The 72089-nt window shown below is 36.5% G+C and overlaps 3 protein-coding genes, 2 long non-coding RNA genes and 1 other non-coding gene across 10 annotated transcripts; 2 read left to right on the forward strand and 4 right to left on the reverse strand.

Moving 5' to 3' along the window:
- Positions 1–24849: 24849 nt before the first annotated feature.
- On the reverse strand, positions 24850–27290 carry LOC146937179 (uncharacterized). The gene is made up of 2 exons (XR_015033247.1): positions 26811–27290; positions 24850–25035 (listed from the first exon to the last, which is right to left on the reverse strand). It is a non-coding gene; the product is annotated as an uncharacterized LOC146937179 (long non-coding RNA).
- An 8270-nt stretch (positions 27291–35560) lies between these two features.
- LOC146937180 (uncharacterized) lies at positions 35561–50969 on the forward strand. 3 transcript variants are annotated; one of them, XR_015030863.1, is made up of 4 exons: positions 35561–36451; positions 37158–37247; positions 49121–50651; positions 50743–50969. It is a non-coding gene; the product is annotated as an uncharacterized LOC146937180 (long non-coding RNA). The 3 variants fall into 3 exon arrangements; XR_015030862.1 differs by having other exon boundaries at positions 35573–36451; positions 49121–49179; positions 49943–50969; XR_015030861.1 differs by having other exon boundaries at positions 35577–36451; positions 49121–50969.
- Positions 39751–43673, reverse strand: LOC146937181 (oxaloacetate tautomerase FAHD2, mitochondrial-like). 3 transcript variants are annotated; one of them, XM_085751619.1, is made up of 9 exons: positions 43110–43673; positions 42847–43012; positions 42721–42773; positions 42437–42517; positions 42241–42324; positions 40841–40933; positions 40598–40672; positions 40445–40513; positions 39751–40250 (listed from the first exon to the last, which is right to left on the reverse strand). In XM_085751619.1, the coding sequence occupies exons 2-5, from the start codon at positions 42860–42862 to the stop codon at positions 42244–42246; spliced, it is 231 nt and encodes a 76-aa protein (XP_085607745.1). In that variant the 5' UTR covers positions 42863–43012; positions 43110–43673; the 3' UTR covers positions 39751–40250; positions 40445–40513; positions 40598–40672; positions 40841–40933; positions 42241–42243. The 3 variants fall into 3 exon arrangements, with proteins under 3 accessions (XP_085607745.1, XP_085607744.1, XP_085607743.1); XM_085751618.1 differs by lacking the exons at positions 42241–42324; positions 42437–42517; positions 42721–42773; positions 42847–43012; positions 43110–43673 and having other exon boundaries at positions 39751–40053; positions 40140–40250; positions 40841–40975; XM_085751617.1 differs by lacking the exons at positions 42241–42324; positions 42437–42517; positions 42721–42773; positions 42847–43012; positions 43110–43673 and having other exon boundaries at positions 40841–40975.
- LOC146937182 (uncharacterized) lies at positions 46941–49001 on the reverse strand. The gene has a single exon (XM_085757371.1). It carries the CDS (start codon positions 48999–49001, stop codon positions 46941–46943), a length of 2061 nt encoding a protein of 686 aa, XP_085613497.1.
- A 1690-nt stretch (positions 50970–52659) lies between the features above and the next one.
- On the reverse strand, positions 52660–52766 carry LOC146937183 (small nucleolar RNA R71). The gene has a single exon (XR_015033720.1). It is a non-coding gene; the product is annotated as a small nucleolar RNA R71 (small nucleolar RNA).
- Positions 52767–61573: 8807 nt separating this feature from the next.
- Positions 61574–62290, forward strand: LOC146937184 (uncharacterized). The gene has a single exon (XM_085749352.1). The coding sequence runs from the start codon at positions 61574–61576 to the stop codon at positions 62288–62290; it is 717 nt and encodes a 238-aa protein (XP_085605478.1).
- The last annotated feature ends 9799 nt before the right edge of the window (positions 62291–72089 follow it).

Consider the following 72089-nt stretch of genomic DNA (forward strand, 5'->3'; position numbering starts at 1 on the left):
AGCCATACATCTAAAAATATCTGTGATGCGTGTGCATGTGTCGGTGCTTGTGTCGGTGTACATCATTAGATGTGAAGAAGATTTCCTTCTTAGACTTGGCTGGGTTTTGATGATAACAAATACATATCACAAAAGAAGAAAACCCATGGAGGCTCAAGTTGAAGAATGAAGACAATGAGACTTAGGCTTCATAGTTATATTTTTGTAAGTATGGTCCTTATCTTTGATTTATCATTCTTAACTTATGGAACAACTTACAGTGCTCAGAAAATAATTCCGAACATTTTTCTAAGTCTCCATATGATGCAATGTTAATACTCATGAAAATAAATCACACACTCACAATATTTTTATTTAAATGTGATTTTGCCTTAAATAATTTTTACATGAAAATGTGCATGAAAATGTTTTTAATTAGAAAAGTCATATAACCAATTATGCCACAAATAATTTTGTTTCAACACATTTATCTTTGTAGGCATGATTATGTATACATGCTTTAACGTTCAGCATATTTTTTGAAATTCATTTAGCATGTATACATACTTTAACCTTAAGCACATTTCGACTAGTTTCATTTTTTTTTAAAACGGCTATTTTTTATATTAAAAATGGCAACGGCTAATTTTTTCTTAAATACATTTTTATGAATAGGTGCTATTTGAAATATGTGTCTATTCATTGGTAAAACTTTTTGAAAAATAGCATTGTTTCATAAACATCTTTTTAGCCTCTATAAATTCAATTGAGAATCAAAACAAGTTTAACACAACAACTTTCATTATCTCAATTGACATTTTCAATATCACTTGCTTTCAAACTTTCATTCAAATTGTTTGGAAAACTTTGCCTACACTTTAACATTTATTAAAAAGTTTTCTGAGCACTAAGTCCATTTGTTAATAGTGATATTGATAAAGATATACAGTCATACATTTGTTATTCTTCAATTACTTTGTTGTAAAGTTTCTTGCCATTGTTGGTGAGAATTATTGTTTAAGATAGTAGGGGTGCTATCTTGTGATTGTTGTAAAAGGTTCTTTGATTCGGGAAGATTCAAAGTCCACCAAAAGTGTTTGGTGTTTGTGTTGTAATCAAGAGAGAGGGTTTCTTTCTTGTGTTTATGTTAGAAAGATTGTTAGGGGGTCTTGGGGTGAGATTGCTTGTAACAAAGATTCTAACATAGTGAATTCCTTCGCGGGGTATGAAGGGAGTGGACTGACCCTAAGGTTTAGAGGGGAACCACTATAAAATCTCTTGTGTCTTTTCTTCTTCCCTTGCTCTTTTATTTTTCCGCATTCATACCTTCATTATTTACCGGAAAAATTATCAAGAACACTAATCTCAAAAAAAAATTAACTAATATTCCTAGAAACCTAATTCACCCCCCCTCTTAGGTTACAATCTGAACTTACAATTGGCATCAGAGCAAGAGTAAAGATAGCTTGTTTCTTTGATCCATAAAATGGCTTCCGCTAAACTGTTTTTAGGAGAAGGTCATGATTCAAACCGACCACCATGTTTCACCGGAGATAATTATGATTTCTGGAAAATTAGGATGACAACGTATCTAGAAGCCCAAGGTGAAGAAATTTGGGATGCTGTCAAGAATGGTCCTTATGTTCCCACTACAATTGTAAATGGTGTGACTAGTATCAAACCACAAACATCATGGAATGATGATGATCGTAAAAAGGTGCTATTTGACAAAAAGGCGAAAAACATTCTTCAATCCTCTCTTGGGATGAATGAGTTTTTCAGAATTTCTAAATGAAAAACGGCCAAAGAAATATGGGACACTTTGGAAACAACACATGAAGAAAATGAAGAATGTGCAAACTTGACACTAATGGCGTCTCATCATTCTGATGATGAAGAAAATGAGGTTAGTGATTCTGAATTAAATTATAAATATTCTTATGAAGAATTGCAAAATGCATTTAATGAATTGTATGAAGAATGCATTAATATCTCTAAAACTTGTGCAAAGCAAAAGAAACAAATTGTATCTCTTGAAAGAAAAGCTTTTGATGCACAAGTAGAATTAGAAAAGGTTAAAAGTTTTTCATGTAATAAATGTAAAGAAAATGAAACAAAAATTGTTGAATTAAATCAAGTGATCAAAAATTTTGAAAAAGGTCACAATGGTTTGGAAGAAGTGCTTAGTAAACAAAGATATTCAAACAACAAATCTAGACTTGGTTTTTCTAAATTTGATAAACCAAACACCAGTAAAACAGTTTTTGTTAAAGCAAGCACAAATCCCAACAACATAGAAACCAAGAAAATGCATGTTGTTAATTCTTCCAAGAATGTGAATCAAAGAATTAATTCTAAAAGAAGAAATTATTCTAACAATTCTTTTAAGAAAAATAACTCAAATGTTAAGAATAATTTCTTTAAAGGAAATAATTTTGGTTCACATCATGTTCTTAATTTAACATGTTTTTATTGCAATATAAAAGGGCATACTCCAAATACTTGCTACATAAGAAACTTTGGCGTTCCTTATGGTGAATTTATTTGGGTAAGGAAAGATATTAACCCACAAGGACCCAAAGAAAAATGGGTACCTAGAAAGTACTATTAATTGTTTTGTAGGTACTTGAAGACCATATGTTAATCTTGTCAAATTAAGATTGGTTTTTCAAGATACAAAACCATATGATATGATATGATTAAGATGGTTTGAGAAAGATTGACACTTTGATGATGCTTTTGGAATTTATTTGAACTCTTTATCATGTTCTTATTTATTCATGACTACGGTGAAAGGTACACATATAATTATCTTGGAAATTATGTGCATACATGATAGTTGTTTCTTTGGACTTTGAAAATAAGTTTTATATGAATTGGAAATCATCTTCATGAATGCACGTGCCATTTTATACATACAAAATTTTAAGATTTAAAATTTTGGTAGTTAAAAGGTAATGCATTTAGAGAAACTATTATGTATTATATTAGTCAAAAAATGTACAATGATTTATTGGAGGAAGTAAACTCGTATGTTTGGTCGCTAAAAATTTTGTAACTAAATTGATATGTTCCATTTATAAAGCGTGTGAGTATGTTGCTTTGTTATAAAAGTAGTGACTATAAATTGTCATATATCACAAGTGCATGCTTTAAAGATAATATTGTTGTTAAGTGCAAGGACATAATATATTTAGTGTTAATGATTTCATGTCATATGTGCAAAAATCTATGTGAAAGATTAAATATTCATTGTGAAGAAGATCAATTATTTTTACATAAAACTTATTATTTCCCTAAATTTCGACCCTTTGGATTTTACCCTTTTTCTTCTTTTTGATGATGTCAAAAGGGGGAGAAAGTGTATGTTTGTGTTTTGTGTTTAAATTATTTCAGGTTATCCAATTGCAAAACAAAGGGGGAGAAATACAAGATAGGGGGAGTTTCGTTGAGCAAACATTGTCAAAAAGATATGGTTTGTCATCATCAAAAAGGGGGAGATTGTGAAGAAGATTTCCTTCTTAGACTTGGCTGGGTTTTGATGATAACAAATACATATCACAAAAGAAGAAAAACCATGGAGGCTCAAGTTGAAGAATGAAGACAATGAGACTTAGGCTTCATAGTTATATTTTTGTAAGTATGGTCCTTATCTTTGATTTATCATTCTTAACTTATGGAACAACTTACAGTGCTCAGAAAATAATTCCGAACATTTTTCTAAGTCTCCATATGATGCAATGTTAATACTCATGAAAATAAATCACACACTCACAATATTTTTATTTAAATGTGATTTTGCCTTAAATAATTTTTACATGAAAATGTGCATGAAAATGTTTTTAATTAGAAAAGTCATATAACCAATTATGCCACAAATAATTTTGTTTCAACACATTTATCTTTGTAGGCATGATTATGTATACATGCTTTAACGTTCAGCATATTTTTTGAAATTCATTTAGCATGTATACATACTTTAACCTTAAGCACATTTCGACTAGTTTCATTTTTTTTTAAAACGGCTATTTTTTATATTAAAAATGGCAACGGCTAATTTTTTCTTAAATACATTTTTATGAATAGGTGCTATTTGAAATATGTGTCTATTCATTGGTAAAACTTTTTGAAAAATAGCATTGTTTCATAAACATCTTTTTAGCCTCTATAAATTCAATTGAGAATCAAAACAAGTTTAACACAACAACTTTCATTATCTCAATTGACATTTTCAATATCACTTGCTTTCAAACTTTCATTCAAATTGTTTGGAAAACTTTGCCTACACTTTAACATTTATTAAAAAGTTTTCTGAGCACTAAGTCCATTTGTTAATAGTGATATTGATAAAGATATACAGTCATACATTTGTTATTCTTCAATTACTTTGTTGTAAAGTTTCTTGCCATTGTTGGTGAGAATTATTGTTTAAGATAGTAGGGGTGCTATCTTGTGATTGTTGTAAAAGGTTCTTTGATTCGGGAAGATTCAAAGTCCACCAAAAGTGTTTGGTGTTTGTGTTGTAATCAAGAGAGAGGGTTTCTTTCTTGTGTTTATGTTAGAAAGATTGTTAGGGGGTCTTGGGGTGAGATTGCTTGTAACAAAGATTCTAACATAGTGAATTCCTTCGCGGGGTATGAAGGGAGTGGACTGACCCTAAGGTTTAGAGGGGAACCACTATAAAATCTCTTGTGTCTTTTCTTCTTCCCTTGCTCTTTTATTTTTCCGCATTCATACCTTCATTATTTACCGGAAAAATTATCAAGAACACTAATCTCAAAAAAAAATTAACTAATATTCCTAGAAACCTAATTCACCCCCCCTCTTAGGTTACAATCTGAACTTACATTAGAGTCCATTGTCCTTTACATCATTGGCCTAGATACATTCTATGGTCTTGCAAGAATTTAAATTGCATAAAAGTAAAGTACAAAAAATTCCTAAGTGTTACATTCTTACTCTTGGTAAAAATTAATGTGCAAGAAATTAAAGTGCAAGAAATAAGAGATGAAAATATGATGCGAGATGCTTATGAAACAATGAACAAAGGGTTGGTAATAATAGGCATTGAATAGTAGAAGAAAATGGCAAGAAAATAAAGCATATCAACATGGTAAAAACAACAAGAAGTAGCAAAAATGCACTTAATAAAACACCAAAATTCCAAGGCAAATGCAAGACCTATAACTCTCACACTTTGACACTTTTCAAGGATTTTAAGTTCAGCCCCAATGTGAGTGTTACAAGGAAATTATGTGCCAAGGGATCATAATATACTACTAAGCCAATTTTGCACTAAATCACACATTAACATAACAAGTAACTAGCTAACTAAGCAACCAATTATCACATATCCAAAAACAGCACCACATACTTCAATTTAAACACTAAACAAGGTCTCCAAAATACTCAACAATTAACCACTATTATAAGCAAGAGAATTGGAAGCAAACCCTACACCAAAAGTTCTTCAAAATTGCACCAAAACAACACAAATCACAAACAATTATTCATGCATTTTTCTATCCATTTTTAGCATACAAAATTCACATAAAACAAAACTAAATCATCAATACAATCACAATAAGGACTCACTAAAATTTTCACAAGTTTTTAACAATATTTTATCAAGAATTGGAAAGAAATGAATTAACAACAAACAAATATTTTTTCACATATTTTTAGGATCCAAATTAATCATGAACTAATACAAAAAACAATTAGAATTAACAAGAAAAGCCTTGCAAATTTTTAGAACATTTTTGTACGAAAATTGACCAAACAGGGGGTGTAAACAGCAAAAAATATCAAGAATACACAAGGAAAAGGGGGGTGTGCACAGCAGAAAGCCATGCAGGCAAGGCAGTTGGGCCTCAGGTGGCCACTGGATCGGGTTGGTGGGGCAGGCATGGGTTGAACCATGGGTTGAACTGGTTCAAGAGTGTATATAAGCAAGAAAACCGGTTCAACCCTCATTCTAAACCTCTCTTTCTCTCTCTAGGTCACAAATGCTCTCTCCCTCTCTCTAGAGAAACCTGAACGGAGAAGATGAAGGAGGAGGTGGCCGGAGTTCTTCCGGCGCGGTGGCTTGCCACAGCACCGCCGCGCCGTCGTGATTTTTTTTACCCTTTTTGAAAACTTTTTATATCAAAACACTCCTCTCCTCCTCCTCTATTCAAATCTTCCCTTAGAATTTCGATACCAGCTCAAATAAACCCTAGATCTAAAAGAACTTCATCACCAAATATGAACACAACGTTATAAATCGAAGGAAAGAGTGTGTAGAAATGCGTTACCTCTGTTAAATTCGGAGATTGAGATGATAAACTTCGAATCTGTCTCGATCTAGTTGAGCTTGCAGCGCCTTCTTCTTCTTGTTCACGAATTCGGTTCTGGCAAGATGTGTTGAAGCTTGCTAGATTCAGGCTTGCTGATTGATTCAATTCTGTTGAGTCTTGAGTCTGTTTGATATGGTGCGAATCTGAGACGGTTGTTTGTGGATTCGGCGTTGATGAAATTGGCTTGATCTTGATGAAGCTGTTTCGAATCTTTACTGGATTTGATTCAATTTTGTAGAATGCTTCTTGATTGATTCTGTTATTGTGTTTTCTGGAGATGAATGTGATGATGATTTTGATGAATGTTCATCATGTTCTTCACCAATTTCAGGGTTTTGATCGGTTTGGGAAGAGAGAGAGAGATTGATTTCTGTTTCTGAAATGTTGTTGATGTGGCGTTGAATCAATGGGTGCCTTGACTTTGACCAATGACTAGGCTATTTATAGCTGACATGTGTGGACCTGGACCAGTAAGATAATGACACGTGGACTTGGACTCATAACAAACTTTTGTGGACTGATCTGTAATTAACCAAAAATAAAGGGCTAAAATGCAAAAAAAATAGCAAAATGACTAAAAATGTAATTAGAATAAAATTGGTAAAAAAATGTAATTTGAAAATAATGAAACGATTAAAAATGACAAAACGGACTAAAACGAACCAATTACTTAAATGAGGTACTTTAAAGTAACCTTTCTCTATCGAAATTTCGTGTGAAAAGACCAAAATGCCCCTAGGGACTAAAACGACACAAAACGACTCAGATGCAATTTTAAAATGGGTTTTTGACATGGAATTAAAGCAAGAGTTTATGCAAGCAAAATTAAAAGACTCAGAGACAAATTTTAGAAATTAAACAGGGTTTTAACATATGAAAAGACTAAAATGCCCCTAGGGGCTAAACTGACTCAAAATGACTTCAAATGCAATTTTTGAAATGGATTTTGACATAGAATTGAAATAAAGACTTATTCAAACCAACAGAAAAGACTCAAACAATTTTTTAAGGACTAAAATGAATTTGGATGCAGGAAATGACTAAAATACCCTTTTTCATGAATTTTGCAAATAACATTGAAATAAGATGCAGAGAAAGATGCAATTGATCAGAGATAATTTCAAATGACTTGGAATGTAAGAAAAAAATATTTTGAATGACTTGAAATGCAAGAAAAGAAGAGTTGAGCTAGTATTTTTAGGTCCAAAATTAGGGTATAACAACTGCCCCTATTTAAGTTTCTTTGTCCGGAAAGTCAAAAGACGGAGTCTTTGATTTGACGAGACGAAGATACTTAAATATTAACATTTGCACTGTTTTTGGACATAAAAATACGCTTTTAGATTTTCAAAAATATGAATGCCATGCAACATTTCGATTATGAGTATGTCATATCACTGGGGGATTTAGGTAGTCATTGACAGGGTAGACAAACCAGGGGACAAAGATAGGTACAAGCTGCTCTTTGGATCGAACTTGCCACTTGACCAAGAGATACAAACAATAGATGGATACAAGCTGTTCTTTGGATCGAACTTGCCACTTGACCAAGAAATACAAACAAGAGATGGGTACAAGCTGTTCTTTGGATCGAACTTGCCACTTGACCAAGAAATACAAATAAGAGATGGGTACAAGCTGTTCTTTGGATCGAACTTGCCACTTGACCAAGAAATACAAACAAGAGATGGGTACAAGCTGTTCTTTGGATCGAACTTGCCATTTGACCTGGAGGCATAGACAAAAGGGTGATACAAGCTGTTCTTTGGATCGAACTTGCGGCTTGATCAATTATCACAACATGTAAGTTGGTGCAAACTGTTCTTTGGATCGAACTTGTCGTTTGACTGATAACAAAACATAAGCAGGGTACAAACTGTTCTTCGGATCGAACTTGTCGTTTGATCGGAAACGTAGGCATATAAACGGGTACAAGCTGTTCTTTGGACCGAACTAGCCACTTGACCGATAACAAGATATGAATTGGAAGTTTGATTTGGAAAGATACAAATTGAGAGTAAGTTGATATTGATTTGATTTGAAAATAGACATGACCATTATTGTTGGCCCAGAAGCAGATTGAGAGTGAGACATTGAATTGAATTGGATTGAAAGTTGACATTGAAGGAGACATTGAAAATTGAAAATAATCAGAGACATAGACATTGAATTGGAGAGTTGAAATTGAGTTGAGTTGGAGATTGAAATTGAATTGAATTGAATTAAATTGGAAATTGAGATTGAATTGAATTGAGACTGAGTTAAATTGACATTGAGATTGGATTGACGATTGGGATTGGATTGAATTTGACAGTTGAAATTGAATTGAATTGAAATTGAGATTGGATTGAAATTGATAGTTGAAATTAAATTGAATTGAAATTGAGATTGGATTGAAATTGGCAGTTGAAATTGAATTGAATTGAAATTGAAATTGGATTGAAATTGGAGATTGAATTGAATTGGACATTTGAAAATGAATTGAATTGAATTTGAGATTGGGTTGAAATTGGAAATGGATTGAAAGTTGAGACTGGATTGAATTTGACAGTGAAGGTTGGAAATGCAACATGTATGTATGGTATAACAAGATTATTGAATGTATGAGCACGTAAAGATGCATGATTATGCATGTATGAATGCTTGAAATGCATGATTGGTTCGTAGTTTGACAGAGAAGTTTCACAGAGACAGACGAAACACTGGAAGATTGGGCACGTAGTGGCTCGTGCTATAACATGTTCACATGGAAATCCTCTTTGGAGAGACCGTCGTTGAAAGACGTATCAAAACCATGGCTGAGGGCAATAAAACTTGTAGAGGAGAGACCCCTGGAAGATTCTTGGATACAGGTCGCCGTTGTTAGGCGTGTCAGTGCTGGGTAAACATTGGACGTTCGCATCTGTGGTCAATGCTTTTCAATATTCCATTCTTTCATTCTTTCATTTTCAATCCAATTTTTGCCTGAACCGCCCTTTTGGGTTTTCGATTCACTGGGGAATAAAGTTCTTTTCATTGCCCCATTTTTGCCTGAATTGCCTTCATAGGTTGTCAATCAGCGGGGTGCTCATTTTTGCCTAAGTCGCCCTTTCGGGTTTTCAACTTAGCGAGCTTTTCATTTGTATTTTTTTTTTTAAATTTCCATTCTGTTTTTTCATTCTTTCCATTGACCACAGATCGTCCTGGGGAGTAACCTGCTCGTAACATGTATTGAAATAGACATTGACACTCATTTATTCATGCATGTTTCATTGAAATGTACCCTATTGCTCAGGTTTGCTTTCAAAAATAGACAGGAAAAGTTTTTCAATTTTTCAAAAATGTTTGTTTCATACCTTGACATTATCAAATAGAAAGAAAATATTTTGTATATAGCATTGAAAGTAGAAAGAAAAATAGAATTTCAAACAATAGCACAGGCTCAAATTGGTGTAGAAGAGTGAAAGTCAGCCAAAGGCATAACTTCACGGATTTACAAACCTTGGAAAATGGTAATTTTATTGGTTGGTGGTACATTGAACACGATGACCGCTACATTTCATAGAAATTTTGAATTCACAAGTACAGAAGCTTCTGATGAAGACGATCATTGACAGTTGCAGATGCCCCAAGGGGTGAGGGTGATTTGCCAGATATAGTTACTTGTCTTTTATTGTCAACCTCTTTTTTGCATGAACCGCCCTTTCGGGTTTTCGGCTCATCGAGGCGCTCATTCTTGCCTGAGTTGCGTACAATCTCAGTGAGCTTTTTCATATTCATTTTTTTTGTCCCTAACTTTTGCCTGGATCGCCCTTTCGGGTTTTCGATCCACCGGGAAGCGCATTCTTGCCTAGGCTGCCCTTTCGGGTTTTCGACCTACCACGCTGTTCTTTTCTTTTTAGACAAAGTATTTCTTGACTATATCGGCATTAACAGGATTTGGGAGTTCAACCCCATCCATGTGTGTAAGAATCAAAGCACCACCAGAGAAAGCCTTCTTGACAACATAGGGACCTTCATAGTTAGGTGTCCATTTGCCCCTTGGGTCGGGTTGCTGGCTTATCCTTCTTTTCAATACAAGTTCGCCTTCCTTGAACTCTCGAGGTCGGACTTTCTTGTCAAAAGCGTTCTTCATTCGCACTTGATACAACTGTCCATGAGCCATAACATCCATACGTTTCTCTTCAATCAGATTCAATTGATCGTACCGACTTTGACACCATTCAGCCTCAGTTAATTTTGCTTCCATGATCACTCGAAGAGACGGAATCTCCACTTCCAGAGGGAGAACTGCTTCCATGCCATATACCAAAGAGAAAGGGGTTGCCCCGGTTGAACTGCGCACCGTAGTACGGTAACCATGCAAGGCAAAAGGTAGCATCTCATGCCAGTCCTTGTAAGTAGTGACCATCTTCTAAACTATCTTCTTAATGTTCTTGTTAGCGGCCTCAACTGCACCATTCATCTGAGGTTTATAAGGAGAAGTAACTTCTTTCTTATTCTTTCTTGACTTACATACATATCTTGGAGACTTACATAATTACATAACATAAATCATATAGGATCCTTGACCCTCATACCAACATCTCATTTCCTCGTTCTAAGAACAATAAACTTGAATCTTCAAAACATCATATTCGGTTACGATCACATATTGTTACCTTCTCCTGCATAACACTTTTTCTTTTAATACCGGTTACACACTTTAATAATTCAATCTTTACTTTGAGTCACAAAAGGAACCTTTCAACTCCTACATGTATTTCTCTTGTCATAGCACATACTCTTACATGCATCTTTCTTATCATAGTACATATTCTTCATTGGTTGTGTCTCTAGCCTTTCTTATCATACTTAAATGTAAACACATCCATTATACCTTTGTCATATCCTTCACTGACTGTATAGGTCTCATTACTTATTCAATATTTTGAGAACTCCTCGCTTGCTCCATAATGCTTCTTAAGAAGACTCTTATTATCAAGTTTCCTGTTCCATGGTTACTGTTAACAACTTATACCAATTAACTTTCGTTGCGCTACTCTGATTCCCACCAGTTGGCCTTAACCATACTCTAATCCATTGAGACGACTGAACTTCACATTCTTTTTCCCATATGAGCATCATCTTCTTGAGCCTTTCTCAAAACCTTTCATGAGGCAACCATTTCCATAAACATGCACCTCACATTACCTTGCAAGATTGAATCTCACGGTAAACTTGTCACATTACCATATTATTTTACTTGGGAATAGACCTTACTTTCTCACTGGTTGAGTTCATCTCATGACATATACTTACTATACATAAACTTGTTTCTGAGAAATCTCAAATCTTCATAGTAGATTCATCATAAATTATACATGCCTTTCTTGATCTTGCTTTATTGCATCCTTATATTCTCGCATACTATGTTTTGCGTAATCAACTAATGCTTGCTCGTTAATTTCTTTCTCAAAGAAATTTCACAAATTAGCACACGGGGTATTGGCCATTAACGATTCCTCTTTATATAAAAACGTAATAAATCTGGCCCTATTTGTTACTCTAAAACCACGGAATAAGTTGACAACACAACTGTGTCATCCAACCTTAGTCCGGTGAGTTTAGCCCACTCTACATGAGTCGTAACAACCGGTACCTGCAAAAATTTCTTTTTAAATCCGAGAATGCCATCTCCAATCACCCATATGCATGTATTCATTTTCAAAATTTTGGGCAAACTTTAGAATTCACCATCATAACGAGCCTTAGCAAGTCAATCAAGCAAAAACCTAGGTCCGAGGGGTACTCATAACTTCATAAAATCCGTGAAACTCATGTCTTCATATAAATCTTTACCATTTACTTTCCATCTCATGACTTTGCATTCACTTTACCCGTTCCATAAGCCGAAACCTTAAAACTCTTGACCCAAGCTCTTCGCTAGCTCTTGCCACATGTCATTAACTCCCAATGTTACTTCAAATCGGATTGTTCCCGTTAATACTTGTCCATGCATTTTCTTCCTTAGAAATCATAGGGGGTGATGTGCATTCGATACTTGATGTTATAAAGAGTGTTTGTTGCATAAAAGATTGTGAAAACAACCCCCAATAGCTACTACTGACCCTAGAGACGAAATGACAATTTTCGGAAAAACTGAAAAGTTTCGCCCCAGGTTCGCTATTAGCGAAATTCTCTGGAGTAATTTCGCTATTAGCGAAATTTTCGCTATTGGCGTATTTTCTTCAACTCAGTTTTCTAAAAATCGTATTTTACATAAAAAATCTTACTTCCCCAAGTACTCTAGTGCACATAATTCCTTCCAATCATCTTAAAAACATTTCTATAACTTTTGCATGGCAAGCATTAACATTAATCGATTCAATTCACAGCACATTAGAAACTAATATCTTGTTCATCATAACTCTGCACCACTTTAACTTCTTACTTAATACCTCATGCATATACATTTGTGATTTCCTTCTAAATACCGGAACTTCTATACTCTTGATCCTGACTGTAATACCCCGTCCATTTATGTTGCGAGTAATATCAGTTAACGAAAGAAAGTGCGCATTTGAGCTTAGGGGCGTAATTGGAATTTGAGCTTTAGGGGTATTTAAGGACAAAAGGTCCCAAAATATTCATTTTCATTTGAACTTTCTCTCTCTAGGTTTCCAACCATAATTCCCTCTCCCTTCTCTCTAAAATTTCGGTCCCAATCTTCCCTCAAAATCATCCACTCTTTGTGTTAATTCCTTGAGGCAAGCATCATGGAAAGGGATAAGAAGTTCTTGATGGAAAACACCTAAAGATTGTAGAAGCAAGCTCCCTCTTTTGATTCTTGTCTACCTAGGGTTTGGTCTAAGCTTTGAAACACTAGAATCTTATTTCTTTTGGGCAAGGTGAGTTCTTAGTTAGAAAACCTTCCTTTGGTTTGAGCTTCCTTAGTGTGTAAGCTATGATTTGCACTAGATGTGTTTATGAACTTTAAAGCTAATTCATGATGATTATTTGTTAAGTTTGCCATGAAATATGTTATTTATTGCTTTAGTATGTTGCTGGATGTTTTGGTGCATTGCAGGAAGCATTAGGATGCGTTTTGGGTCAAAAATTGCAACTTTGGTACCACAGACCCGAAGAACTATGCTATTAGCGAAATTCTACGCTAATAGCGTAATTCCCCAGAAAAGCCACGCTCCAGGGGCGCTATTAGCGCAGCCTTCTGGAATGCCCAACTTACTTTTGGCCTGTTGGCCCTTCCTCGGGTCGGTGGTGCGTTCCGAAGCATTTCTTTCATCGTTTTACAACCTTATAACCCCAAAACGGCATCTAGGCAATGCATCTAACACGTAACGATTCTCGAATTAAAAATCATGGCAATCATAACATAATCATTAAGAATTTCTTGTGAACGAATCACTTGAATGTGAAAGGGAAAGTAATAGTTTATCAAGGGAAGAAACATCGAGACTCGACATAGTTTGTCGAGAATAGAATAGCATCATTTAGACGATGAATGATAGATTGTGATACGATTTGATATCTTTTCACTAAGAATGTTTAACAACATAACTATGACGTGTCTCCTGTGATCACAGTAGGTTGGTTTCAAGAGGTTTCCATTAGGTGAAACGGGATTAGCCGCAAGGGACCCACACGTCATTTAGGGAGTTCCGTTGGCTTACCTTAGATAGGTTTCCATCGGGTAGATAGGGTTTGCGCTCGGGTTTACTCCACCCTGGGGCATTCCATAAAATGAATCCAGATATTGCTATTGTTCAACGCTAACTCTTAATTCAATTATTGTTGACTATGAGATGACGTTAGATACGTTTAAGCTTCAGACTAGAATAGTTAAAGATAGTTTTGTCGATGACGATTTTAGGTTTTCGCCTAATCGTACGACTTAGTAATGTGACATATGCAAAGACCTCGATGCTTAGAGAGTATCTTGGAATAGCGGTCTTAGATTTACCCCTTAACCGCGATGTTATACTTAGAGATATTGAGCCTATAACAAGTAAGTTGAACCTACGACGGGTCTAGCATGCACTACCGTCTAGGAAAGCAACCCATACACGTATAATCAACAGTCAGGTTGTAAAGTAGACACGTGGTAACGATAGGCTTTCCCCGAGGTTATCACTAGCTAGGGTTAGATAGAACTCACTGAGGCATTATGTCTCATTCCTCTCCTTATTTGCTCAGGTTCTCGGGTTTCTCGCAGTAAAGGTAAAGAAAAGATGCAGGAATAGCGTGCTTGCAAGGACTTCCTTTTTGGTGTTAAAGTAGTTGATGCATATGTATAATTATTAGCACATGTAGTATTGTGGTTGTATAATTAGACTTGTACGACAAACTTCTATGAAGAATAATGTATCATAAGACTTTGGTTGTTGAACTTGTGTCTTGATGTTAAGTTGTATTGTAAAATTAATGTATCCAATATCAGTTTTAACGCACTTTTGATTATTCTAGACACTATCAAAGTGGGCGTTATAATTTGGTATCAGAGCAGGTCGTTCCAGATCGTGCCTTGGGTCATTAATATTACAATCCAAGAAGTCGTTCTTTCGAGTTTAGGATATTGTCCTCATTGTTATATTTGGTTGAAATTGATCACTTTGACTTAAATATGGCAGTTAGAGCGAAAATGTCCGGAGCGCGAAGAGGACGAGGCCGGCCAAAGGTTAATCAAAATGATGAGGAGAATGAGAATCCTAGTGCTCAGATGTGGGCACAGTTGATGCAGCAGAATCAGCAGATGATGCAAATGATGCAACAACAGATCCAACAGAACGCTCAATCCCATCAGCAGTGGGCTGCAGCTATGCAACAAGGTCCAGGAGTTCATCAACAGCATCCTCCACCTCCAGTTGTGGGGAACACAGCTTTCCGAGAGTACAATCGGAACCATCCTCCAGAGTTCGATGGTAGCGGTGAACCACCAGAGGCTAAGAAGTGGATTAAGCATATGGAAAAGATTTTCCTTATGGCTAACTGTACCGAGGAAGATAAGGTGATCTTTGCAAATAACCAATTCCGAGGTGCAGCCCAGGATTGGTGGGAAACTGCTCGGCGTAGGATGGAGGCTAATGGGCTAGAATTGAATTGGGAGAATTTTAAGCAAGTGATGAAAGAGAAGTACCTTCCTTTGACATTCAAGGTCAGAAAAGAGCAAGAATTTCTTCACTTGAAACAGGGTAACATGTTCGTGGCGGATTTTACCAAGAAGTTCGAGGAGTTGTCTCATTACTCAACTCACAATGAGTATGCGGGTAATGAAATGTGGAAGGTTAATCATTATAAGCATGCTTTGAGGGGCGAGTTGTATGCGGTGGTCAGTCAACAGAGATTGACAAACTTTGATGAAATGGTACATAATAGTTCGGAAGCGGAAAGTGGTTTTGACAAAGCTGTTAGAGAAGGTACCACTGCTTTCGATAGAAGAAGAGGTAGCTTTGTTGATAGACATCATGAGAAGTTGAAGCCAAAGGGGTCTCCTCAGAGGGGTAAACAGTCGGGTTCTTTCAGATCCTATCCAACTTGTAAGAAATGTGGAAAAGCTCATACGGGGGAATGTAAGCTGGGTGACAACTCTTGTTATGCTTGTGGCCAGACGGGACATTACATGGCAAATTGTCCAAATAGAGGAGACAAAAGCAAAGGAGCAAGCACTACAATGACTAGAGGCAGGGTGTACTCACTAGATGGAAAGAAGGCTCAGGAAAATGAAGATTTGATTGGCGGTATGTGTTTTCTTAGTCAGAATCCCATTAGAGTTTTGTTTGATTGTGGTGCCTCACGTTCCTTTATTTCTTTTCAATGTGTGGAAACTCTTCAATTGTCCGTTTCATTACTAAATCCCCCTATGATGGTGACTACGGCCACCGATGGAGGAGTTGTAGCTAATTATGTTTGTGAGAATTGTCCTATCACCGTGTCTAGCAAGACTTATTATATAGATTTAGTATGTCTTCCGATGAAACAACTTGATGTGATTTTGGGAATGGATTGGCTGTCAGCGAATCATGTGTATATAGGGTGCGCAGAAAAGAGTATCTATATGCCAACTAGTGATACGGTGGAAGGAGTAGCCTTGTCAGAATTGATTAAGCACACATATCAGATGGCTCAGTTTATCTGTGCTCAAGATAAGAGATTTTATGTTATGCTCACTGTGACTCCAGAAACAGATTTAAGCCCTAGCGACATTCCAATTGTCAGTGAGTATTTGGATGTTTTTCCGGCAGATATCACAAGTTTACCTCCTGAAAGAGAAATTGAGTTTTCAATTGATTTGATTCCAGGAGCAGAGCCAGTATCAGTAGCGCCTTATAGAATGTCCCCCCTAGAACTCAAAGAATTGAAAACTCAGTTAGAGGAGCTTATTCAGAAGCATTTCATCAGGCCTAGTGTGTCTCCTTGGGGTGCACCTGTATTGTTAGTCAAGAAGAAGGATGGCAGCATGAGGTTGTGTATTGATTATCGCCAGCTGAATAAGGTGACCATAAAGAACAAGTATCCTTTACCAAGGATTGATGACTTGTTAGATCAACTCAAGGGAGCGTCAGTGTTCTCGAAAATTGATCTCAGATCGGGTTACCATCAGATTCGTATCAAGTCTTCAGATGTATCAAAGACGGCTTTCAGAACACGATATGGCCGCTATGAATTTTTAGTCATGCCATTCGGTGTAACTAATGCTCCAGCAGTTTTCATGGACTATATGAATCGGATTTTTCAGCCCTATCTAGATTAGTTTGTCATTATTTTCATTGATGACATTTTGGTTTATTCCAAGACCCCACAGGAACATGCTCAACATTTGAGAATAGTGATGGACATTCTTCAGGAGAAGCAATTGTATGCAAAGTTCAGTAAATGTGAGTTTTGGCTAACGGAAGTCAGATTTCTGGGTCATGTTATTTCTCAGGGAGGTGTAGCAGTGGATCAGTCGAAAGTAGAGGCCATTCAGAATTGGACTAGACCAAAGAATGTGTCAGAAGTTCGAAGCTTTCTGAGACTAGCTGGTTATTATCGCCGTTTCATTATGAAATTTTCCCAGATTGCTTTACCCTTAACCCGACTCACCAGGAAGGATGTACCTTTTGTATGGGATGAAGAATGTGAGAAGAGTTTCAAGACTCTGAAGAAGAAGTTAACACAAGCACCAGTCTTGACCATTCCAGACCCGGAGAAGAGATATGTTGTGTTTTGTGATGCATCGTCTAAAAGACTTGGAGGAGTACTCATGAAAGAAAACAATGTGATAGCTTATGCATCTAGGCAGCTCAAGACTCATGAAGAGAACTATCCCACCCATGATCTAGAATTGGCAGCCATAGTGTTTGTTTTGAAGATTTGGAGACATTATTTGTATGGAGCACAGTTTGAGTTGTTTAGTGATCACAAAAGCTTGAAGTACTTGTTCGATCAGAGAGATCTGGATATGAGGCAGAGGCGTTGGATGGAGTACCTAAAAGACTTCGATTTTGATTTGAAATATCATCCAGGAAAAGCCAATGTTGTAGCGGATGCATTGAGTCGTAAGGCCTTGGTTCAAGCCGAAGTTAAAATGCATGTTTGTAAATTGCACGAGAAGATCAGAGACCTTAATCTTGAGGCCACAGAGGATGTTGATGGTATTTGGTTACACAAGTTAGAAATTACCTGTGACTTGCGGTCGAGAATTATACAAGTTCAGGAGACGGATGGTGAGTTACGAAGGAGAATTGGTCATCCAGAATTCTCTATAGCTTCAGATGGAGCGATTTTATTCGAAGGAAGAATTTGTGTACCGAATGATGCAGAACTCAAAAGGATGATTTTAGAAGAAGCACACAAGAGTAGTTTCTCAATTCATCCTGGTGCTACCAAGATGTATCGCGATTTAAGGAGAGATTATTGGTGGCCTGGTATGAAATTAGATATTGCTGACTTTGTAGCAAGGTGCCTGGTGTGCCAACAAGTTAAGATTGAACATCAGAGACCAGCGGGTTTGCTACAACCGTTAGAAATTCCTCAATGGAAGTGGGAGCAGATATCTATTGATTTTGTGGGAGGTTTACCTCGTACTCAGAAGGGACATTACTCCATTTGGGTAATCATGGATAGATTAACCAAATCGGCTCATTTCTTACCCGTTAAGTCTACCTACAAAACCTCTCAGTATGCAGAATTTTTCATTTCAAAAATAGTTAAGTTACACGGTGTTCCAGTGAGTATCGTGTCGGATAGAGATCCCATCTTCACCTCACACTTCTGGAAGGCTTTCCAAAGGGCTTTAGGGACTCGCTTGAAGCTGAGTACGTCTCATCATCCACAGACTGATGGTCAAACAGAGAGAACTATCCAGACCTTAGAAGATATGTTACGCGCTTGCATATTGGAAGATGGTGGAAGTTGGAGTCATCACTTACCTTTGATAGAGTTTTCTTACAACAATAGCTACCACTCTAGTATTGGGATGGCACCTTATGAAGCTTTGTATGGTAGGAAGTGTAGAACTCCTTTATGTAGGGCTGAGGTAGGAGATAAGAGTATTCTTGGACCAGAAATCATTCGAGAGACAACCTTGAAGATTAAATCGATTCAGGAAAAGATGAGGATCGCTCAAAGTCGTCAAAAGAGTTATGCGGACAATCGACGAAGGCCTTTAGAGTTCAATGAAGGTGATCATGTACTCTTAAAAGTTACTCCCAAATTGGGCTTGAGGGGTACTTTCAAGATTAAGAAATTGTGTCCTAGGTATGTAGGACCGTTTTTGATACTCAAGCGTATCGGACCAGTGGCTTATCAATTAGCTCTACCTCCAGCTATGTCAGGTATACAAGATGTGTTTCACGTGTCCCAACTGAAGAAGTATGTACCGGATCCTTTCCAACCAGTTGAATTGGATTCTATAGAGTTGAAATCAGATTTGACATTTCAGCCGGAACCAGACATGATAGTAGATCGTGATGTCAAATCCCTCAGAAACAAAGAGATTCCTATAGTGAAAGTAGTATGGAAAGGTTCACCGGATGGTGAAGCTACGTGGGAACTAGAATCGGAAATGTTGAAGCAGTATCCGCATTTGTTTTCAGGTAAATTCTAAATTTCGAGGACGAAATTTTTTAAGGGGGGTAGAGTGTAATACCCCGTCCATTTATGTTGCGAGTAATATCAGTTAACGAAAGAAAGTGCGCGTCTGAGCTTAGGGGCGTAATTGGAATTTGAGCTTTAAGGGTATTTAAGGACAAAAGGTCCCAAAATATTCATTTTCATTTGAACTTTCTCTCTCTAGGTTTCCAACCATAATTCCCTCTCCCTTCTCTCTAAAATTTCGGTCCCAATCTTCCCTCAAAATCATCCACTCTTTGTGTTAATTCCTTGAGGCAAGCATCATGGAAAGGGATAAGAAGTTCTTGATGGAAAACACCTAAAGATTGTAGAAGCAAGCTCCCTCTTTTGATTCTTGTCTACCTAGGGTTTGGTCTAAGCTTTGAAACACTAGAATCTTATTTCTTTTGGGCAAGGTGAGTTCTTAGTTAGAAAACCTTCCTTTGGTTTGAGCTTCCTTAGTGTGTAAGCTATGATTTGTGCTAGATGTGTTTATGAACTTTAAAGCTAATTCATGATGATTATTTGTTAAGTTTGCCATGAAATATGTTATTTATTGCTTTAGTATGTTGCTGGATGTTTTGGTGCATTGCAGGAAGCATTAGGATGCGTTTTGGGTCAAAAATTGCAATTTTGGTACCACAGACCCGAAGAACTACGCTATTAGCGAAATTCTACGCTAATAGCGTAATTCCCCAGAAAAGCCATGCGCCAGGGGCACTATTAGCGCAGCCTTCTGGAATGCCCAACTTACTTTTGGCATGTTGGCCCTTCCTCAGGTTGGTGGTGCGTTCCGAAGCATTTCTTTCATCGTTTTACAACCTTATACCCCAAAACGGCATCTAGGCAATGCATCTAACACGTAACGATTCTCGAATTAAAAATCATGGCAATCATAACATAATCATTAAGAATTTCTTGTGAACGAGTCACTTAAATGTGAAAGGGAAAGTAATAGTTTATCAAGGGAAGAAACATAGAGACTCGACATAGTTTGTCGAGAATAGAATAGCATCATTTAGACGATGAATGATAGATTGTGATACGATTAGATATCTTTTCACTAAGAATGTTTAACAACATAACTGTGACGTGTCTCTTGTGATCACACTAGGTTGGTTTCAAGAGGTTTCCATTAGGTGAAACGGGATTAGCCGCAATGGACCCACACGTCATTTAGGGAGTTCCGTTGGCTTACCTTAGATAGGTTTCCATCGGGTAGATAGGGTTTGCGCTCGGGTTTACTCCACCACGGGGCTTTCCATAAAATGAATCCAGATATTTCTATTGTTCAACGCTAACTCTTAATTCAATTATTGTTGACTATGAGATGACGTTAGATACGTTTAAGCTTCAGACTAGAATAGTTAAAGATAGTTTTGTCGATGACGATTTTAGGTTTTCCCCTAATCGTACGACTTAGTAATGTGACATATGCAAAGACCTCGATGCTTAGAGAGTATCTTGGAATAGCGGTCTTAGATTTACCCCTTAACCGCGATGTTATACTTAGAGATATTGAGCCTATAACAAGTAAGTTGAACCTACAACGGGTCTAGCATGCACTACCGTCTAGGAAAGCAACCCACACACGTATAATCAACCGTCAGGTTGTAAAGTAGACACGTGGTAACCATAGGCTTTCCCCGAGGTTATCACTAGCTAGGGTTAGATAGAACTCACTGAGGCATTATGTCACATTCCTCTCCTTATTTGCTCAGGTTCTCAGGTTTCTTGCAGTAAAGGTAAAGAAAAGATGGAGGAATAGCGTGCCTGCAAGGACTTCCTTTTTGGTGTTAAAGTAGTTGATGCATATGTATAATTATTAGCACATGTAGTATTGTGGTTGTATAATTAGACTTGTACGACAAACTTCTATGAAGAATAATGTATCATAAGACTTTGGTTGTTGAACTTGTGTCTTGATGTTAAGTTGTATTGTAAAATTAATGTATCCAATATCAGTTTTAACGCACTTTTGATTATTCTAGACACTATCAAAGTGGGCGTTACACTGACTCATTCTGGACTCTTAACACACTAATTCCCAAAGCTACCTTAAACCGTATCGGTTTCATTGATAGTTGCCCATGCCTTTTTCCTTGAAAATACTAGGGTATGATATGCATTCATTACTTGATGTCATAAAAGATTTTCATCACATAAAAGATTATTGTGAAGACATATCCCCAATAGTCATTGCAAACCATAGGAACGAACTGGTAGGTTTCATAAAAAAAGGGAAGTTTCGTTCCAGGTTCGCTATTGGTGAGCATCTCCAACTCTATTTTTCAGAAAACATTCTTCACATGAAATTTATATTATCAAGTATAAAATTCACATCATTATCTTCTATCATCGTGAAATATTCTATAACATATGCATGGCAACATCAACCTTTTTCGACACAATTCTTGGCACGTCGGAAATCAATGCCTTAATCCTGATAACATAAATCTTTCTCTTAAATCCTTATCTTATAATCTTTTTCTGACATTCCAGAATATCATAAACCCATTCCAACAACAACTCTTACCGAACTTTCGGGCATACTTATATATATATATATATATATATATATATATATATATATATCCAACTTCTTCACTTACGGGTACATGAAGTATCACTATCATCTTACCCAACGTTGTCGGAACATCCTGTCTTAACATTGCCTTACATTCCCGGAGGATTCACACTTATACTTGCTTAGTTCAACGGCCACTTACTGGCACAATCAACCCCTTATTAATACTCACTCCGAGTTCTTACTTCTGAGTTCACACTTTCCAGTGCATCTTCATCACATACTTCATTCCTCCTGGGTCCTATTCAGCTCTCAGGCATCCATTCTAATCGTTGAATGCTAAATTGAGTTGATCAGGCTCAACTAACATCAACAACTAGAACATTTACCCGGAACCCAATGGTCCCACTACCTTAGTTGTAACTTAATGACCCAAGGCACGGTCTGAATCCACCTGCTCTAATACCAAATGTAACACCCATACCAGACGTATCTAGAAAGTCTAGCACGTGCATTAAATTTAGTACTGGATACATTAAAATATACAACATTAAAAATTTTGAATGAATATTATTTACATCAAGTCCCGTTCGTATAAAAATAATACAATACATCTCATCCATACATAAAGATACATCCTTGATGTTCATCACGTCCTGCCAGTTGATTATACATGTGTGGGGACTTGCATACTTAGACGGTAGTGCATGCTAGAGCCGTCATAATCTTATCTTAACTTGTTATAGGCTTCACTTCCTATACGTGTCATGGCGATCGAGGGGAACTTAAGACCGCATTGCCAGGAATACACTACGTATCGAGGCCTAAGCATAACATAATCATGGCACGATTCTAAATCGGACGATTAGGGGAAACCTAAGATCGTCATCGGTATCATAATCTTTAATTGTCCTATACATAACTTTCCCTTATCTTATAGCATCTAATGATCTTGCTCTTAAACATACTTGTACCTGAATTCATAACATAATCATATTCAGATCATGCATAAACATATCTAAGTTCATTCATTATGTTAGCGTTGAACATACAAACATTATCTTGATTCATTTTACGGAGAGCCCCGGGTGGAGTAACCCCGAGAACAATCCCATACATGACCGATGTACGTACATCGGACTCCCTCGGTGTCGTGCGGGTCCCTTGCGGCTTGAACCGTTCCCCTTAGGTCGAGAAGCTCCCGTATCCCCCTGACGTGGATAACAAGAGACACGAGCACCGCCATGCGGTTATAAACTTAGTCTTATCGTTTGTATAGGTTAAACCTAATCATACTTGCTTGTTACCTCGGAACCTTAATCGAACCGATTAGCGGTAATTCATACTTGTTCATGCTTGTACATACTTATTCATGCTGGAGAGATTAACTATCCTATCCACAACTTAACATACTTGCTAAATCATCTAGCTCATGTGCGAAGATAACATACTTCGCGTCTTATCAATCTAGGAATTATTGCTAAACATACTAGTTCTCGACAACTATGTCGAGGCTCTAGTTTATTCCCTTTCTTAATGTTTTCTACCCGAATAATCGGCTTAAACTCTCTTGATTCACTCTTGCCATTCTTGTTAAGTTTGCCATGATTTTCTTTTCAAGAATCGTTTGATGTTATGTGCATTGCCTAGATGTTGTTTTGGGGTTATAAAGTTGTAAAACGTTGAAAGAAAAGCTTCGGAATGCACCACGGACCCTGAACTGGGCCAACAGGCCAAAGCAAGTTGGCCAAGTCCAGAAAGCTGCGCTAATAGCTCAGCTGGGGCGTGGTTCATCCTGAAGAATTTTGCTATTAGCATAGATTTCGCTAATAGCGTGGTTCTTCGGGTCTGAGGTACAAAATTTCCAGTTTTGACCCAAAACTTGTCCAGTTTGATCCTGCAATGCACCATAAACATCCAGCACATATATTGACTTTAATTAAAATATTTCATGGCAAACTAACATCGAATCAACAAGAATTGCTCAAAAGAACATTAGAGTTCTAAATCCCTCATAAACATAAATCAATCCTTTCTAACATGAATTTACACAACCAAAGGTAGGTAAACAATCTATGGAACTCACCTAATCATGTTCTTGCAACTTCTCAAGCATCAAGCATCAAACCCTAGCTTTCCCTTCATTCTTGATCTTTAGCTTTTTCCACCAAACCATGCTTCAATCCTTTCCTCCACTTGTTTCTTGCTTGCTAGCCACCAATTGCATGATTTTGGAAGACTTTGATGCCTAGAGGAAGGAAGAATGGGGGCGGCCTTAGAGAGAAGGAGGAGAGAAATCCTTTCTCTCAAAACCTAGAGAGAGAAAGTGTTGGTAAAAATGAAGGAAAATGGCCCTTGTGGCCTTATATAGTCACTTGCAACGTTTTACCACTTTGCCCTTCGCCTTAGTCGTGTTTACCTGACACTGACACATAAATCCATGCTTGACTGATATTACTCATTAATATCTTCCGTCGTACTTAACATTCTTTTCATACTCGCTTTCCATGAACATCAGTCCTCTGATACATTTAACAGGTAGAATTTCCATTATCTGACGAGCGGGATGTTACAGAGCACATATAACACACATAAATAAATAATAAAATAAATCTATCAAAAAATTGGTTGTTACATGGTTCACACTAGGTTGGCTCAGGGGGTTTCCACTAGAGGAAACGAGGTTAGCCTTAAGGATCCCGCACACCACTGAGGGAGTACCGTTGGTTATACCTTAGATAGGTTTCCATCGGTTAGATAGGGATTGCGTTCGGGTTTACTCCGCCCGGGGCTTTCCGTAAAATGAACTCAGATATTATTTGTTTGTTAAACGCTAACCTAATGAATTTGACTATGCATAATGTAACACCCATACCAGACGTATCTAGAAAGTCTAGCACGTGCGTTAATTTTAGTACCGGATACATTAAAATATACAACAATTAAAAACTTCGAATGAATAATATTTACATCAAGTTACGTTCGTATAAATTATAATACAACACAACTCATCCATACATAAAAATACATCCTTGATGTTCATAATGTCCTGCAGCTTTACGAACGAACCTTTGAAGTAATATCCATCCGGCTCCGAACATGCATAATCATCCTGCTTATCTGAAACAAATAAGGATTGGGATGAGACATAATGTCTCAGTGAGTTCCCCTAAATCCTAGGCTATAGGCAACCTCAAGGGGACACCTACGGTCACCACGTGTCTACATTACAACCTAACGGTTGATTATACGTGTGTGGGGACTTGCATACTTAGACGGTTGTGCATACTAGAGCCGTCATAGATTCATCTTACTTGTTATAGGCTTACTATCATACGTGTCATGGCGGTCAAGGGATCCTAGAACCGCATTGCCAATACAAGCTAAGTATCGAGGCCTAAACATAAAATAATCATGACACGATTCTAAACCGGACGATTAGGGGAAATCCTAAGAACGTCGTCGGTATCATATCCTTTACTAGTTCTATACATATCTTGCTCTCGTCTAATAGCATTTCATGCTCCTGTTCTTGCTCTTAAACATAATCATACATAGGCTCGATCATGAGCATAAACATAACATAAACATAATCAGAATAAACATAATCGTATCTAAGTTCATTCATTAGGTTAGCGTTGAACAAACATATTATCTTGATTCATTTTACGGATAGTCCCGGGTGGAGTAACCCCGAAATCAATCCCATACATGACCGATGTACGTACATCGGACTCCCTCGGTGTCGTGCGGGTCCCTTGTGGCTTAAACCGTTCCCCTTAGGTCGAGAACCTCCCGTATCCCCCTGGCGTGGATAACAAGAGACACGAGCACCTACGTCTTGTTTACTCAGTGACATGCGGGTCCCTTACGGCTTAAATCGTTCTCATTATGAGAACCCCTTGTATCCCCCTGATGTGGATAGCAAGAGACATGTCACCTACACATATTAATCATGGTCTTGTCGTGCATATAAGTTAAACATATACATACTTGAGTATTTACCTCGGAACCTTAATCGAACCGATTAGTGGTAAACTCTTACTTGTTCATATTCATACCTAATCATGGTGGAGAGACTAACTAGTCAAACTACGGCTTACGTACTTACTAAACCATACTAGCTCTTGTGCGAAAAGATTACACTTCGCGTCTTATCATTCTAGGGATTCTTGCTATATTCTAGTTCTCGACTAGCTAAGCCGAGGCTCTACATACATTCCCTTCCTTAGTTCATTGCTATCCCGTCACACTTAAACTCTCTTGAGTCATCTTTGTGACCCATGTTAAATTGCCATGATTATCGGTTCAAGTTCTATGGATGATTGGTACATTTTTCTATTAATTCCGAGGACCCAAAATGCCATAGCCCAAGTAACAAACCATTTAGAAATTCAAAGATTTAACCAAGTCAAGATGGTTCCAGTTGTAAAATAAGTGAAAACAGTAAAAATATACGTCAACACGATCGCATCGGACCCCCACACGACTGGCCCCAAGCACCCGAGCACAAAACAACTCAAAAGTTGCCCTGTCAGGGGCGCCTGGCGCCAGAGAGTGGGCGCCTAGCGCTGGCCTCTCTGACTTTGGGCGCCTAGCGCCCTTGGTCAGGCGCAGCGCTGCGAACCTGCGTGTTTCGGCTGCGGGTTCGTGGCATTTTCGACCCAAAACTCCCATTTTTGATCCCCTAAATGCACCAACTCATTCCAAACATTGTTAACAAGTTTATGTACTCAAAATAGCTTACCAAAACATATATAAAATCATGTTCCATGGCAATTTATCATGTGATCACAAGTCATGGCTTTAGGTTCAATAAAATGTCATAAAAGCTAAACTAGCACAAACATGAATATCCAACCCCAAAGGTGGGTTATTCTACCTATAGAACTCACCTAGACAAGTTATTGTGATAGCTCCAAGCCTCTAGCTCAAGCAATCTCCCATCCTAGCTCTTGGCCTTGATTCTTCAACATCCATAACCTTAGATCATCACCCCAACCTCAAATCATCCTCTTTGAGCATGAAGGAATCATCTCATGCACAATTTTATGCTTCCCCTTCCAATTCAACCCAAAACCCTAACTTCTTGAGATTCTCTTAGTGGGAAGGAGGAGTAGTGATAACATCTCAACCCAAGCTTCCAAGCACCACAAAATCTTGAGGAACACTTATACAACATGTCTCTTGATTTGGCAGAAGTTTTGAGAAGAATTGTGGAAGAGAAGAAGAAGGAGGTGGCGTGGGATTTAGAGAGAAGGAGGAGAAAATTTCTCAAAGAAAACCTAGAGAGAGAAAGAACAATTGATAATGAATAATTTTGGGCCAAATCCACTTAAATACCCCTTTTTGCGTGAAAGTACCATATCGCCCTTGCCTTAAACGTGTTTAGCTTGACTCTGGTACATAGTCCATACTTTACTAACATCACTCAAAAATATCATCCATTGTACATAACATACTTCACCATAATTGTTTTCTATGACTATTAGTCCTCTGATACGTTTGTCAGATAAAGTTCCTTAAGCTGATGAGTGGGATGTTACACATAATTATTAGACATGTTTATGTTATGTCATAGAGCCTTGGCGTAGATCGTCAAGAACTAGTATGATAGCAAGATAGAATATGTTGTTAGACACAACGTAGTTATGCATAAAGCAAGTATAGAGGAAGTTATGTCGATGACGATCTTAGGTTTCCCCTAATCGTCCGGTTTAGAATCGTGTCATGATTATGTTATGCTTAGGGCTTGATACGTAGAGCGTATTCTTGGCAATGCGGTTTTAGACTCCCCTTAACCGCCATGACACATATAAGAAGTGAAGCCTGTAACGCCCTCCTTTTTATTTAATTATTTTAATTAGTTTTAGAATATATTTATAGGATTGGTATGATTTACATGATTTATGTGATATTTTGTTATGTTATATGTTGGTATTTACTAGCATAATATAATTGTTATTTGGTGTAGAAATATATTTTTTATTTGTTATAGATATATTTGTTATTTGGTGTAGAAATATATTTGTTATTTGTTATAGATATATTTGTTATTTGGTGTAGAAATATATTTGTTATTTGTTAGAGATATATTTGTTATTGGTGTATTATTATTATTAAGTGGGGGAGAGATATATTTAATTTAGAAATAAATAAGATTATGAGGAATAGAGTAGTTTTGAGGTGTAAGAGAAATAAGAAGGGGGTTAGAATAGAAAGAAGAATAAGTTGTTGGGCCAAAAGATTTAGGAAGAGCGTTTAGTATTATAAATAGAGAAGCTTAGGTTAGAAAGAGTTTACCGGAAACCGCTTTTTGGAAAAGAGGAGAACAAGAAAGAAGAGAAGAGGAGAGAAAAGTCAAGAGAAGAGGAGAATACCTTAGGAAAGAAGAACGCTGCCGCTGATTCAGGAATTAATCTAAGGTGAGGGTGAGACTATCTTGCATTAATATTAAGTTGTTAAATCATTAGATTGCATCTAACAAGTTGGGGAAAGTTTGTGAGAATTTGAGAATTAGGGTTTTGAGAGAGATTTGATGATTAGATGATGAAAACTTATTGAATTGATGTAGAAATTGTATACAGTCCTTAGATAACCCATAGGATGATTATTGGATGTAGTTTTGAGGTTAAAACCATGGAATTGGATGAGATGTTGATGAATTTAAGAATTAGGGTTTAATAATTGTAATAGGTTGTTAATAGATTTGAGAACCCTTTGAATTTGCATACAGTAAGTTGATGAATAATTAGTGTTCTAATGATAGGGCAATCATATGGTAATGATTAGGGTCAAGTTTGGAGAGTATTGGATCGAATAAGAAGTGGAAAAGATTTCCCCAAAGCGAAATCGCAGCTGAACTGCGATTTTGCTGTCAATGTGCAAAACACGTTTTTATTGTCTCAGTTTGACAAGTTTAAGTTCCGAACTGGGTTTAGGTGTGAACACAAAAGTTGTAGGTATGGATGTTAGCTTTCTAATGCCGTTGGTCTCACGTCAATAGGATTTATAGAACTTGAGTTATGGTCAAATTACTGCACGTAGGTCACAGTGAATTTTTATGGACTTTCAGCACAACTTTTCCGAATTTAAAATAAAAACTGGTATTGATATGTAATGAATTGGTCTTAGGAGTAAACATGAAATTTTTAGATAATTTTGTTAGCTTTCTAGTGGCTTTGGTTTGATGTGAAAATGATGTTTGGTCTGTGAGTTTTGATGAAAATACTACAGGGAGGTCTTAGCAAAATTGTACGGTGACAGCATTCTCTGTTTCATGTTTTTGCGTTTTGTTCATATGTTTATGTTTTGAATTGATCTTTGTTGTAAACATGAAAGTTGTTGATATTTGTGATATCTTTCCAATAGTTTTGGTTTGACATGAAAATATGTTGTGGATAATTTATTATGTTTTTACAAAGATACATAGTGAATTAATGTTGATGTTTAAATACGATGTTATATGAAGTTGTTTATGATTGATGAATATGATGTTTAAGATGTTGTTTATTATCATTTGATATTGTTATATTATGATATGACATGAATTATTTATGTGATCCATATGTTATCAAGATGTTAAGACGTTAAGATGATAAGAGTTGTTAAGTCGTCCAGTCGTTATAAAGTCATCAAGTTATTAAGATGTTATGTTGTCAAGATATCAAGATGTTAGGATGTCATAGATGTCCATGAAGTTGTTTAAGTTGTAGGAAGTTGAGTCCATTGCATACTCATTAAAGTTGGGGGCTTTAGGCCCGGCAGCCTTGTGCTCATTAAAGTTGGGGGCTTTAGGCCCGGCAGCCTTTGTGCTCAAACTACGTTGGGGGCTTTAAGCCCGGCAGCTTTATGCTCACATGTTGAAGAGCCTAATTACGCTCATTTATGTTGTTGAATGGTACCACATGCATTTGCATATCAAGAAGTTTTAAGATGATTTAAGATGTGAAGTTGTCGAGTTGTCAAGTTGTTAAGTTGTCAAGATGCTAAGATGATTTGAGATGTTAAGAGTTACATAGTCGAGTTGAGTCGCATTGTCGAGTTAAGTGAGGTTTGATTATGAAGTTTGATTGTGATTTGATGATTATGATTTAATGATGATGTTTGTTTATGAAGTTGATTATGAACTTGATTATGAAGTTGCTTTCGATAAATGCTATGTTTTGATAATGATACTTATGTGAATTATACGATGATGCTTACGATTATATTTGGTGTTAGATATTGATGCTTATGATCATGATTTAAGATAAGATATTTTATGAATAATAATTGAGATTACTTGATGAAGTATATGACTAATGTAGGAAGGATAATGACACTAGTTAAGAAAGTTTAAGTTATTAGATATGATTAATGAATTATAAGATGTTTAAGTTGTTGAATGTACTTTATATGATTTATATGCTTAATATTATTGTTTGAGAAATCCTGCTTGGAAATGTTGCTCATCGTATGGGTAACTTGCAGGTAACCAGGATTAGTTGCGGTCGTGAGTGGACTCCTCACAAGTGTGTCTTAGGTGCTCTGATACGTAACGGGATGGGATTATGTCTTTACTTTCTGTTCCTTACGTATTACTTTATGAATCTTTCAAGAATTGATGTTGAACTAAGTTTTATGAAATTTTATATTGAGGCCCTTGTGCCAAAGATTATTTAAGTTATCAAACTATTCCGCTGCGAAGTTTTAAAGATTATGTTGTTATATTTTTTAAGGATAAATTATTATTCCATTTACGTTTTTTAAGAAATGTGACATTCCGTTTTATGATGAAAAACTCTGATTTTATTTAAGAAATTTTTACGTTGGGAAAACGGGGTGTTACAAAGCCTATAACAAGTTAAGAAGAATCTCATGACGGCCCTAGTATGCACGACCGTTTAAGTATGCAAGTCTCCACACACGTATAACCATCCGGCATGTTGTAAAGTAGACGCGTGGTGACCGTAGGTTTCCCCCGAGGTTACCCATGGCCTAGGATTAGGTGGAATTCACTGAGACATTATGTCTCATCCCAATCCTTATTTGTTTCAGATATCAGGATGGATTAGCAAGCTAGTAGCCGAATGGACGATGCAACAGGTGTTCGTTCGTACCCGCATATGGATATGCAAGGACGCATTTATTATTTATAGAAAAGTTGAGTTGTAATCTTATTGTACGAACGCACGTTGTTGTTAAGATAATCATTTGAAGTTTTGATGTTGTAAATTTTTAATGTATCCAGTACTAAAGATAACGCTCATGCTAAACTTTCTAGATACGTCTAGTATGAGTGTTACAGTTAAGTATTACTCTTTATGGTGGCTGAAAGCAAAAAATGTTGCTTCTGTATTCGGTGATCACTTATGGTGGACGAGCCCTTTGTCGTGTTTAGGAATAGGCTAGTTTACTTTTTGTATATTTTTTTTTAACTTTTTATGATTGCTTGTAAATTTTTAGTGGTCTTTTTAGTACACCTTGTGCTGAGGAGACTACTACAACAGAGTTAATATAATTCATTTTGCTTGTTCAAAAAAAATGTAAATTAAATATATGATTCATATTTTATAGCATAAAAAAATGATTTTGACATTGAATAATTTAGAGTTTATTTTCTAGAGATTTTATGAAAAAGCATAATCAATTTTGTGTTTGTTTATCGTAATAACAATCACTTCTTTTAAAAAATAATTCTTTGCATACAACTACATAAAATGATTATTTTGGCACAAAATTATCTTCTTCTTTTGATACTTATTTTCTCCCCTCTAAAAAAATATATTTATTGAAAAGTTACTCTATTCTCTTTTCTGTTGAAGTTGAAGTTGTTTTTAGATGTTTTGGTGATCCCGATTTTTTCAAAAACTATAACTAACAAATACAATGATCATTAAAGTGATTTTTTTTTTTAAATTATAACAAACGTTGTACGCCCTGTTTGTTATGGATTAGAATAAACTAAATTTTGACATTAAATAATTTAGAGATTGTTTTTATAGATTTTATAAAAAAAATACGAATATATTTTGTGTTTGTTTATTCTAATAAAATAATTTTATAAAAAATAATTTAGGTTGTTTAGATACAACCATATAAAATGAATTTTTTTGTTATAAAATCACATCAATCTTTTTAAAGCTAATTCTTTCATCCAAATAGGATTTTCTGTTACAAACTAGACATAATGATAAATATATGTTGAGGTGTCAAAAAATTAAGATGAGACAAAATTGTATTTTTGGTAATTATTAATTTTCATAATTACAACGTCTTCAAAACAAACTTTCATAATTAGAGAATAGATAGATTTTATTTTTGTTATTTCTCAATGCAAACAACATTACAAATGTAATTTGACACATAACTCATACTGTCATACCCCAATTTTTGACCTAAGGATCCTACATTCATATACCGACACGTGCCCTTCGATCCTGATCGGTCTTTGATTTTAAGCGAAAATTTGGCAAAGAGGTATTTTAAAATACCTCATTTTTGGTTCGAGTCAGACCCTCTTCTCTTTTTAATTTTATTGTTAATTTTGATTTCAATTTCAATCTTTTATTTTTTAAACCATCTAATTTCAATCTTTAATTATGTTTTAATTTTTATTTATTTAATTATCCCTTTTTTTAAGATAAGTCCAAGTCTTCATAACTTTTTTTATTATTATTATTTTATTTTCACTTTCATTTTATTTGTTCTTATTATTTGATAAAAATCCAAAAGTCAGTCCAAGTTCAAGCTCACACCCTGCCTCATCCAACCGCAATCCTCATCTGCAACAAACAACAATTACGTTTCCTCCACCCCAAGCTGCTGATTTTGCTTCTTCCATTTAACAAACCCTAAGCTTAATCCAACACTATATATACCACATGCATAACACAAGTTAAGGGGGCCAAAATTCATCAACGCACAAACTGGCCAAAATTCACCATTCAAAACCTGCAAACGCTCAATTCATCACAAACCTACAAAAGAACACAACAACATCGAAAACCAGTAACAAAAACTCATCTCAGCACCAATTCGAGAACCTCATAACATTAACCAATATCCTCGACATCCTGTTCCACAACACTATCGACCAACATCACAAAAACCATACAATTTGAATCGCACAACACACAAACGCACAACCAACAACCGTACAACACAAGACCATTACCGGTCTCAAATCCATTCACAAACCGACACAACAATCGGACTCGACACACACACAAGGCAGCAAGAACACAACCGCCATCAAAGTAACCCAAACCTCTCAAATCCGAACCGTCAAACACCTGAATCAAAGCCATACACCACTCATCTCAAACCGGCCTCAAGTCGCAAATCCATTACTCTGAACTGGTCGCCGCTACTCTAAACCACATACAACACACACACAACCGAACTCAGATGCAACTGGCCATCAAATCAAACCGTCACGAATTCAGGCAAATCTCCGACCTCAAGCCGTCAACCACGAAGGGAAACATCACGAAATCGCACAGCAAGGCTAGACGTCACACAACCGTTTCTGATTCATACCAACAGTCCCAATTGCAGCACGAATCAACACGAAAGAAGAAACAAAGGTATAATCGTTTTCTTTTCGTTTAGATCATATTGTTGTTATTTGGAGATTTTGGGTTTGAAAACGAATAGAGGATAGGAAGTCGAGTATAAAAGCTAAAAGAACCAAGAAAAGGAGGATTTAAGCATTCCGGCGTGGTGGCGCCGCCACTCCGGCGGCCAACCACCGCACCGGTATTTGGGTTGTGTTTGTATTGTTTTTGTTTCTTTTCACGTGAGAGAACAGAGAAGAAATGAGTGAGGAGAGAGAAGAGAAAAGAGAAAATGAGAGTTTTCACTCTTACAGCCTTTATATAGGCTCTGTCAATCCAATGCGCGCATCACTACCGTTATACTACACAACCTCACGCCCTTAGCCTTTCGATTGAAATCCAACGCCTTGTCTTGCTGCATCCCCGATCAGATCATGGCCTCTGATTAAATCAAGGGCCGAGCTCAAACCCATTTCCTTCCTGCAAGCCTATACCACGCGCCCTATACTCCTTAAGGCCCAATTTCTTTTTTTTACTATTCTTTACACCCCCTTTTAATCCCTACACCCCCTGTCTTGCATAATATCATTTTATTCTTATTTCTTCATGCATTTTAATTTCGTCTTGCATTTTTAATTTCTTAAATTAGGTTTCATATGCATTATTCATTTATTTATTTATTTGTGTTTATTTTATTTTATATCATTCATTATCTATTACGTAAAATTTAGATTGCATATTAGGTTTAGATGCAAATAATTCATGCGTTTTTTTAGTTTAGTTTTAGCATTTGCACATTTTAATTTAGTTTCTTTTATTTATTAGAATGTAATTAGGCTTTAATGTAATTTAATTTATTTTATGCATGGAACTTAGAATGTAAATATAGGCTTAATGTAATTTATTTATTTTCTCGCAGACCATAGAATGTATTAATAGGTTTTTTTGTAATAGCTTAGGTGCATATGTGCGTGCGTGTGTGTATGCCTTTTATCTTGTTTCTAGTCTAGGTCAACGGTCTTTGTGGTGACCCAACGTCACCACAAAGTACCTACGCTTTTATTTTTCTGCTCCGTTAGTTTAATTTCATTCCAATTATTTGAAAACGACAAAAACATGCAAATAACCAAAAATCACAAAAATATTTTCTTAAATAAACCTTGATCCTATATCAAGTGACGTCTTTTTATTTTCTTTTCTTAATCAAATATCAATCAATTTAACTTTATTTTGAGTCTATTTTCTTTAATATTAAAAAAACACAAACAAATGCTCATTTGCCACTTTGGCTTTCTTTCATTCTAAAACCTTTTTTCAAAACTAATATAAAACACTCAACCAATCAAACATCAATTTCTACCACGAACTACGTGCTTTTGATCCCTCACGGGTACGTATGCAAAGGACATTTGTCTTTCCAAATCAATAAAAAATGTAAATAAATAAGTTTTTTTTTCCTTTATCACTTTAATTCTCTTTTTCAAAAGCAAGCAAGTTTATAGCACATTATTTAAATAAAATCAAGAGGTTCCCTGATGAGTCTATATTTAGTCTATTTTTATGCATTATTTAGTTTCGTTTTAATTAGATTTAGTTTTATTTTATTTAAATATTATTTCCTTTTTAAGCTAGTTTACTACAAATTGCATATTTTATATTTTAGGAACGAATATATGATGGAAGGTGTCTTGGAGCAAAAGAAAGGAGTCTGGAGCTGATTTGGAGCAAAAATACGAAAGATTCGGAACAAAAATATAAAGCCCCCAAGTCAGAAGCTTGGCACGGCCCGTGCCAATATGTGGCACGGCCGTGCCACCTCACAGAAGGCCTTTTGCTGCTTTTTCTTCGGGCCCAAGTTACTCTGTTGTAGTTTTACTGATTAGCCCTTATAGTTGCTTAGATTTTAAGTCAATTGTAAAGCTATAAATAGAGTAGCACTCCATCATAAACAATCATCTTTTGTTCTTGGAATAAAAGTTCACTTTTATATTATAGTTCTTTTACTTTATTGCTTTCTCTCTTCTTCCCCCATGTCTACAATGAACGTTAGTGAGTAGACTCTTCTTTATCTTGGGATTGTTGGATAAGTCTAATCCTTTATATCTAATCCTAGCAAACATGCAAACCCTAATTGCATAACCTTAAACCTAAAAATTTGGCTCCAAAACAGTGTTGACCGTTGGATCTCTATCTTTGGGCACAACTATCATATCAACCTTTGATCTTATCTGAATGCTAGCTTGCACATCACAACAATCAGTTCAAATTTGAAATTTGAATTTGAATCCCACATTGGAAAACCTTGACAATTATTATCACACTGCTCAATACAGGAATTATTATACACATTTGATCAATAATTTGTACGTGAACTTTCTCTTCCCACATTGGAAAACCTTCAACGAGCCTTTTTCTCTTCCCTGAAATCCATCACTCTGACCTAAGCCCTCTCTCTCCCTTTTCTCACTTCACCCATATCTCTTTTCTCTATTTCTCACAAATCAGAAATTGGCCACAACAATCTCACCATCTCCTCTTCACACTCCACCCAAAAAAACTCCCTTATCAACATCGACACTCCTTTTATGAATACCACCATCGACCAAACTCTGCCACCGGAATCTAGCGGATCACCGCCATTTCATCTCCGCCGCAGCCATCTCTGATTCCGACCAACCACTTTCGCACACTACCATCCACCGAAAACCTCTCGGCCGCAGCCATCTCTGTCCCTCCTTCTTTTGTGTTTGATTTGTCGTGTATCTCTCCTTTCACCAGGTTCTCTGGATTCGTCATCGTTACGCCTTCGTCCTCTATCGCACATCCGTGTTTGGTTAAGGATTGTTTGGGCTCTGTGTTAGTTTACTGGATTTCTTCGAACGCAAAATCTGATAGATCGAAGACGGCGGCAAAACGGTGATTGTTTGATGTAGAAGCCCAATTGTTGGACGTGGGATACGAATATAGTGTTCATTGAGTTCTCAAAGGATTTACATGTAAGAAATTGTTTTTAACCCCCTTTTTAATTATGTGATTTAAGAACATTGTTTGAATTTGAATATGATGTCTCTAACTAGGGATTGAAGATGCTACTATATATATTTGATCCTAAATCCACATCTATGATGATATTGTTATGTAACTTTGATCTTTACATAGATTTTACAAGTATGTATTATAATGTTAATAAATTGATTGATACTTAGTCATGTGTATTTTTTCTTTTCAAACACACCAATGTATGGATTGATGCTAACCTTTAACGACTTTGCTTTCCTCTTTACTCATTGTGTTTATAAATTGAAAATATGAATGCCAAGTATATTTATTTTTTCTCACAAGGCATTGAGATTTGTTGTTTTCTTTATCTTTAGCCATATGCCTTTGTTTCTCTGTTGCAAATCTAATCATTTTACATTTCTTATGTGTTACAAAATGAGCTTGAAGATGAATTGGGAACATTGAATTCCCTTGCATTTTGATTCTTTTTAGGGTTTGGTGTTCTCTGTTAAGGTAGAGTTTTAGAATCAAGCGTTGTTTGACATGAAGTTATTTTTGTTGTCAAAGTCGACTTACTTGATGCCACTGTGTTTTCTATTATGTTACTTTATCAGATTTTATGATTACTTATTTCCTTTTAATGTTACTTCTTATTCTCATAATTTTTCTACGATTGTTGATCTTTCCTTTTCATTGTTTTAGCCCTCCTAAAGCAACAAGGTATCCTAGATTTTGAATCCCTTTTTGGATTGTTGACAACTTGCTCGCGATGGTGGGGCAGTGCTCACAGTGGTATGAGGATCTCTTTGTACTATAATGTGTTTTTCTTCTTTGTTTGATTTTTGTTCCAATGTTGAAAATAAACAAATTTCTGGTGGATATTTTAGTTTGAAGCTTATATTGGTTGAAAATTGAAACAAAATGTGTTGACTCATTGGGAGAGACTTTGAATAGTTTGTTTTTTTTTTATATTTATGCTTATCGTCTCAATTTGAAGATCCTTTTTTTTTATTTTTAATTTTACTTATATTATAAAGAGTTTCTTTCAAATTTTTACATGTATAACTGTGTGATGAATCATTTAGAACATGGAATAGCCTTAGATAGCATACATTGCAACTTTGGTTTTTTTATTGATAGTATAGTATGAAATGCAGTTCTAACTCAATTGTATTATTTTCTGAAAGGATTCTTCATAAAAACTTTAGGCATCACTACTACAGAAATGACATTTCACATCAGTTGAAATTGACATTTCACATCGGGTGGCAACCGATGTAACTAAAGGTGATGTTGTATGTCATTCACTTTTCACATCGGGCAATGAACCGTTGTGATATGTCAAAAACCACATCGGGCGGACAGCCACTGATGTGATATGAGATTCAATAGTGTGAAAAGATAGGATTTCACATCGGCTGTACAAAGTAGCCGATGTCACATAGGTGTTATTCACATCGGCAATAATCTGCACCGATGTGAGTTTTAATGTGCTAAAACACCTTTTACATCAGGTGAATTCGCACCGATGTGAATTACAACATTTTTTTTTTTAAATGTTTTGAATTTTCTGCTTATTAGCCTGGTACAGTACCAAATAAAATTTGCCTTTTTTCTTTGAATTTTCTGCACACATATCCAAATTACAACCCAAAAAAAATGGATTAAAAAGGATATCTTAATTACCACGTTTGCAAAACACACATATCCAAATAAAATCAAGGAAAACAAAATAAAATCAAAATAAACTTCCTGTTTGAAAGTAGTTAAAATATAACTAAACATGACATGACAATAAATACATAGAAGCCAACAAAAACAGGACAAGAATTGCCTTGAGTCATACATTCAGCAAGTCAGCCTAATCATCATTAAGTAAATATCAAACCAGTTGTATCCAATTTTAACAAATCTGGATCTCAATTTCGATGATTCAATTTATATCAGCCTAAGAATTTACCTCCAATCAAAATAAAATTGCATGAAATTTGACTCATTTCTAGATGAAAATACTATTACTCATCAGCTAAAGATATTTTTCTAACAAGACACTAGCAGAACTTCATTTTTCTATCTAATAAAACAATTAAACTTTATTCAAAAGGATGCAGGGACCAAATGTTCTGATTCTCAGAGGACTGATCCGAAAATACATTAACACAAGGCACTATAATTCAAGGCATTGTACTCCGGTTGTTCAAAATTGATAAATAAAACATACGTCTCAGAAATTAGGCTAATTTCTAGAACTTTTTCTATGAAAAAAATTTCTAAACAAGATAAATGCCAGAATTGTGCACCTTTCTTAACAGCCAAAAACATTCAGTTCAGTATAGTAAATTCTAAAAAATCAGCTATTTATCACATTAAATTGAAACTACAACAATCATGAGCACTAAGCCGCTTCATGTGAAGACAATGCCTTACCACTGCTGAAAAGAGCAAATGGAATTTGTGTTGTACAACATAGGATGATGCTTTTCATACACTAAGTCAAGCAGGTGTAGACCCCACATGACTTTTCTTTCTAAAGTTGTGGAAAATTGCTACAACTTTTCACCAATCATTGTTGACTCTTTCATAAACTATGTTACTAAGATATGATTGTCATTAATTAATTAAGAACGACATCTCACAGTTTACATTTTATGAGATAACTATTAAGACATTTCTAAGGATAACTACTGTCACAAACTACATCTGAATTCTTTACCACAATGAAAATATATCCTCTAGAGACTGAGTTCCCTATCCACACAAAGGACAGGCACAACTAGCTAGCATTGTTGAACCAGTCCCATACCATGCGACCTTAGCTAATTAAGGACAAGTCCGATAAAGATTACTTCAAGAGCCAAGTTTTTGATTAATTCGTTATCTTTGATTTGGTTGTTTAACATAAATATAACACTGTCCAGGAAGCATCTCCATTGTTTAGGAAGACAATCCTATATATATTATGCCATGGCAAAGCACAAGCCAAACAAATCATATTCTCAAAACTCAATATTTCTATTGGCTTCAGCAATCAGCAACAGATCCTAACTTCATCTGCTTAATCAATTTTCTATTCCATAATGAAAGCATCAATCACTAATTCATTACCAAGGATTAACTTAATTGGTTTTCAATCTTATAAGAAACATGCAAACATTTCAAAGTGAAGGCAGAACCTCAGAACCTCAGAAAAAAAACTATAAGAATACATTATGCAAATGATAAGATAAACATGCTACGCATCTGATCCTGGCATGAGAAATAGATCCCATATTAAGGTCAGAGTCATGGCCCTATGGCAGTGCAAAAAGATACCATTTAAAAATCATGGGATGATATACATTCTATGAATTCATCAGGAACAAAAAAAGAATACCGCTGCTAACATCATACATGGGAAATATAATGTATTATTAGGCTAGATCTTAGTTTTTTCAACAATACCAATGCGTTACTCATATCAACATTCAGGACTAACACCATATGATTTACAATCTCTAAGCAAATTGATTCACCAATATGTCAATATGTTCTAACCTCTGATCTCAATATGTCAGTTTTTACAGAGATGTTCACGGCTTAGTAATCATTGGTAAGTAACCTAAAAATGGAACTAGTTAAATAACCATTCAGAAATAATAGAATATTAAAAAGTTGACTTAATAGCTAATAGGTACAGCTGCATACCCAGAACTCAAAGTTGAATAGATCACGTGAACAAATTTATATTTGCCGTTAAAAGAAACTTCATAACACAAGCTTTCTTCCTTCCGAATCGATCGTTAATCCATCCACCAACTGCAGCAAATATTGTGTCTCTCAGTAAATATTGGTCATAGTAAGTAGTGCAGTAAGTCACTATTAAACAAAAAAATATTGTAACATACTAAAATGAAAGAGAGTACAATAACAAAGAGAATCCCATTTTCTTTTCTCAAACATTTTACAGGGAATGAGGTTTGCTACACAGTACAAAAATCGCAAATACGTACACTTAAACATCTGAATGGATCAGACTGAGATAAAACAATGGTCAGGCAGTGCTCTGCTTCATTTGAAACCTGAATAAAGGATGGAAGAAACTGAGACTAGGAAAAGAAAGGAAAAATAGAAAAGACCAACTAGAACAGGACAACTTTGGCTACCTTAGGAACGATATCTTTTGTAACATGAAGCAGCTTCTCAATTACAATCTCAACTGAATTCTCCAGGGCATCTTTCTGTTAACAATAAAAGTAAAAAATAAATAAATAATCTGCAAAACTAATTACTATATTTTTTTAGCATATTATTGAAATCCCAAAAATGTCTTATAGATAGGAAAAAAGATGCAGTGGAAGGTACTGATATGAGCGGTCTAAAAAAATGGCATAAAACAGAGTACGAACCTGGTTTTTGAGCATTTCAACTATCAACGAAAGAGTGAGCTCTCTGACTAAGGAATCGGAATCATCCAGCACCTCAAGCACAACCGTCAAAATCTGATTGAAGTACTGCAAGTACACCATGAAACTACCATTACTTAAGCGCAAAAAAATCCAAATATACTGTGCATTGCTCTCAACTAAATCAGACATATTGTTCTTATATAAACATAACTTGTCTATTTTATAAATCAATTGATTGATTGCACATGAACTATCAGTATAAACTCAAAAACATTGATATTTGTGCTAAATGTGAAGGGTGTGCTTAATCCCATATTGCCTAGAGATACTTCGTGCTTATGAGGCTTAAGAAGCCCACACTTTCCAAACCAGATTGGTGGTCTATTTTAGTAGTGATAGAGAGAAAGTTCAATGCATATTGACGTGAACAAATCAATTCAAAGACTATAAAATTCTGCTAATTTTTTTTTGTTTCTTGTTAAGTGGATATTCATGGAGGCAATGGCTAGCCTACAAGATATAATGAAAAATCATTTGCTTCAGATGCCCTGTCTTGCAATATTGACAAAGTGGGATTGAAGTATTACAGACAAAAGGATGGAACTGCCTCAATAAAGCAAAGACAATCATTTAAAAAAAATAGAGGCAATGGCTAGCCTACAAGAATAATATACTTGCTTCATTACAATATATATATATGTATGCTCAAATTATTTATATACCTTCACAGTGGTGTATCATCTAGAATAGCCACATAAAATTTGGATCTAAAGAAAGCAACAATTGCAAATTATATATGTTGTTTCAATGATTTATAGGCTCTAATTATGTCAAACATTAATTTGATCCATTCTCAGTTCAAAGTTCTTTTGAAGTATTTTTACATTTAAAATATTTGATTATCAAATAGTATGCAGCCTACACTATGACATAAGCACCACACTTATTATCATTTAATCTAGACAATTCTTCACTTGACCATGCAAAAAAATCCAATTCTTCCTTAGATACATAGTTCTTGGCCTTCCGTGTTTCTATTATTCCATTTAACCACGCATATAAAAAAATCCATTTGAATGCATTAAGAAAAAACAAACTACCACAAATAAAAAAAAAATCTTAAAAAGAAAAAGTAGTAACTCCTAGTTCAAACCCAAATTCACAATAGCATCAGTGATAAGAACAGCTTATGAGAGGGACTTCAAATTTGTTTTCGCTGAACAATCAAAGTAGATGCTAACATACCCTAATCCCAATGATCATTAAACACAAAATTCACCAAACACGTTGACTAAATAATCAGAAACAACAAAAAAAAAATAAAGATTACATAAAAGAAAATGAAAAGGGTTTTCAAAGAGAGAAAGTGTGAATTGAAAGAGGAACCGAGAAATACATACCAGCTAATTCTTACACGCTGCAGAGAATAAAGTGTCTTTTGGCCATAGATCCAAATTATTCACTACCGACATCTTCAAAACAACCTACAAGGAAAAGAACAAAAATAAACTTCAAATATTCTAATCTGATCCCAAGGTCCTTGTAAAGGCTATCAACGTCTTAATATATATTATCATTATCTGTAGTTCTTCATACTTGAAACAATCCAAGACAAAGTGGACTAATTGATGTGAACGTATCCTGGCCTTTTGCCAAACTCCATGGAAGACCTGCAGACTAACAACAAAAGGGAAAAAGAAACAACATCAAGTATTAGATCACGAAAATATCAGGTCTAAATCACCTTAAAACTACTAAGCAGAAAAATATAACACATTGCTAAAGCAAAAGATAATTAATACACAAATCATTTCATACTTATTTACATGCCAGTAGTTCAAGTGTAATTGTTATACAGTTTTTTTCTTTTGTAAATTTACCCTAGCAGCAGATTGAAGGTCCCTAGCAGTCATATCCAGTGCCAAAGCATAACCTGATATACAAAGATAATAAATTAAAGATAATAAAATCAATCAAATTTGAAATTTGAAAGGAACGAGTTACACCAGCAACGTAATCCATGGCAGAGGATTCTGAAACATCACGAGCTTTCTTGGCGATGACGACGGCGAGTTCGACTTCGTGATGGAGAGAACTCTCGTTGTGTGGAATTTCGATTGTTCCGCCATTTTTCAAGTAAGACGATGTTGGTTTCAGAAACAACACTGGTGCCTGAAAATTAGTGCATCAATTACAGTACACGGATCAGATTAGGAAATTTGAGAAAGGAATGAATTGAATTGATTTGGGAGAAGAGTGTGTTTGTGACCTTGGGAACGGCGTTGCCTAGTTCTTTAGCATGAACAATGTATGAAACCCATTATAAGAAGATGAGATTGAGAGAAGACCAGAGATTTGGGGTTTTCAGAAGACGACGAGAGGGCATCGGAGAGGAATAGTCGTGACTATATACAAAATCACTGAAGTTGCAGTCTTATCTGTCCTCGACAACTTCTTTTACGAAGAAAGGAACTGGCTAGTAGATGAAGAGCATTGTAGATCTAGGGTTTTGCTTCAACTAGAGGGAAGTGAACCCAATCGATCCTTCTAACCCAGATGAACAAAATTGGAAAGAAACTCAATTGAACGGATATTTGTGGTGGTTGGGACGAATTTGGGACTGAATTTGGTGGTGGAGATTTTGAGGGTTTTGGTGGTGGGTCAAGAAGAGAGACAGAACGCGGGTGAAGAGAATGACTAATATCGTATTTGTTTATTTTTTATTTGTTTTCCCTTCAGCTGACTCTATCCACCGATGTGAACGATGTTTGATGTAAAGATTACTAATATTACGAAATTGCCACCGCGTTTATCTTTGCCCTCAGGCATTAGTTCCACAGATGTGAAAACTCTTTAGTATTTATTATTCCCCTCAGGCATTTCCTCGGCTGATGTGAAAACCTTCTCCAGTGTTCTTTCCCTTCGGGTATTTCTCCACTGATGTGAAAGCCCTGATGTCAAATGTATATTTTCTAGTAGTGCATGAACCGAAAATGCACGGCACATTTGGATCTTAAAGCAAACATGAGGATCATTTAAGATTCTAATTCTACTGTTAATTCACATTGGGATGCTTAGGCTGAGAGAAATTATTTTTCTTGGTTCATCTAAATATTTCTTATTAGTTTTATTTGTCTTCCTTTGAATCTTCTCTAAACTTTGCCTTTTTTCCTTCTGTCTGCTTCATATCTGCAAATATTCATCTATTATTTGTTTCTTCTTCATAACTGTGTGAAATTATTTAAAGGTAATTGTTTTTGAATCTTTTTTATAGATGGTCTCATTGTTCTTGAAACAATTATTGATGCTGGTAAACACTTCTGAGTTGGCATCTTTTATACGTAACTTGATAGTTTCTACTAGTCCTACTACTAACAAGGTAAAAGATGAACTAAAAATTCTACAAAGACTTAGCACTGAAATTGATAAAGGAAGACAGAAATAAAAGATAACAAGACAATTCTTTATTCATCTCTAGGGTTGTTGCCTCTGGCTTACAATATATAGTGAAACAGAAATAATTAAAATTACTCATATGTCCTTGAAGGACTAAAGAAAAACATTGGATTCCTCTTATTTGGTTATAAATCCTTTAAGCCAAAATGGCTTCTTGATGGACCGTTTGCCTACTAGGCCCAAAGTTCTATCAATACTCTCGGGGTCAAAAAGAATCTTGTCCTCAAGATTCGGGTCGGCCATTTGAGATGAGAGGCGGGTCGGTTCACTGGAGATGGCACGTGGCATGGTATGAGTGGTTTCGGTGGATTTCATTGGGATAGAATTTTTATTGAGGGTTGAAATGTTGGGTCCCCAAGGAGTCTCATCAGACCGTTGATGAGGGAAATGTGTGGATGGTTGAGATGAGGCTTTAGTGGAGGGAGAGAGAGTGTTGTTGGATTTGGTATAAATGGGTTTGTCTGAGTTAGGGTTGTACTTTGGAGAGTTAGGGGATGCGGTCGGTGCAGATGTGTTATTGGGAAGTTTCTTCTGGGTTGTTGCTGAAGGTGGATCAGTGGTTATAGTAATTTTCTCTGGGTTTAGAGGGGCGAAGTGTTTAGCTGGATCAGTGCCGTAATAAGGGTGAAGAAGAGAGACGTGGAAAACAGGGTGGATTTTTGAAGAAGATGGTAGATCCAGCTCATATGCTACTGCGTCGATACGGCGGAGAACCTGGAACGGTCCGAAGTAACGCTTTGAAAGCTTCTGAGAAGAGCGGCGTTGAACTGTTTGCTGACGGTAGGCTTTCAAACGAAGAAGCACCCAGCTCCCTTCACTAAAGGTACATTCTTTTCTCCCCTTATCTGCTTGGTCCTTCATACTTTGGCGTGTTTTCTTGAGATTGTGGCGCAGAGTGGTGAGGATGTGTTGTCTGTTCTGCAAGGTGGCATCTAAGGAGATGAGATCTGTTGATCCAGGGACATAATCTGGGATGCCAGGAGGTGATCTTCCAAAGAGAGCTTGAAAAGGTGTCATTTTAATGGAAGAATAGTAAGCTGTGTTGTGCCAGTACTGAGCTAGGTGAAGATATTTGTACCAGAGGCGTGGTTGGTCACTGGTGAAGCACCGGAGGTAGGTCTCTAAACATCGGTTAACTACCTCAGATTGTCCGTCCGTTTCGGGGTGGTAAGCTGTGCTGAAACTGAGTGTTGTTCCTTGTAGACGGAATAATTCCTTCCAAAATGAGCTTAAGAAGAGAGGGTCTCTGTCAGAGACGATTGACTTCGGAAGGCCATGAATTTTACTGATTTCCACCGAAAATCGCCGAGCCAGATCTGTTGCAGTGTATTTGGTAGGAAGAGCCAGAAAGTGGACAAATTTGGTGAAACGGTCACAGATGACCCAAATGGTGGTATGGCCGAAAGAGTTGGGTAAGTGAGTTATGAAATCCATTGTTAAATCATTCCAGACTTTTTTTGGGATTGGAAGTGGTTGTAATAAGCCCTGTTTCTTTGTAGGGAGATATTTGTTGTGCTGGCATGTGGTGCAGGTTTTGAGGAACAACTTAACATCTTTTGAAAGTCCAGGCCAGTAGAAAACAGATGAGATGCGCGCTAGAGTTGGTTTAACTCCAGAATGTCCACCAATGGGAGTGGAATGGTACTCAGCAATCAGAGCCTTTCGGAGATCCTTAATATCTGGTATGTAAACTCTGCCTTGGTGGTATAAGACTCCCTGATAACACTTGATACCGTTATTTTCTGACCCATCTTGTTGATATTGTTGCATGAGCTGTTGTCCTTCCTCCTCATTGGTGTAATAGTGCTGAAGCTGTTTGTAAATGTCTGGAATTGGAGAGGACAAGGCTGTGAGCATGAGGGTATCTGAGGTAAATTTTCGACTTAGAGCATCAGCTACTTGATTTTATTTTCCTGGTTTGTAAAAGATTTCAAAACTGAATCCTTGCAACTTTGAGGCCCATTTTTGTTGCTCCGGCGTCTGAATCTTTTGGGTTAACAGATTTTTCAAACTTTTTTGATCTGTAAAAATGTGAAAGTGTCTTCCTATAAGGTACTGACGCCACTTCTTGACAGCTTCAGTAACTGCAAACATTTCCCGGACATAAACGGAGGCGGATTGCATGCGGGGGCACATCTTTTTGCTGAAGAAAGCCAAGGGGTGGCCTGATTGAGTTAGAACTGCACCAATTGCCACAGAGGATGCATCAGTTTCGACGACAAACGTCTTTGAAAAGTCCGACAATACAAGAACCGGCAGTTGTGTAATTTTATTTTTCAGTTCTGTAAAAGCATGAGCAGATTCTGTATTCCATTGTAACTTAGGAGAACGGAGTAAATCCGTGAGTGGTGCAGCTAGTGTGGCATAATGTCGCACAAACCGGCGATAAAACCCGGTGAGGCCAAGAAATCCTCTGAGAGCTGTGAGAGACTTCGGTTCTGGCCAATCCAAAATGGCCTGCACTTTATCTGGATCTGGTTCCACGCCATTTTCAGATATGATATGCCCCAAATAGTTGACTGTTTTGACCGCAAAAACGCATTTTGAAAGCTTAGCAACAAACTGGTTAGAGTCAAGTAAATCAAAAATGATGCGTAAATGAAGCATGTGATCATTCATATTTTGACTATAAATCAGAATGTCATCAAAAAAAAACTAAAACAAACCGACGTAAATAAGGTCGCAAAAAATCATTCATGGCTGATTGAAAGGTAGAGGGTGCATTAGATAAGCCGAAAGGCATGACAAGAAATTCGTAATGACCGTCAAAAGTACAGAAAGCTGTCTTGTGTGTGTCTTCCTTTGCCACTCGTATTTGGTGATAACCCGAGCGTAAATCAATTTTTGTGAAAACCTTTGCAGAACCAAGTTCATCCAATAACTCATCAATAGTAGGAATGGGAAATCTATCTTTTATGGTGACGGCATTAAGGGCACGGTAGTCAACGCAAAAACGCCATGAACCATCCTTTTTACGAACTAGAAGCACAGGTGAAGAGTATGGGCTGGTACTTGGGACGATGATACCATCTTGAAGCATTTCATGTATGAGGTTGGTCATTGTTTCCTTTTGGGAATGAGGGTAACGATAAGGTTTGACGTTGACGGGTGGTGTGTTTGGGAGAAGTGGAATATGGTGGTCATGAGGGCGAGATGGAGGTAGGCCATGGGGTGGTTGGAATACCTTAAGATAGGCAAGAAGTAAGTCTTGTATTTCGGGAGGTGGTTGCTGGTTTGAATCGGAATTGGTCTGTTCAATATGATCAGAATCTGTTGGAGTGATGGATAATAGGTGGAGAGAAGCGACTGAATCAGTGGTGAACATGTGACAAAATTGGTGGTATGTGGATGTTCGAAGGGTGGATGAAGTGTCGCCAATAAGCGTAATGGTTTGATGGTTGTGATTGAAAGTAATTGAGGGTGTGGAGAAATCTGCAAGTATAGGTCCCAAGGTTTTTAACCACTCTATGCCTAGGACGATGTCAGCGCCTTGGATGGGAATGAGGTAAAAAGGCAGGGAGAAATGTGAGTTTTGAATTGTAATGGGGACTTGAAGGCTGCGCTTGTTGCATTGGATATGAGAACCATTTCCCACCATCACTGAAAATGGAGAACATGGGTTGGAAGGGAGTTTTAAGTGATTTGCAATGCGAGGTTGGATGATGTTATGGGTGCTACCGGAATCAACTAAAATCATCACCGTGAGGGGGCCAATGTGACCACGAAAACGTAGTGTTTGGGGTGAGTCTCTGCCTGTTAAGGCTTGTGCTGAAATGTGGAAATAAAAATCCTCTGTTTCAGTAAGGCTTGGCAGCTCCTGTGCTGGATCATCAGGTGTTGTTTCCGGGTTGTCATCTTCTAAGAGAAGAAGGAATTTGGGCGTTGCACAACGATGACCAGGGATGAATTTCTCATCACAATTGAAGCAAAGGCCCTGAGCTCGCCGTTCTTGCATTTGTGCGGTTGTCATACGGCGGATAGGTGGAGTGGTTGTGTTAGATGGTTTGTTGGAAGGGTTTGATTGTGTGGGTTTGGCAGCTGTCTGAGGTGTGGTGTTGGAATTGCTACGGGTGGGGGTGTTAGAAGAATTGGAGAAATTTTTAAAGAACTTGGGTTTGGAGTCCTTAAGTTTTGCTTCCAACAATTTGGAAAGTCCAATAGCTTCGGAAATGGTCTTGGGCTTATGAATTGCAATTTCATGTTGGATTTCCAAGGATAAACCAGAGATGTAGCAGTTCAAAATGGCTTCTGGGGTTAAACCAAGAACACGGTTGCATAATTTTTCAAATTGTGCTTGGTATTCTGCCACTGTTCCTTGTTGTTTGAGTTTGAATAGTTCAGCTTGGTGATTTTCGTAGGTTGATGGACCGAAACGTAGCTCAAGGTGTCGGGTGAAAGAGTGCCAATCGGACAACTGATGATTGTCATACATCCATTTGAACCAGCTAAGGGCTTCCCCTTTCATATAAAAACTAACCATGTGTAACCTCTGTTCAATGGGAATCTGATGGAATTGAAAGAATTGGTCTGCTTGGAACAGCCAGTCAATAGGGCCAGCGCCATCGAAACTCTGCAATTCCAGTTTCGGAGTTCGGATGGGGGTGGTAGGTGGGTAAGGAGGATATTGGTATTGGTGTGAGGGTGTGGATATTGGATATTGGTATTGATATTGGTATTGGTATATGATAACTCTAATGATTATCATAAACTACTATGGTGAACATGGAGTAATGATTTGGAATGCATTTAGTTTATGTATTCTTCTGCTGTAATGCGGAAAAAAAAACTGAATGCTAGCTTATTTTCTAATAATTCATAATGCAGTAAGTTTATGTGAAGTAGTATTGACTACCCCATTGCACACCCTAGCTCATGACAACAAGGTATATCTTGCTTTTTCTCTGAACATCCACTTGGCTTTCTTTTCTTTAATATATGAATATGACTCAGACAAGTTCCATTTTGTTTATACAATATGAGCTGTAAAAAATATGGTGAGTTTTGTTTATAAGTTATCCAGATTGTTTTTTGTAGTGTAGATACTGTCTTCCCCAACTTGCATCCATAGAATATCAATAAAACCAACATGGCAGTCCATGTTGATATTCACATTATGTTGGTTTCCCTCATTTTATTCAATCATTTAAAACTTTTCTTAATTACTTTCAAAATGAAAACTGATTTTATCTGTGACATAATTTTTTGTTCCTACCTTACAGTCACTATTAGTGAAGGATTTCCTGGGTTTGGGAGGTTTTTGTTTTGGGGATTGTTTGTCACTTTCATTTGCTCATTAGGTAATTGGGTGAAGGATTTTGTTTTCATCTTTTTCTCTCAACAAACTCATGAGAACAGGGCACAACCACTCTAGATGTGGAAGACATAATAAAAGAAAGTTAATAAAATCCTCTTTGAGAATCAATTTTTCTTCTTTTTACTTTTTCCTCTTCCACATGTTTGATATGTTTGTGTGAATTTTCACTTATAATTAGTCAACTTTTCTATTCTCTCTTGATTTAGTTAATTTCATTGATATTTTGTACTTGAAGTTATTGTTTGAAGTGTAATGTTTTCACATAACATTGAACATTTATTTTGCTCTCAACTGTTGCTAAAATAGTCTAAATAGTTTGATATGTTCTTCAGATGAAAAGTATTGCAGGCAAGTAAGAAGTCTCACCATACTAAGATGAAATGTTTCCAACTGTTTAGTTAGATAAATATTATGTGATTGATATTCTTTAGATGTGTGTTCTTACCTGTAAAACATTATTTATCTACCGTATGTTCTAAAGTTTGAAAGAATAAATTATTTTATCTTATAAATATGTTTCTAATATATATTGTTATGATCAAACATCATTGTCAAAAGCAATATAAAACTTTTTCAAGTCTTTCATGGTGTTTGTTGATACTTCATTGCCTGGACTGAAACATTTTCATAAATAGCCGCATATTGTAAAGCTGGATATTTGTTAATAAGACTAAAGTTTTAGGGTGCTAATAAATAATGATTTAGTGTGCACAATGGCTCAAATCGTAGAATAGCTGAGGTTAATTCAATTTGTTAACATTGGAGGCTCTCTATAGAAGACAGACACATGATGGGGATCCCTTGGGTTCATTGTATTTAAATTCAACTATGGAAATAATAGAACAGTAATAGCTTTTCAGGTCCAGCCATTGTGTTCCGGATAAGCTATATTTTTTTGTGCTACCATATAAACTATATTAGTATAACTTTTTCTTTTGAAAGAATTAGATTAACTTAATTATTATGACAAAAGGAATGATGATTTAATTTTTCCAGAGCATCTTTCATATAATTAAGTCACTTTTATTCTATTTTTAAAAGGTACTTATGCTTATTCTCCTTTCCTATTTTCAATTCTTCGATATTTTTTCCCACCTATTTTCAATTCGTCAATATTTTGCCCCTGTTGCAGACAAAGAAGAAAGTACCATTGTTCCTACTAAACTTAAGGTGGAGCTAATCTCAAATGAAGCTTAATGTGGTTTTTTTTTTTTTTCGATCGATTGTGACATTGTGCATTCTAATTGTAAAAGACAGTGGTGGCGTAATTTTGTATCAAATTTGTAGAAAAATAAAGATACATTGTTCAATACCAGAATAATAAATGAGACTAAGCATAAGAATTTTGTGTGTGCATTAGTAATATTGTATTAAAATTGTAGAAAAATATAGACACATTCTATTGCTGTCTTTTTTTTTGACAAATCAGAGTAACATTCTATTGCTGTCTTAATAACAAAAAAAATATCAAATTGAATGAAGTATAACATTTTTTGATAGTTTGATTCTATATAAGACCCCAATAGTGATTGTATGTTTACTATTGCTAAGCGCATTGTTAACGTATTCGTAGCCATTTGCCGTTTATAAGAGATTATACTTAACTCATTCATAGTGCTTTATCAAAAAACTTACGTATATTATATATATTATTGTGTTATGTTTTTAGCTATATATGACCCGTGCGGCAGCACGGGTAGACGATCTAGTGACATAATCCTAAACAAACCAAGCTTAAACCCTAATTTTATGTAACCCTAATTTCTAATCTAGATTCACCGTATTAACGTGGATTAACAATTATCAAACTGTGGAAGCGAAAGCGGAGGGTTTGATAATCGTTAATCCATCATCCCAAACATCAATTCATAAAGCGAGAGCGGAGTTTTGATGTTGGAACAAGTGAATCTAGACAATAATTGCAAAACAGTGAAATAGTCTTTGCAATTATTGAGACAAGAGTAGTTTCAATCCTCTATGCATCTTCTAGTAATCAAGTCAGCGAAATAGGCTTGGTTGCTAGAAGTAAACTCTCACCGGACTTTCATCGGAAAAGTGAGGGGCTAAGGGAAACCGGTCTTTAGAAATTAGTGTGTAAACCAGGAAATTAGATGTTTAAGTCTTGTCTAGTGAAGGGTTTGTTATTATGACAAACCAATAATCCCAAGGCTCTTTTATTATTATTGTTATTTACCTTCAGCAATTAACCCCCTATTTTATAATCTTTCTTCTCTTCTAATCATTCTCTAAAAGTTAATTGAATTCACAACTCCCTAGCGGAACGATACTCTTTCTTACTACTATTACTTCGATAGGCCGTGCACTTGCGGTTTGACCCTATCAAGTTTTTGGCGCCGTTGCCGGGGAGTTATTGCAATTTGGTTAACTTTTTTTTAACGATTAGACTAAAAAAAAAATCTTTTTTGTTATTTTATCCTATTTTATTTTATTGTGTTTCTTTTTATATTTCTTCCTAATAAAAAAAACATATATATATATATACATATATATATATATATATATATATATATATATATATATATATATATATAATATTATTTCCTCTTTTATTATTATTTTACTTTTATTTAAAAAAAAAAATCTTTTGCTTTATCTTATTTTATTTTATTTCCTTCTTTCTCTATTTCTTCTTTTTCCTTTAACTTCTTGGGAAGATAATAACGATATGACTAAGGAACGCTCTCTCAAAGAGTATGCAATCCCATCTTCAAATGAGTCATACGATGCTATTGTGTACCCAACGGTTGAGGACAATTTTGAAATAGAACCTGCACTTGTTCACTTAGTGCAGCAAAATCAATTTTTCGGATCACCCACTGAGGATCCGAATTTTCATATTTCAACCTTTTTAAGACTCAGTGGAACCTTGAATGCAAACCAAGAGGTCTTAAGGCTGCACCTCTTTCCTTTCTCCTTAGGGGGTAGAGCTAGTTCTTGGTTTCATTCATTGGAAATTGGTTCTATCTTTTCATGGCAACAAATGAGGCAAGTTTTTCTTGCCCAATTCTTTCCCTATTTTAAAACCGTCCAATTAAGGATTCAAATCACACAATTCACTCAAAAAGATGGTGAATCTCTTTACGATGCGTGGGAGGGCTTCAAAGAAATGCTTAGACTTTGTCCCCATCATGGTTTAAAGAATTAGCTTATTATTCACATTTTTTATAATGGTCTTTTATATACCACAAAAATTTATGTTGATGCAGCTGCAGGTGGAGCTTTAATGAACAAGAATTACACAGAAGCATACGCCTTGATTGAAGACATGGCTCAAAATCATTACAAGTGGACCGACGAGAGAGCCATCACTAATTCTTCACCCTCTAAAAAGGAGGCAGGCATGTATGAAGTCTCTAACTATGATCACCTTGCCGTTAAGATTGATGCATTAACCCAAAAATTTGAAAAAATAAATGTTAGTGCCATCTCTTCTTCTTCTTCTTCTCCGTCTCCTTTTTGTGAAATTTGTGGTGTATTTGGCCATATTGGCATTGGTTGCCAACTAGGTAGTGTTGTTAGAAGTCCTGAGCAAGTAAACTATGCTCAATATAATCAAGGGTTTAGAAACAATCAAATTTTTTTTCAAACCCCTCAAAATCTTTTTGGACAACAAACAACATCAACCAGTTATGCAAACAACCAAAGAGTCCCTCAAAAATCCAGCTTGGAACTTTTTTTAGAAAATTTTTGTATAAATCAATTCGAGCAGCTCCAAGAGCTTAAAAATCAAACTGAATTTTTGAAGGACTCTCTTGCCAAACTTACATCAAAAGAAGACTCCATAGTTACTCACAGTCAGATGCTTGAGACTCAGACTTCTCAAGTGCCCCAACATGTGGCTACTTCCTCTCAATCCTCCAAAGTCCTCCTAGACCAAACCGAAACCAACCCCAAAAATCATATAAGTGATATTACTCTTAGGGATGGTAAACAATTAGAGGACCTTAAGAACAATGAAGGAGAGATAGGGTGTGATGAGCCTCAAAGTGAGAAAGCCATAGGAGAGAATGAAAAGCCACTTGTTTCACCATCTCATGAGCATGAAAATCCATTAACACAGGGGTTTGATGAGTCCAAGTTAGATGAGCAGTTTAGAAAATTTATTGAAATATTTCCAAACAAATTGCCACCTAAACTTAAGAATCTAGGAAGCTTTTCCCTACCATGTGTCATAGGATCTGAAACTATAGAAAAAGCCATGTGTGATTTGGGAGAGAATGTTAGTTTGATGCCATTGTCCCTTTCTGAGAGATTGGGTATAGGATAGATGAACCACTTTCTAACCGTCAAGCTAATGACTCGAATCGAGCGCTTCGTGGGAGGCAACCCATGAATTTAATTGCTTTATTTTTGTTTGTTTTGTGTTATTTTAATTTGTAGGTACTTGTCCAAGATGATGCAATGAGAAAAAAACAATTTGAAGAAAAAAAAAATTGAAAAAAAAAAAATTGTGCCTAAGGTCCAGAGGCTAGGCACGGCCGTGCCCAAGAAAAAAAAAGTTTTTTTTTTAAAATAAAAAAATAAAAAAAAATTTTGAAAAAAAAATTTTTTTTTTTAGGAAAGAAAATTGTTGGCTCAGATGATGATGCAGGGAGGAAGAAATCAACACTTCGGAACCATGGCATCCATTTTAAAGATGACAAGCAAAGGAGTAGGTATACATCTCTTATCTCAAAACTTATTTCTGCTTGTAGATACCCTGATGTTAATGCTTTGGATAAACTAGGAAAGAGATATGAATGATGAGGACTGATGAATTATTCATGTTGTAGGCTATGCTTTATAACCATCCTGTTAACATTTGTTATTATTTGCTTGATTATCTTGTTTCAATTGCTAAAAAGAAACAAGATCATAAGGGTGATATAATGGTAGGTGCAATCATCACTTTTATTAGAAAGTTTGGGGTGAGTATGAAACAAGGGATCAAGGGGATAGAGATGAACTATTATCTAGAATTATATACTATCACTACTTTTTCCTTCCCTAGAACCCATGACCCTACTCACAATTACCAATATGAATGGAGAATTATTAGAGCTATTGTTTGATTATTCTACCTAATCCGGACATAACTAATCCGGAGGTGGTGGAAAATTTGTTTTATGTTGGTACTAACCCACATGTACAAGAGGATGGTGATGATGGTGGTGATAAAGAGGAGGTAGGTGCAAACTTGCACTATGTACAAGAAGCCGGTGGAAGCTATAAAGATGAACGGATGGCATGGATGCAAACCAAAGTTCAAAGAATAAGCACCGAGAAACAAAGACAAGGTGTTGCAATGAAAAAAAAATGTCCAAAGGAGCAATCGAATAAATGAAGAAAACAATCAAATGCTCCAAAATATAATGCAACACCTTCACCTCCACAGTCCACCTTATGGACCTCAATAAAATTGTGAGCTTTCCTCTTCCTCTACTCTTCTTCTTCTTCTTCTTCTTCTTCTTCTTCTTCTTCTTCTTCTTCTTCTTCTTCTTCTTCTTCTTCTTCTTCTTCTTCTCTCTTCTTCTTTTCTTTTCTTTTCTTTTGAATCATTGAGGACAATGCTTCTCCTAAGTGGGGGGGGGGGGGGGGGGGGGGGGCTAATAAAGTGTCTAGAGTCGTAGTGTTCCCAAACTCCCTTGAACTTTATTCTTTTGTTTTGTTTTTATGGCGAAAGGCATGACTAGTAGCTTGTTTTTAATGTAAAATATGGCATAAATTTTTTTGTTTTGTCTCTTCGTTAAATGTTGTTTCTTGTACATGAAAGTAGTTTCTTATGTTTCTTGTGTTCTTGCTATACCCATGTCTTGTTTTATTGTGAAAAATCTCCAATGAGAAAAGCACCCAGTTGCAATCTTTGAGCAAGTGTATGAATAGGTATTTTAAGGAGCACGTTCTATCTTTAGTGTTAACTTATACCCTTTAAAGTCTTAAGAGTAAAAGTAGTATAAGTTTGTGTGGGAAAAAAATCAATGTTCTTAATTGTTATATTCTTAAATTGTTAATGTTATAATGGGGCGGGAGAATGGCACCAACATGTGGGGGAAAGGACAATCCCTAACTTCCTAATTGTGGTGGTGACTCCCTAATTTGAACTTAAAGTGAAACAAATTCATCAATGCTAGGGGGAAAGGACAATTACATCCAAAAAGACTTCCTACGTGGAGATGAAATAAAAGAAAATTTTGCAGCACTGCTTTGGGTGATTTTGAATCTAGGGGGAAAGGACAATTACATCCGAGAAGACTTCCTACGAAGATAGATAGCCCCTAAGCATCTGCAGCCCCTTGTGCTTAATTGTTAATCTAATCTAATTTTAACTTAAATTCCCATCACTCTTATATGAAATGAAGAAAGGACTTTTCTCGGTTACTTTAGCATTAAGGATAGAACCTGTTCCTCATAATATCTGTCTTATACAGGAGCAAGAAAAGGGTTGAACTGCACACACACACACTCACTTGAGACTTGATGTTGGGTTGAATAGGTTCACGAGGAATGTTTGAAATTGTGATTAGTGTACTTGAAACAAAATCTTCAAAGAGACTTGTGTTTTCAATTGCATTGCCATAATTAACCTTTTTATTGCTGCTATGTCCATTGCCTTTTGCTTGAGGACAAGCAAAGATTCAAGTGTGGGGGAGTTTGATGAGTCTATATTTAGTCTATTTTTATGCATTATTTAGTTTCGTTTTAATTAGATTTAGTTTTATTTTATTTAAATATTATTTCCTTTTTAAGCTAGTTTACTACAAATTGCATATTTTATATTTTAGGAACGAATATATGATGGAAGGTGTCTTGGAGCAAAAGAAAGGAGTCTGGAGCTGATTTGGAGCAAAAATACGAAAGATTTGGAACAAAAATATAAAGCCCCCAAGTCAGAAGCTTGGCACGGCCCGTGCCAATATGTGGCACGGCCGTGCCACCTCATAGAAGGCCTTTTGCTGCTTTTTCTTCGGGCCCAAGTTACTCTGTTGTAGTTTTACTGATTAGCCCTTATAGTTGCTTAGATTTTAAGTCAATTGTAAAGCTATAAATAGAGTAACACTCCATTATAAACAATCATCTTTTGTTCTTGGAATAAAAGTTCACTTTTATATTATTGTTCTTTTACTTTATTGCTTTCTCTCTTCTTCCCCCATGTCTACAATGAACGTTAGTGAGTAGACTATTCTTTGTCTTGGGATTGTTGGATAAGTCTAATGACATAATCCTAAACAAACCAAGCTTAAACCCTAATTTTATGTAACCCTAATTTCTAATCTAGATTCACCGTATTAACGTGGATTAACAATTATCAAACTGTGGAAGCGAAAGTGGAGGGTTTGATAATCGTTAATCCATCATCCCAAACATCAATTCATAAAGCGAGAGCGGAGTTTTGATGTTGGAACAAGTGAATCTAGACAATAATTGCAAAAGAGTGAAATAGTCTTTGCAATTATTGAGACAAGAGTAGTTTCAATCTTCTATGCATCTTCTAGTAATCAAGTCAGCGAAATAGGCTTGGTTGCTAGAAGTAAACTCTCACCGAACTTTCATCGGAAAAGTGAGGGGCTACGGGAAACCGGTCTTTAGAAATTAGTGTGTAAACCATGAAATTAGATGTTTATGTCTTGTCTAGTGAAGGGTTTGTTATTATGACAAACCAATAATCCCAAGGCTCTTTTATTATTATTGTTATTTACCTTCAGCAATTAACCCCCTATTTTATAATCTTTCTTCTCTTCTAATCATTCTCTAAAAGTTAATTGAATTCACAACTCCCTAGCGGAACGATACTCTTTCTTACTACTATTACTTCGATAGGTCATGCACTTGCGGTTTTTTTTTCGCCTTTTCTAAAAAAATAAAATGTTCAGTCGTGAAATAATCAAGTGAGTCAAGAGCTAATCAAATAGCCTTGATCTTCGAAAAATGACGCGATAGAAATGGCGACTTCACCGGGGATGTCTAATAGCGTTGAGCCTAACTTGGTCTTATTTAATTTTTGTGTTATAACTTTCTTAAAATCAAAAATCAAAAAAATAAAAGATGGAAATACCTGTATATATGTTCTCCTTTCTTCTTTCTTCCTTCTTTTAACATGAGTGGTGAGATAAGTTCTAACCCGGACTTGAGAGAAATATAAGATAGAACGGGGTATAATCAGAGTGCCATACCAAGAGCATTCTTGGACCATGTGTACATGTGATAACCCTACTCGGTGGAGGCCTCACGGAAGGTAGTATTCTTGTTGTCATGAGCATTCGTGTCAACATTATTACTTTCAATGTGAGTGTCCCGCGAAGCCGTGGACCTTAGTTACCCTAAACCCATCTTGGCCTTTTTTAGGACGTAGTGCGATGGCTAAACCAAGAGCATTCTTGACTTTAGTTGATACGCGATACTACACTCAAACAAGACTACCTTATGAATGTTATTGGACTAGGAGCATTCCTATACACCAATATATTCACAAGGGGGTTGTGTAACAGCCCGATTTTCGTTAGGTTTATTTTATTATTTATTTATGAGTGATATATGTGCTCTTATGTGATTAATTGCCTCTATGTGTATTTTTGGTTGGGAATTGTAGAATTCGGTGTTAGAGGGGTATTTTAGTCATTTTGGGCTCCAGGGTATTTTGGTCATTTTACGAGTAGGGGTAATTTTGTAATTTTGTTGAGAATTATTTTTAGTGCTTAGTGAGAGTGGGTATTTTACTAAGTACTAGAGAGAGTGTAGTAATTATTTTATTTACCGGTAAGTGACCGTTAGTGTTATATTTTACCGTTAAGTGAGTAGTAACATTTTGGGTTAGAATAGAAATGGGTTAGGCCCATTAAGGTGTGGTGGGTTAAGCCCAATTAAGTAAAGCCTATTTAAACACTAGTGTTAGTAGTGAAATAGGGTTTTTGCCAACAATTGTCAATTGGGAGAAGAGGAAGAAAGAGATAGAGATAGAGAGAAGATAAGGGCTTGGAGAGGAGAACTCAAGGAGGCTAGAGGGAGCTAGAGAACCAAGCTTTGGGAGCTAAAGTGAAGCTTTAGTTGGTGTTGAGGATAATTAAGGTAAGGGGGTTAGAATTCAATCATAATTAATAGTTATTATTCTTCCCTAATTCTTTGGTTAAGTGGTAAATTTGATTATTAGATGTAGAAATTCGTGCTTAATTTTGAGGGTAGGATTCTATGCATGAATTGAATGATAATTGTGTTGTTGTTGTTGAATTTGCATGACAAAATGGGTTTATATATATATATATATATATATATATATATATATATATATATATAACATGTTCTTGAGTGAAATAGATGATGAATTATGTTGTAGTTGTTGAATTGATGGTAAATTCATGATTGGTTGTTGTTGTTGATGTTGTGAGATGATGTTGTTGATGAATTGAACCTTGGGTACTCATAATTTTGAACTTGTGTTGACTTGTGTTGTTTATTTGAAGTTTTCATGAAAATGGGTCAAATGATGATTTTGGTTAAGAGAATGTTTTGGGGCAAGTTGTATATGATTTTGAGTGTCTTTTCATGTTTAGAAATGTTTAAACAAACTTTGGAATCAAATTTGGGCATTGGGGAGTCAAAATTGGGGTTTTGGGGTGAAAATGGCTCTTTTTCCCGAAACTACTGTCACAACTAGCACTGTACTCGCAGTGGCGAGTTGGATGCGAGCAGGAGTGGCTTCCTGGGAGCTACTCGCAGTTGCGAGTAAAGTTACTCGCAGTTGTGAGTTGCACAGGACAGCAGCCCCCAATTTCGCATTCTTGCGTCTTTTTCCCTCGTTTCTGTTTTGATTTAGTCTTTGATGTAAACATGGAAGTTGTAGATAATCTTGTTATCTTTCCAATGGTTTTGGTTTGGCTTGAAAATGATTCTTGGATTTTAAGTTATGAGGAAAATGCTCTAAGGATGTCTTAGAGAAATTTTTGCGAAAATTCCGCATAACCACTTGTAAGTCGACCCAAACCTTATGGATTGTTTCCTATCTTCAAACTTTCGTTCTAGGAGTTCAATTATGGTTTTCAAACTGTGATGTGTTGAGTCTAACTTGTTTTACTTAGAAAATGGGGAATTATTTGAAAAATGATAATTGAGACGAACTTTGTGATTTTCGTGATTTGGTTATGTTTAGCCGCTGAAACGCCAAAGTATCCTCTACTGCACCTATATGTGGCCTAGAGGTATACTTAGTTGAGGCATTGCATCTTGTTTACTTGGTTTGGTTCAATAATTTCGATTATTTTGAAAATGAGATAAGCTAGACGAATGTTGTTAAAAATGGTTCCTTTGGACCAATTGCCTTGTGAATCTCTTGTGAGCGATTTTATATGATCAATTGAGAATGTATGACTGGTTTTTGAAGGTTGAATATGATAATTATCATAAAAGATGTATTTACCTACTTTGCTTGTTTGTGAGAAGTATGTGCAATTGTTGTGAGATATAGTGTAGTTGATGATTATTTATGTGATGATGACTCTTATGTGAATTATGATTGTTAAGTGTGTGGACATGTATACTTGATAATGCTAATGTTGTTGAATTGGACAATGTAATTGGAGGTGTACTTTTACATTGTCGTTGGTAGTTGTATGTTAAAGTTGTGCATTATCGGGTAGTTGTTGTATGTCAATGCATCATAACGTATTGGTTAGTTGTGAAATGTAAAAGGAGGTGTACTTTTACATAGTAAGAGGAGGTGTACTCTTACTTAGATGTGTTGTTGGCATCTATTGTTGTTGTATGGTACCACATGCATGCATGTGTTGATTATAGGCGCATTGCATATCAAAATGAAATCTTGATGTGATACTTGAATGTTGTATGTCGGTGGCAAATATATGTTGCTTGTAATAATTGGATTGGTTGAATGAATATGTGAAAATTATTGAGATTATTTGACTTCTTTGTATCCAATTATTATTCCTTAATTATGATTGATGTAATACTAACCTCCAGTGGTTTTGACCGCCTACGTGTCTGTATGGATGGGTAGACGCTGTGCAGGAGTAGTCCGTTTGCGGTGAGTGCTTGGATAGCTGGAGTTAGCCTCCGCTATCATTTTGGAGTTTAGTTTAGGGCTCTGATTAGGTCGAGTCGGTGTCCCTTTTTTTTTGTTGGATTTTATTTATGTTGAAGTGTACTCATTGTTGAGACTTTGGAGGATTTTACGTTGATGTCGATGTATGACCATGGCATATGTATTGTTTTGATTTTGGAGATGTATGATATTATCCGTTGTGACTGATGAGATATTATTTATATATGCATGCCTGTTGTTATTTTGGTTTAGACGTAGCGTCTAATTCTTGAATATTTGTTATATTCGCATGTTTTATTGCTTTAATAGAATTAGGGCGTTACAAGTTGCAATTTGGGAACTTGGTAGAACCTTTGTTACAAAGTGCAAATGAAACCATAGTCCTTACCAATTGGCGTATTTACCCTTGACTCCATCATTATGGACTTAACCTCACCATGTTTTCACCGTTTGTGTAGCATAATCATGCATACATGCATTCATTCATAAAAACTTTTTTCCCATTAATATCGAAGGACTTAGATGAGTTTTTGTAAACATCAGAGATGTGGACATTATAAAGAGGGACGCAAGGAATACAGTTTCAAAAGTCTTAACTAGACCTTAGCTTTGTTAGGGGCTATATTTCCTTGACTTTCCTTTTTAAGGAAATGGTTTATAATACTTCAAATTATCAAATGAAGCAATATTCCCTCTGATGTTTACAATTACTTTGACAAATCCTTAGATAAAATAAAAATGTGTCCATTTTTGCATAAGCACATCATGCATCATTTTGCATTTCATAGTCTCAAATCCAAAGTCTCACACAAATTTTCTTATCCATAAAAGGTCAACCCGTCTCAAAAGTGTCATGGCGTCCTCGTCCGAAACCAACTCGCATTTACAACACTCGAGCAATCATAAAGAGAAGATGGATTTTCTCGAGCAAGAAAATCAATTGCTCCGTGAAGAAATGGCAGCCATGCAGACTAAGATGGACGAAATGACTGAATTAATGAAAACACTAGCAGCTGCACAGAGTCAACCACCACCTCCTCCTCCTCCTATCAGGACTCTAGCCGAAATTATTTCTACTGGCCCTGAATGGATGTTTTGTGCCAATACTCCGAAGTACTCTACACCGCAACGTTCCGTGCCTTGGTTTCCGCCACTTACTGCTGGTGAAATACTCTGTCCCATTGCTTGTGAAGCTCAGATGCCTACTTTTCAACGTGCAACTCATGTTCCTCAGCAGGTTACGACGTTTCCTCCAGCTGCCGTGACCTACTCAGCACCTGCTGTTCATACTATCCCACCAGAAGAGAAACCCATCTTCCATTCTGGGGGTGTGGGGGCCTATGACAGGGTTGATGACCTACAAGAGAAGTATGATGAGATGCAGCGAGAAATGAGAGCTCTCCGTGGAAAGAAAGTGTTTGGGAAATCTACTTACGATCTTTGCTTGGTGCCAAACATCCAAATACCCCACAAGTTCAAGGTACTAGATTTCGAAAAGTATAAGGGGAACTCCTGTCTTGAGGAACATCTAACAATGTATGTGAGAAAGATGTCTGTCTATGCCAAGGATGATCCGGTCCTTATCTATTACTTTCAAGAGAGTTTGGCTAGTCTTGCCTCAAAGTGGTAGAGGAATCTAGACAAAACAAAGATTCGAACTTTCCATGATTTGTGTGATGCTTTTGTGGAACAATACAGTTATAATGTGGATATGGCCCCAGACCGAAGCGATCTTCAGGTTATGACTTAGGGAGACAAAGAAACATTCAAGGAGTATGCCCAACGATGGACAAATTTTGCTGCCTAGGTCAGCCCGCGTATAGAAGAGAAGGAGATGACCAAACTTTTCTTAAAGACTCTCAATCAGTTCTACTACAAGAAGATCGTCGGAAGTGCGCCTAAAAACTTTGCAGAGATGGTCGGTATGGGTGTACAGCTGGAAGAAGGAGTTCGAGAAGGATGAGTGATCAATGAAAGTGTCACCGCTAGTAGTTCAAAAGAGAAAGACCAGGGAGTGAATATGGTGAAAGACCTCGACGACAGGTTCATCCGCAAGTCAATCCACATAACCAGTCTAAAAAGACACCGCAATATGATCTGATCCCTATGAAATATGCGGAGCTGCTTCCCTTTTTGCTTGAGAGGAACCTTGTCCAAACCAGATCACCTCCGCCGATACCTAAGAAATTACCGGCTAGGTGGATACCTGACCTCTTTTGTACTTTCCATCGAGGGGCACAAGGTCATGACGTTGAGCACTGTTTCTCCTTGAAGATTGAAGTTCAGAAGCTGATCGACGACGATGTCTTGCCTTCCATGAATTTGAATCCAAGCGTGTAGCCGCAATTGGGTCGCTGTCAATGTTCTTTCTACTACTCATCTGCTCGTTTAATATGTTTGTTGTTTATCTTTTCAAAAAATATCCTTTCGTTCTGCCCGAGACGAAAGTGAACTTGTGTACGGCTTTTTGCTTTAAGTATTTTCATCAATAATAAAAAGGTCGTTTTGATCCCGACTTTGTTTTTTTATTTTGTGCTTTTTCCTGGAAAAATGGTAATACAAAAAACCAAAAAATCCAATCATCCTCAAATATCTGCATAATCATAATTTATACTTACTTGTCAAAATCAATAATCAAATCATGCATTAATAAACCCGTTGAACACATTAACATGTACTCTTTTCCAACTTTGAGTTCCTTGTATCCGAAGTTGAAGAAGAGGAGAATGAAGAGATTCCCGACAAGATCTCTTATATACTGGGGCATCTTAGCCATCAAAGCTATAAACAAAATCAAGAAGATTGTCCCGAAGATGGCACTTACTTACAAAAGATTGGCATGAGGTGTTACAGTTACCTTACATGGGTATCGTGCTTCAGTACACATTTCAACAGGGGCAATCCTTCCCTCCATCCCTCAGTATACAACATGGAGGTCGTGTCTCCCGTGCATGTTAAAGTCCCGTCAATAGGAGTTCTGCTAAAGTCCAAGCTTGATCAAATTTAAATGAATGACGACCTTGTGCAAATATATCAAAGGAGGTTGGAACAAGCTTCCAACAAGAAGGTTCGTCCCCGTGAAATTCAAGAAAGAGACTTTGTGCCCAAAAAGGTACTATCTTTCCAACCAGACGTCAGGGGCAAGTGGACGCCTAACTATGAAGGCCCATGTGCAATGACTCTTGTGACTATGGATGGTGACAAACTCACACGTCCCATGAATGCCGATACAGTCAAGAAATACTTTGTCAAAAAAATAAAAGCTCGATAAGTCGCAAATCATAAAGAGCGGCTTAGGCAAAAATGAGTGTCTCGGTGGACTGAAAACCCGAAAGGGCGATCCAGGCAAAAATTAGAGACAAAAAAAAAATGATGATTATCCTGATAGATTTAAAACCCCAAAAGGATAAAAAGGATAAAAAGACAAAGTAATTGCATCAGTCAGCACCATCCACTTGGGGCATCCAGTTATCAAAAGAACCTCCGATTCGAAGCATCTGCAGATCAAAGACTCGGAACTGGGGCATTCAAAGTTGTCAGGGAGTATAACGGTTATTGTGTTCAATGTACCTTCCAATTATATTTACCATTTTCCAAATTTTTTCAAAGATCCGTGGAACCATGCCATTGGCAGGTCACCACTCAATTCATCAAATTTGAGCCTGTGCCCATTTATTTGGGACTCTCATTTATTCTATTTGCAAAATTTCTTCTATTTTTGATGGCAATACTCGAAGCAAAAAATTTCAAAATACAAAAACTTTTTTTTACATCTTTTGAAAAGTGTGAACAACAAACACACTCTCTTTGAACTTCTGAGTAGTTGAAGCGTACATCAGCATACGTCTTGAGAACGGTTACACTCCGAAAGAGAAACGTGACAATGCACCATGGAGAGGACTTCTTTGTTGAGCAAGATGCCGTCACAGTAAAAAAAAAAAATACAAAAAAAAAAAAAATCAAAGCTCGCTAAGTTGAAAATCTGAAAAGGCAACTTAGGCAATAGAGAGCGTCCCGGTGGATCGAAAACCCGAAAGGGCGGTCCAGGCAAAAATTAGGGGTACAAAAAAAGAATATATTCCCGGTGGACTGAAAACCCGAAAGGGCGGTCCAGGCAAAAGTTAGGGATTTTTAAAAGAAAAAAACAAAGAAAACATGACTGCTGAAGCATGCCGATGGAAATACACTCTGCGCCGGTTTACAAAATGGCGACTTCTTCCAGATTCTTTTGATTAACAATGGGCTCTATCCCCAGGAGGCATCTGTTGCTACCTTGTGCCTGGTTTTACGTCGTCAATGGCTCGATTTGTTCACAATAGTATCATCTTCAAGGAAATTTGTCGAGTATTGGTACTGCGATGTCAGCCTACTTCCCATCCTACCTGTCCTGTCTCACTTCGTCGAGTCACCTGTCACGTACAATTTATGCAGTCATACAAAGTTACATTCATACATTCATACAATCATACATTCATACATTAATACTTTCACGTATTCATACATTCATATATACACAACATATACACGAGATTATTCACACATGATTGCATTAGTCACCAAAATCTTGTTTCGGTCGTGTCTCTTCAGTTCGGTCTTTACTTATCATTGTGTCAAGCTGCAAGTTTCTACACATGAACATCTGGCATTCTTATCATCAAAAGTGCCATCCCCAGTGTGTCTGGTCCAGAGATGTCACTCGCTATAAGCCCGTGCATTCCGGCGAACTCTTACAAAGCCCGGTGGATTCCGGTAATCTTTTACAAAGCCCGGTGGATTTCTGCACAACCTTGCAAAAGACGAGTGGATTCTCGCAAAACTCTTATGAAGCCTAGTGGATTCTGGCCAACTTTTATCTAAAGCCGAGTGGATTCTCGCAAAAGCCGAGTGGATTCTCGCAAAACCCGAGTGGATTCTTGCATATATTTACCAAGCCGAGTGGATTCTCGCCAACCTTATCAAAAGCCGAGTGGATTCTCGCAAATGTTCATCTAGTTTCAAGCCGCCAGTCCCAAACAATGGACCGCTTGAGTTTATCTTGTTTCAAGCTGTCAGTCTTAAACAACGGACCGCTTGAGTTTATCTTGTCTCAAGCCACCAGTCCCAAACAACGGACCGCTTGAGTTTATCTTGTTTCAAGCTGTCAGTCCTAAACAACGGACCGCTTGAATTTATCTGGTTTCAAGCCGCCAGTCCCAAATAACAGACCACTTGAGTTTATCTTATTTCAAGCTGCCAGTCCCAAACAACGGACAGCTTTAGTTTATCTGGTTTTAAGCCGCCAGTCCCAAACAACGGACCGCTTGAGTTTATCTTGTTTCAAGCTGCCAGTCCCAAACAACGGACCGCTTGAGTTTACCTTTTGTCTTGTTTCAAGCTGCCAGTCATAAGCAACGGACCGCTTGAGTTTACCTTTCATCATGTCTCAAACGATCAGTTCCAACCAATGAACATTTTGAGGTCACATTTTCTTTTCACAAAAGTGTCATCCCCTGCTTTGTCAAAAAACGAGATGTCACTCAATCTTTATCTTCTCAAGTGTTTCAATTCCCCGCGTTGTCGAATTACGGAATATCAAATATGTCTTTCCCCGGTTTACCAGATTACGGAATCTCAAAAGTGTCATCCCCAGTTTATCTATTCCAGAGATGTCGCTAATCAAATCAATTTCAATGGTGTCGTCCTCAGTTTATCTGTTCCAGAGACGTCGCTAATCAATTTCAAGTGGCTAGTTCCGACAAAAGGACAACTTGAGTCTACCTTTAGTCAATTTCAAGTGGCTAGTTCCGACAAAAGGACAACTTGAGTCAAATCAGTCAATTTCAAGTGGCTAGTTCCGACAAAAGGACAACTTGAGTCAAGTCAATCAATTTCAAGTGGCTAGTTCCAACAAAAGGACATCTTGAGTCAAATCAATCAATTTCAAGTGGCTTGTTCCGACAAAAGGACAAATTGAGTCAAGTCAATCAATTTCAAGTGGCTAGTTCCGACAAAAGGACACCTTGAGTCAAACCAATCAATTTCAAGTGGCTAGTTTCCGACAAAAGGACAACTTGAACCTTTTCAAAATTGTCATCCCCAGTGTGTCTGGTCGAGAGGTGTCGCTAAAAAGTTTTGTCTTCATTAAGCTATCGTTCCAAATCAATACATATGATAAACAACTATTTTCCCCAGTGAAACTATATTTGTAACACCCTACTTCTAATAAGCGGTAAAACGCGCGAATACATCAGACATATTCTAGAAATAGATGTTACGTCTTCGAATAAACCACAAAACATACATGCATAAAGATCATGTTACATAACATAGCAGCGGAATATACATATAATTCATAAACATCTACAAATCTCAACTTAATACAAGTGTATCCTCCACTCCTCGGCAACTTCAAGCAAAACAGACTGAGCATCCTGCACGCCGTCTACTCATCCATACAGAGAGGTAGGCGGTCCACCACAGACCACTGAGGGTTAGCATTACATCATCATAATCTATAAAAGATTTAAACAAGAACATTGGAAATGAAAGATATATTCAAGAATACAAAATAACAAATCATACATGTATTCACAATATTCCTGATTCTCATACCATTCAAACCATTCCATATCATCATTCCAAGTTCATATCAACAAGTGTATCATACACGTATCACATATACATAACCCTCCATCCTAGAACACTAGCATCACATGATCATTATTATCCCCCATCACCTACATTTCAATTATTATCATAGCATAGCATGCATATTCAACCTCTAATCAAGTCATCAACAAAAGCTTATCATTTATCAACATTAATCAATGAAAACATTACTCACTTCATTACTCATCTAGCATGCTTCGTCATATCGAAGTTATAAGCAAGCCATCATCATTATCAAAGAACATCACCACATCATATATGTATATATACATGTACAAATCTCACCTCATCATTATTATTAAAATAACCATCATCAATTGATTCACCAAGTGTATAAGCACAAACAATTAAGACATGCAATTAGAGCATAATACAATTAGTCACAACCATCCACAAAATTCACCAATGTACATATACACCAATCCACATAATCACAACATTCACCAAATTTCACCAATACACAAATTCACCAAGTCATATATTCAATTATGACACAACTCATCAATTATTCAAATGCATGCAATGTTCTAGACTCTTCTCTAGATGCATGTGGTACCAAAACACCTCAAGGTCGTCACCTTAACTAGACCACCAAAGGGTCTCTGCAAGGCCGAAGCCCAAAAACTAGATCACAATTGATCTCTGCAACGCCGAAGCCCAATGGTGCCAACTGAACATCATAATCACCTCAATTGGATATAAAATCCGCCACCATCAGTCATGAATGCATGAACATATGACTCGACTCAATGCATATGTTCACACAAACAATAATCACCTCACCATCACCATCATTTTGCATACATGCATTCACCAACAATATCAATATCAAATTAGCATGTATGAATTCACCACCAACGGTCAACATTTAACATGTTCAACAAACAACATAACATAAACATGTTCATCACCATTCAATTAGTATATATGCATCGACAACAATCCACCACTTGACATATATACAATCACCAACAACATCCACAATTCAATCAACATATAATTGTCACATATATGCATCATCAATCATCTCCACATAAATCAACATATAGTTGTCACATTTCCACATAATTCCTTACAATCCAAATAAAGGAACAATTATAACATATGATCACAAACATCATATTCATCACTCAACAACCACTCATACATCATCCCATCTTCATATTAATCTATTCATAAAAGGGTTCATAAGCAATTGGCTCTTAAAAATCATTTTCCACCAAGTTCATCTCCAAAAAGCACAACATTGAAAATAATTGAGTATTTAAGTCAACGCCAAGTAAACAAGCTTAATTGCCTATGCCATGTATCCTCACAAGTCACATATACGTGCAGTAGAGATTACATAAGTATTTCATCGGCCAAATATGACAAATTCAATAAAAACTCAAAGTTCGTCTCACTTTATCATTTTTCACAAAAACTCTCATTTTCAAAGCAAAACAAGTCAAGACTTGATGAAACCAATCACAACCATTTTTAGTAATCATATAAACAATATACAACTTCAATCCCACCTCAAATTTCGGAGAAAACGAATTTTCAAAAAAATCGACGTTTGGACCGTTTTTATAAAAGTTAGACGATTTTCACAAATTCAAGTCCAAACCAAATCAAATCATGTTCCAGTAGGATTAAAGGCATAAACAGAGGTTAATTAAGTCCAAAGAAACATTTTAGAAGTATCGGATTGGTCCCCAAGTGCTCGAAAACAAAAATCAAAAGTTGCTGAACTGGGGCTAGGACGCTTACGCGTCCTCTGCACGCTTTAGCGTCCTAGTTCCAGAAAGTCCTAGAACAGCACGCTTTTGGGACGCTTCTGGGACGCTGATGGGATGCTTTAGCGTCCTAAGCACGCGAAAGCGTCCTTCATCAGAATTCCAGAACTCTGTTACGGGTTCTAACCCATTTTTATCCCAAAATCCAATTTTCAATCCCCCAATTCACCCAAACAAGTTCCAGAAAGTGTTTATAGGTCAAAATAGGTTCAATACACTTAAACACATACAAGTTCTGGAATTAAATCATCAACATTACAAAATTCACCAAGATATCATCACTTCCTCAACTTTCAACAACAATACAAAATCTCTCCATTAATTCACCAATCTTAATACCCAAAGCACCAATTCAACAACATCATGTTCCAAATCAATAACCACAACTAATGAACACCAATTCATGCATAATTCAACACCACAACATCAATTCTCATCAAACTTTCTCAAGAACACTAAGCACCAACAACTATGCATTTAACCATGTTAATTCACATACTAACATACAATTATCATACAAATCATGTTCTCAAACATAACACAACAATCATGCACAAATATTACATCAATTAGATTCAATTCATCAATTTCACGAAAATGGGTAAAGAGAAAAAGATATGAATTATGGTTGAAACCTAACCCTCTTACCTCTAACACCAAGATTCTCTAACCCAAGCATCAATTTAGCTCCTAGATGATGAATCCTATCTTCTAGCTCTAGCCCTTGTTCTTGTTCTTCTCTCTAGCCTCTATCTATTATCTTCTCAAATGAAAAATGAAATGAAAATGTTTGTAACCCTATCTCTTCACTAATCATTAGTTTATAAAGGCTCACTTAATGGGCTTATCTCTCAAACCTTAATGGGCCTAACCCATTTCTATTCTAACACCCAAAATGTCACTACTCGCTTAACGGTAAAACATCACACTAACGGTCACTTAACGGTAAATAAAATAATTACTACAACCCCTCTCTAGTAACTTGGTGAAATAATAACTCTCACTAAGCACTAAAAATAATCCATAACCAAAATTACAAAATTAACCCTACTCTCAAAATGACCAAAATGCCCCTAAGTCCAAAATGACTAAAATACCCTTCTAACACTGAATTCTACGATTCCCAACCAAAAATACACACAGAGGAAAACAATCACACATGAGCACATATAGCACACATAAATAATAAATAAAATAAATCTAGCAAAAAATCGGGCTGTTACAACTCCCCCCCACTAAAAAGAATTTTCGCCCTCGAAAATTACCTGAGGGAAACAACTCTGGATACGCAACCCTCATCCTACTCTCCGATTCCCAAGTGGCACTCTCACCAGTCGGTCCAACCCAAATCACTTTAACCAAAACGATCTCCTTGCCACGCAAACGCTTGACTTCACGATCCTCAATCCTAACTGGCCAAGTCTCAATAGTCAAATTATCTCTTACTTCCAAATCATCCACTTGAATCACATGAGACGCATCATACACATACTTCCTCAACTGAGACACATGAAACACATCATGAAGATTCGACAAAGATGGCGGTAACGCAATCCGATACGCTACAACCCCAACCTTCTCAACAATCTCAAAGGGTCCAACAAAATGAGGAGTCAACTTCTGACACTTTAAAGCACGACCAACACCGGTTACAGGATTTACTCTCAAAAACACATGATCACCAACCTGAATCTCAATGTCCTTCCTCCTCTTGTCATGATAACTCTTCTGCCTACTTTGAGACGCTCTCATCTTCTCTTGGATCATCTTAACCTTTTCCGTAGTCTCTTGCACAACATCCAGTCCTAACAAAGCACTTTCTCCTGACTCATACCAACACAAAGGAGTCTTACACCTCCGACCATACAAAGCTTCAAATTGTGTCATTCCGATACTAGAATGAAAACTTTTGTTGTGAGTAAACTCAATCAATGGTAAACATTCAATCCAACTGACACCTTGCTCCAACACACAAGCTCTCAAAAGATCTTCCAAACTCTGAATAGTCCTCTCCGTCTGACCATCAGTCTGAGGATGATAAGGGGAACTCAACCTCAACTTAGTTCCCAAAGCATCTTGCAAACTTTCCCAAAACTTAGAAGTAAACCTCGGATCTCGATCCGACACAATACTAGAAGGAATACCATGCAATCTGACAATCTGCTCAATGTAGATCTCAGCCAACTTCGCCACAGACATACCGGTCTTGATAGGACCAAAATGTGCCGACTTTGTCAACCGATCAACAATCACCCAAATAGAATCAAAACCCTTAATAGTCTTCGACAACGCTCCAACAAATTCCATTGATATACTATCCCACTTCCACTCTGGAACAAACAAAGGCTGCATCAAACCTAACGGCTTCTGATGTTCAATCTTAGACTTCTGACCAACCAAACAAGTATACACAAACTCTGCGATCTCTTTCTACATTCTAGGCCACCAAAATAACTTCTTTAAATCCTGATACATCTTAGTCGCTCCTAGATGAATACTCAAACTACTTCTGTGACCTTCTTCCAAAATCTGCCTCTTAAGCTCAAGAACTCTCGGTACACAAATACGATCACGAAACATCAAAACACCGTTCTCATCCAACCTGAAATCTCCACCCTTACCTTGGTTAACCAACACCACTCGATCAACAAGTTCCAAATCTTCCTTCTGACCATTCTTAATCTCTTCCAATATATTACTTGTCAGCTTCAACATTCCCAACCTCACACCATCTGGCGTCAACTCACTAACCAAACTCAAATCTCGAAACTGTTCAATCAACTCCAACTCTTTCACCATTAAAGCAGACATATGCAACGACTTCCTACTCAAAGTATCAGCAACAACATTCGCCTTCCCAGGATGGTAACTCAACTGAAAATCAAAATCCTTAAGATACTCTAACCATCTCCTCTGCCTCATATTCAACTCCTTCTGCTCAAACAAATACTTCAAACTCTTATGATCATTGAACACCTCAAATTTAGAACCATACAGATAATG

Source organism: Medicago sativa, chromosome 3, assembly GCF_051527215.1.
Source record: "Medicago sativa cultivar Bolivia chromosome 3, Bolivia_mono, whole genome shotgun sequence".
Lineage (NCBI taxonomy): Eukaryota > Viridiplantae > Streptophyta > Magnoliopsida > Fabales > Fabaceae > Medicago > Medicago sativa.

Excerpts from the sequence above, each read along its gene's own strand:
- LOC146937184 (XM_085749352.1), top strand. The coding sequence starts at position 61,574 with ATGGATTTTCTCGAGCAAGAAAATCAATTGCTCCGTGAAGAAATGGCA.
- LOC146937182 (XM_085757371.1), bottom strand. The coding sequence starts at position 49,001 with ATGATAATCATTAGAGTTATCATATACCAATACCAATATCAATACCAA.
- LOC146937181 (XM_085751618.1), bottom strand. The coding sequence starts at position 40,960 with ATGGTGTACTTGCAGTACTTCAATCAGATTTTGACGGTTGTGCTTGAG. Across the intron at positions 40,514-40,597 it reads CAAAAGATATCGTTCCTAAG|GTTTCAAATGAAGCAGAGCA; the intron begins GTAGCCAAAGTT and ends TCCTTTATTCAG. Across the intron at positions 40,251-40,444 it reads ATCCATTCAGATGTTTAAGT|TTGGTGGATGGATTAACGAT; the intron begins GTACGTATTTGC and ends TATTTGCTGCAG.